The following is a 69136-nucleotide window of genomic DNA, read 5'->3' on the forward strand; positions in this document are numbered from 1 at the left end:
TCTTTCTCTGTAACTGTGTCTTCTGTTGTGGTTCTGTCTGTTGTTGTACTAAATGTACCTGCAACTCCTGAGTCTTGCTTGTCTATGGCTGGTTTGCCACTGTTGTGGCTGTGTCTTGGGCACCCTTGTAGTATGTCTTCTTGCTGTTAAATTCTTGGTTTTGTAGGTGTACTGTGGTCTTTATGTTTGTTTTGTGTTGTGTTTATCTTTCTTTCTGTATGTAGATTCATTTGTCTTCTTGTAATTTTGTCTTTTATCACCATGTTCACACACATATGGAAAATCCAGAATCTTCTGTATATACATTGGCAGACTGATGTTCTCTTCTAGTTTGATATAATCTGGTCTTTGTGATAATGTATCAGCTGGATTATGCTTTTCAGAGCAGTAGAGAATCTCAAAGTCATACACTTCAAGAATCTCTATTCATCTTATATGTTGTTGTTGTGCTATCTTGTTTGTAAACTTCATAAATGAATAAAGATTGTATGATTTGTGATAATCTCTACAGAGTACTTTATCTCTTCTAAGTACTGCTGTTAATGAACAAATGCTTTAATAATGGCTAACATCTTCTTATCTGATGTGTCATAGGCTTGTTGAATCTGATCAAACTTAAATAATCAGTAGATAACTAAGTCTCACTCATCTTCAAACAGCTGTAGCAATATTATATCTGTAGCATATTCTGAAGCATCTGTCTCCAGACATATTTTATATTCTGAATTATAGTGTTGGATAATAGACTTTCTGAAGAAGACTGCCTGCAACTCACAAAATACTTCTCTAGTAGCAGATATCAGAAGAAAAGATTCTTTCTTTCTTTTATTTTCACTGCTCTTCAAGAGATCTGTCAACAGTACTACAATAACTGAATACTTACATATAAATCTTTTATAGAAGTTTGTGAAGTCCAGAAATATCTAGATATTATAAAAGCTTCATGGCAAAGATCACTTTATAATTATCTGTACCTGCTTTAAATCCATCTTAATATCTTCAGTATCAATAATATATCTGAGATATGAGATTGTTCATCTTTCGAAAGTGCATTTAGCAAGCTTTATAAACAATTGATATTCTCTTAGATACTTTATAACTAATCTAACATGCTTCTCATGCTCCTTCTCTGAGGCTGAGAAGATAAGAATATTATCTAGATAAACTACACAGCATACATCAACCAGGACTGCCAGTGCTTTATTGATATAGAACTGGAAGATTACTGGTGTGTTTGATAATCTGAAAGACATAACAAGATACTCAAAACTTCTAAACTTTGTACAAAATATGATCTTTCATTCATCTTCTTCTTTGATTCTAATCTGGTAGTAGGCATTATGTAGATTTATCTTGGAAAAGTAGCATACTTCTGCCAACCAGCTTAACATCTTGTCTATTAACAGTAAGAAGTAAGATAGTTCACCACTAAGCAAGCCACACCACTAAACAAGCCAAATCTTCCACCACTAAAATTTCTCCAATGTTCAACATTCAATATACAACAACATGGTCAACAATACCTCAATTAGGCTTGCAATTAAAGATCTTGAATCACAAGAGACCCCAAATTACACTGCAACCACAAGAAAGTACTCAGTTAATCAAGAGACCCTGTACTGACAGTATAAAGCCTTGCAACTTGCTCAGGATGAAGCAGCCTCCCAATATAAGAAAAAGCTCTCTGATATACAGGAGGCAGAGCTTCTGAATTATATAAACAAGCTTTCTAGCCATGGCCTTGCCATTACACCTCAGATCCTACAAAATATTGTACAAGAGATGACAGGAGAGAATGTTAGGATCAACTGAGTTAATTAATTTTGTGAGCAGCATAATGACAAGATCAAATGCATTTATTTCAAAGCAATTGATCAAAATAGACAGATAGCAGATAACTATCAGTACTTTAAGCACTTCTATATACTTGTAATTTGATGATTTATTTGATTACTTGCAATTGCAGTTGTTGATGCTGGCTAACTATTTGACTACTACTTATGAAATAGTTGGAGCAGAAAATTAATCAATATAATCTTGAGCTCTCAAATATCTATAACTTTAATGAAAAAGGATTCCTTCTAGACTCCTGCCATACCTCAAAGCAATTAGTCTCTATTGAAGCCCTACAAGCTTGAAAGAATGCCACCATCCAGGATGATAATCAGAAATTCCTCTCATTGCTCTGCTCAGTCTCTGCTAAAGGAATTGCACTATCTCCAGCTCTTATTTACCAGGGTGAATCATGAGATCTCCAAAATACATAGCTAGATGATTATGATGGAAGTGAATGAGCTTACTTTACAGCTTCAACAAATGGTTGAAGCAATAATGAATATGGACTGGAGTGGTTAAAACAGGTTTTCAATTGGCATACTAAGAAACAAGCTGATTAAGAAAGATGTCTGCTTCTACTAGATGACCATTCCTCTCATATAAATATGAAATTTATCAAATACACTGACCATGAAAAGATTCTTCTTATGATTCTCCCACTGCATTTAATCTATCATTTGCAATCTCTTGATGTTGGAATCTTTGGACTGCTGGGCAAGGCATATTCCAATAAGCTGGAAGCACTACTACATCAAGAAATAGACTATATTCAAATAACAAAAAGGGATTTCTGGAGACTATTCAATGTGGCTTGAATGAAGACTTTGACAGTTGAAAATATACTTGCTGGCTTTGCAAAAACTGAAATTAACCCTCTAGATCCTCAATATTAACTATACTGATTTGAAACTACTCAAGCCTCTACACTGTCAGTTAAACCTCCTATTTCTAGCAATATGCACCAGCTCTGACAAGAGATCAAGAGTATACATCTTCAGTACAGCCTAAATTCACAGAGCATTTGACAGATTATTCAAGCCAGTAAGCAGTTTGCTCTTTGTAATGAACTGCTGGAACATGAGAATCAGCAACTAAGGTCAACTCTAGTAATAGAGAAGCAACACCACAAGCAAGGCAAGCCCCTAGGCCTACTCAATAGAGATAATTCTAGTCAAGCACAGTTCTGATCTCCAACAAAAGTTCTTAAAGCACACAAGCATCTGGATGAAATAGAGACTGAAAAAGCTGATAAAATTACTCAAACACAAGAGGCAAAACTTCAACAAGAGCTTCAAAAGAAGCAGACTGCTAGAAATGTTGAAAAAAGACAGATTAAACAGAAGAATATTTATAAAAAGATCTGAAAGCAACAAGAGGCTAAAAAAATCAAACATGCTAGGCAAAGAAAGATATAACATGTTACTTATGAGAAGAAGAAGGCTTTACAACTAGCAGAGAAGAAAAAACAGACAGTTGAACATGCTAATAAATGCCAGCAGTCAGAACTTCAAGCACCAGCTTCAAAGCACTATTGGAAGAACTCCTCTACTAAAGAGCCTCATTACAGAGAGCCTATACAATCTTCCAAAAGAGGAAATAAAAGCTCTACAAGCATCTCTAGCAAGGCATTAGACTCTCTAGCTGAGAAATCTACTGTTGACATTTCTTTGAATTCTTTCCTATCTACCCTCCAAATCTCTCACTCTGGCTGTAATATTAGGCCATCCACCCATTTATTTTCCTAACTATACTAATTTCTATGCTTTAAAAAATACATTTATTTAATATTTAATAGCTATTTAATAATAAAGATCTGGTTGTTGAGATATTTAATAAATTCACAGTGTGGAGCATTTGGTGAAATTTGGCTCATTTAGTGGTGTAGCTTATTTAGTGGTGAACTATCTTAATGGTCCTTCACTATAATTGTATTAAGACTATAATAATTAATACAAAGTCTGAGTCCTCTATTAGTCTTGAGTATAAATAATACTGGAGCTTCTGTCAGACTTTATAACAGATATATTCAACTTTTGCATAACTTGTTCTTGATATACTCTTATAGAATCTCTGTCTGCTTGGGTGATAGTTTATAAATTAGTATGTACAGAAGTTTGCAGCTGTCTTTAAGAATAATCAGATAACTGATCTTCATTAATTTCAGTAACTCTGTCACTTTATCTTCTGAGAAAATATTTTTATAGTCTTTTAATCACTCAGGCACTTCTGTCAGAACTTGATTGTTGTCTGATGTGAAAATAACATAAGAGAGTTTATTCTTGATGCACACTGCTTGAAGAAATTTACTTGTATTTAGAAGTTCTACTATTTTCTCTGAGAGTTAGTAATATTATATCTTGTTCTTCCAGTCTATGTCTGGGTTAAAATCTTCTAATTACAGCATGCCTAGAATTATGTTCATGTCAATCATGTCAATCACTGTGAACATACATCTTACCATCTTTATAGTCCCCATGAAGTCCATTATAGTGAGTTAAGTCTTGTAGATATTATATTAATCAGCCTCAGCTCTGTTTAACATCTCAATAACTTTTATAAGTGTCTCTGGTTAATTCCAGTTCAATTGGGATGCCAGTTTGTAGAAGATACTGTCCACTATAATATCTGAGTTCAACAGTACAGCTTGCTCCATAAGATTATCTGACAGTGTAGTCAGTATGACTAACAGATACATACTGTGCCTGCTTGCCTTCTTTATTAAATTAACATCCTGTCTTTCTAATGTTTAATCTGGATCTTGCATGGACTTTACAGCTCTAGTCTTCATCTAGTTCTTGTTCTTTTCATCTGTCCACTGAAACTTGTTAAAGCTGTTTATACAGAACTTTGCTTTATAATCTGATTAACTACATCTTAGACAGAGCTCTCCATCTATTTATTATTTATGTTCTTCTTCTGACATTTTTGAAAGTGATTTTGCCAGCATCTTCTTTATTTGTGGATAATCTCTCTTATTGTCTTGTTGGAACACATCTTTCTCTTGAGAGATTGAGATTTTCTATTTCTTTTTATTTTAGTTCTTGTCCTACTAACTTTGCTTCTTCTTTTCTAGAATGAACTTAATAAGCATTACTTGTTCTTATAATTCTACAACTATTTTTAGTTGATGTTGCAGTTTATTCAGTTTAGTCTGGATGATTAATCTGAGCTTTATTTATAGAAAGAATATATAAAAGAATTTATCTGGTAGACTGTTCAGATTCTGTTTGAGTTCAGCAATGTACATGAAAAACAAGAATATAAATTAATTCTCTTATTGAACAGTGTCATGATAATGCTGCATCATGTCTCAACTACAAGTTATCTCAGATTCAATGTCATTCTTACATCATATCTTGAATTCATTTTATAATGTGGGTAGTTGTTCTTCTTCTATTCCCAATATCTGCCAATGCATCTGGAGTTTGTCACAAAAATAGCTGGACACCTAATCAATTCTAATCACATCTGGTGTCTTTCATAATGATTTCCTCAGGTGAAGCTGCTGTCTTATTAAAGCTAACCACAATTTGCACTTATCAAGTGATTTGCCATGATAGTAAGATGCTTTTGAGAACTTCACATCATCAAAATCATCTGACTTCTCTATCAGTTGTGTGTGTAAGAGGAATTCTAAAGAGAAATCATTATTTACTATTCTCTGTTTATATTTTATCTGCTTCTGCAGTCTGCATATCTTATTTTGTTCACATATGTCTGCTAGATTCTTTTACAGACATGTCTTCTTTTCTTTAAAGATCTTCTCTCTTCAGATTTTATTCAATATATTGAGGGGTGTATCTCTATTATCTATATTATCTGCTAGTGTCTTGCTGGTGGTAGCTTTACTACTATCAGCATCTTCATTAATGTTCATCTTCTCCATATTGATGTCTACCTCTATTGGGTCTGCAACATGAGATGTTGTTGTGATTTATCTTGTGGATCTTGATGATATCATACCAACTTAGGCAATCATATATTGGAGCATTCAGAATATTAGTAAAACTCATTATAGATTATATAGATTTTCCCAGAATTAGGAGTACAAAAGAGCTAAGTATGTACAATGCCTGCAACTGATGGAAGGGAGTCATTCATGGAATATAGAGATTCTCTAACTAGAAGACTGAACACTGGAGTTCCCATAATTTATATGAATCATGTGATCTTTATACATTCAGAGTTAGAGCTACATGAATACTTCTGAACATCTGACATCATCCAATGCTTGATTAATCTAGATCTACATTTGTAACACTTATTAAGTTCACTTCAAATGATTGTTTTGAGCTTTGTCTATAGAAAGAGTATACAGAAGAATTCATCTAGTAGATTTTCCAGATCTTGTTTAAGTTCAGCAATGTATATGAAAAATAAAGATATTAATTGGTCTTCTTACTAAGTAGTATTGTGATATTATTGTATTATATCTCAACAGTAAGTTATCTTGAGTTTAATATCATTCTTACATTATGTTTTGAACTTTTTCTATAATGTAGGTATTTGTTCTTCTTCTATTCCCAACATCTGCCAATGCATCTGGAGTTTATCATGAAAATAGCTGGATGCCCAGTCAATTCTAACAGCATCTGTTGCTTTTTATAGTGATTTTCTTAGATGAAAATGCTGTTTTATTGAGGCTAGCCATCTTTTACACTTGTCAAGTGATTTACTGTAGTAATAAGATACTTTTGAAGATTTTACATTCTTGAAGTCATCTGATTTCTCTGTCAGTTATGTCTGCAAGAGAAATTTCAAGAAAAAATTATTATTTGCCAATCTCTGTTCATGTTTGATCTATTTCTGCAGTCTGTACATTTTATTTCATTCATATATGTCTGCTAGATTCTTTTGCAAACATGTCTTCTTTTCTTTAAAGATCTTCTTTCTTCAGGTTTCATCTAATATATTGAGAAGTGTATCTCTGTTGCTCATATCATCTACTAGTATCTTACTGGTAGTGGCTCTACTGCTACCAGCACCTTCATTAATGTTCACCTTCTTTATATTAATGTCTATCTCTGTCAGATCTGTAACATGAGATATTATTATAGTTCATCTCATGGGTCTTGGTGGCATTGTACTAACTTAGACAATTATATATCAGAGTGTTCAGAATGTTAGAAGAACTGATTATAGATTATGTAGATTTTCTCAGAATTAGAGGTACAAAAGAGCTAAGTAGACACAATGTCTGCAACTGATGGAAGAGAGTTATGTGTAGAACATAAAGATTCTCTAACTAGAAGACTGAATACTGAGGTTCCCACAATTCATACAGATTGTGAGATTCTTATACATTCAGAGTTGGAGTCATGTAAGTACCTCTGAACATCTGACATTATCTAATGCTTGGTTGATCTAGGTCTACATTTGTAACAGTAGTGCTGAGTTAGTTATTTGAATCAGTAAGAGTTCTTTATTACAGAGATCTTTCAGACAGCACTGTATGACTGGAATAGCAGTATTAGAGTGCACTTACTGAATAACTAACCAATCATCTGTAATAACTTATGTCAGCAGCTGGAGATCTCAGAGAAGATTCTGTAGAGCAGGTAAATATAGATTTTGTAGATAGCTAGATACTTATATAGTATGATTATATTATTCTCTATTCTGTACAGAATAGAGTATGTGTGTAGCAGTACTACTCAGTACTAGTGTCTGATGTAGCTGTAATGCTGCCTCAATGCTTTGTTTATTTATATATGCTATATTAATATACTGTATGGCAGGTGGTATCAGAACCAGTAAACAGTAGATTAAGTATTATCTTGACAACAGATTTTCTTTTTCTTTCTTTCTTTTCTTTTCTTCTCTTCTTTTCTCTTCTCTCTTTCTTTTACTCTAAGTCTGTTTATTAGAGTCTTTATTATTATTATTACTTTACTTCTCTTATAAGTCTTTCTGTAGATTATGCATCAGCTATCATTCATTAATTATATAATAGCAAGCTGACTGACTTACAGAATAATTTCATAACTTTATATTACTATAATATTTTTTATTACTAAAATCTCTGCTTGTCTTTCTCTTCTCTCTTCTTTATAAATCTGAGAAAGAAAATGTCTGTACAGCTCTGTATGTTAGTGAAATGTGAGAAGAAGATGCTAACTTGTTGATATAGAGTACTTATTTAATAAACTCTCTTCCACTCTGATCAGATAAAGCAGAATCTTACTGAAGCTGCTATCTGAGCTCAAACTGATGATTAATTCCTTTGTCTCTTTATTAAACAGAATCAGCTGATTCTGTATATTTACTCTCTTTAGTTACAGCAACTGCTTGCTTAATCAGAAAGAAATGTAAAGTTTATTCTTGAATAAATTTTTCTCTATCAGATTAACATATATTATTAGTTATACATTAATATAATTCTGATTCAATTATACAGGAAAACTTTGCACTGAAGCAGTATCTGCAACAGATGTATAGAGATAAAGTCTATAGCTCTATTTTTATAATATTATTGTGCATACAGTTACTTTAGAGACACATATGAAAGCTGTAAATAATTAGACTATGCATTCTACTGCTTTCTGCATGGCAGGCCAGAATCTGTAGTAAGATATAATAACAGAGAATCAAGTTTATACAGAGCTGCTGATCACTCATATATATTAGACAGCAGAGCTAGTCTGAAACTGTCTTCTGTCTGTCTAATTCTTTTTCTTGAAAGTGGAACAGCAAATAATCTTATTTATATTAAAACTAATTTCTCTCTACTTTACTTTGAAGATCTATCATCAGTCTTTTTGTACAAGACTGAGAAGTCTGAGAAGCCAGAGATTAACTCTCAGAGCAATTCTATTATCTTAAACTAGATATATATAAACTTTTTTTTCTAGCTTGTCTGCTTTCTTTCTTTTCTTTGTAATTTTTCTCAACTACTCTTGTCTAGTTATACAAGCTCTGTATATAGTATCTGAATATAATTTGTACTTCTACACAGTATTCAAAACCAGTAGCTCTAAGAGATAAAGTTAAGTAAATTACTATTATATATTTAGTATCTCTTCTTCTTTATCTTTTTATTATACAACAGACTGTACTGAGTATAATAAATAGAGTTTGCCATAATAAGAATCAGAACAGTTTCTTTTTCACTTACAGTATTCTGAATAATTTGTTTAAACTAAGCTTTTTATACTGCTATACAAGCTCTAGTTTCTCTACAGCAGTACTACTACTGGCACTTCTCTGTCTCTGTCTGTTAATATAATTAATAATCATCTTTCTTCTGCTGTAGAACATTCTCTCTATATTATCTGGCTGCCATTTTGCTTTATACAAGATATCTAGACTTTATACTCAAGAGCTATTCTTCAGATTAACTGTTCATTTCTGCCACAGATCTGAAACTGTAGTGATTGTATAAGAAAGCTGATATATGACTGAAACAGAGATACTAGCAGAGACTGAAGCTATCTCTAATAAACAGACTGAAGCTTGTGCTTCTCTAAATACTGTAGAATTACTGTTTTTCTCTTTATCTTTATCTTTAAAGACAGCAGCTGCTGTCATTATTTTTTAATCAGTAGAAAATACTTATACAAGAAAAAAAACCTGCTTACTAGTCAGTACTTCTAACTAGTTGTTAATTTTTTGCAGTTCTGTTTCCAGAGCAGTATATAAATAACCACAGACTACATCTAGATTCTGCTGTATAATATACAGCTGATCTATTATTATAAACACTATCTGCTGTAGCTATATTATGTATAGCTTCTTTTTATAAGTGTTGGTCATTCAGACTATCTTTGCAAACTAATAATAATTCTCTCTTATAAATACAGAGCTGATCTATAGAGAATAATTAGAGAAAATAGACTGAAGAATAATAAAGTCTTACAGGAGAACTGTACAGAAATAATAAAGCAGATATAAAAGCTCTTAAGCAGTCAGATTATCTCTATCTAGCTGCACAGCAGAAGATTCTCTAAGCTAATCTCAAGAATTACTCTAATCTGAAAATCTTCTTAGCTCTAGTCTCTAAAGACAGAAGTTAAAGTTCTGAATATTATATAATTCAAATCACTGCATTCAGTTATTAACTCAGAATCAGACAGCACACTCTAGTAACTTAGATACAGACACTTTAGTCTACAGCAGATAAAAGTTTTCAGATGTGCAAAAGTTAAAGTCAGCTATAGTCTGTACAAACTTTCTGAGAATATTAGTTAGATAGTACTGGCTGAGAGTATTACTGTTTTATCTTTTAGCACAGTAAATCTGACTCTTACTGATTTTAATTTACTCTACATGTCTAACTTCAGCAGCTTACTTAATATAAGTCTTCTTTAGACTAGAAAGCTCTGTTTTACTGTAGATGTATTAAATTTAGTTCAGCTGAATCTCATATAACAGAAGCTTTCTTACATTATCTCTCTTGATCAGATGCAGCTAATACCAGTTCTGACAGTTATAAAACTAAGATAGTGACTCTCATATAATATTTCATCAGTAGAAGAGATAAAAGACTATCTGTACTATAATACAGAGCAAGAAATTACAATAATATATTACTGTAGCATATTTAATCCAGCTTATCTGATTAGTCTTGCCATTTCTCATAATCAAAATTATAAGAAAGTAAGAAATTAAGTCTTTATTTGTTAGCTTTAGAGTGAAGAGATCAGCTAGCTGTACTATATAGCAGAATTCACTGTGGAGAAGCATGCTGTAGCTTATTAGAAAGTCCACTATAGTGTAGAGATATAGCTCTACTAACTAATCTTTTTTGAACTCTGATCAGCTCTGCCAGCAGTACTTAACCAGTTATATAATATTCTTCTTATAATATTTATTCAGCAGAGTTCTTGCACTGTAATTTATAAACTCTGCTTTTTTGCATTTATGCTTCTGTCTTGAATGAGTTTCAAGCAGAATCCAGATGGCCTGGTTAACTAAATAAGAGTGAGAGTTTGTATAATAACTTTATTAGTAGCTTTAGAGATTAAAAATTGCAGTTTTATAGATCTTGATAAATAATTAGTCCAGAGTTTGCACAACAGGTTCTTCATTCTTATTTGTACAGTTGCAGAAATAATAAGATCTTTTGACTGGACAGTTAATTATATATTCAGATAGAAACTAGAGTAGCTTCTGCTCTGTCACCAGCTCTCTATTCTGAAAGCTCTTTATTCAGTAGAAATGCTAGCAAGTAGAAGCCAGAGAGTATCAGTCAAGCTAATATAGATATCTTATATAGTATAAAAACAGAACAGAAGAGAGCAAGAATCAATAAAAGAATATATATAATATAGATATCTACTCTTTACTTCTTCTGACACAACTTATACTGCATCTGGATCTTCTTTAGCTGGGCATTCAGAGCACTATCAAGTGCATGCTGTACACATGTCTCCATCTTCATCATCAGAGCAGACTAGCTGTTCAGAGTTGAAGTGATTATACTGTCTAGTGTTGCAGAGAGTATGTCAATTAATGTAGATTCATCAGAAGCAGAAGCTCCTGTACAATACAGAATGAATTGAGATGGAGCTGAATTAGTGATCTTGATCACTCTGTACTGATTATATAATCTACCTTCCACCCTCCCTGGTTGTGAGGATTGTACGTGTGGATCAGCGTGACAATGAATCTCTAGGGGGAATATACATGGAAAAGAGTACGCGAGGTAAAAGGTCTGTATTCTGGCAACTATGTACAACTTGTAAACAAGATTGCCACTAGCTCCCAGCAAGGGGTTCGTGCAGTGACAGCCTTTTATGTGTGCTCGCGAGCACGTGACTTAGTGCCTCGCGAGGACACATGCAACTCCCAGCAGCTCGCGAGCTGAGCCCTCTGGCCCTCGCTGGTGCTGTTTGTCTGTGTAAGGGGTTCGCGGCGAATCCTTACACTGGTCCAAACAGGTTATTTGGCAGCTTGGCAGTAACCAGGCAGTAACCTGGGTGATCACCCACACTAAACCCCTCCCATCTATTTGCTAGATAATAGATAGTAAGTAGCTTTTAGTAGTGCAGTGGAGCCTACCCAGTCACATTTATTTTAGCTTCACCAGATGCTAGATGGACTTACTATCTCTACCTAATCATTAGTTATCATTAGGTAAAAGATAGTAAGTAGCTTAGTAGAGCTATAAGCATACATGAGTTGCCTTTTACACTGCAACTTTGGTGGGTAAAAAAGTGTGCTAGTTGAAGGATTCAAACCTCGCACCCTAGAGTGCACCTGCAGCTCATTTTACCAGTAAGCCACCTGTTGAAGAAGATAGACTAGTTAAATAAGTGCTGGATCAAGCTAAATGTGGAATCCCCCCTGGCCTGTATTGGTTGAAGATACAGCTAATTATCCTCTTACTATATGAGATTCTATTATCTCCACCAACCTCTCTCTATGTGTTGGCAAGAACTAAGTGTTAAATCTAGTAACATGCTGTCTGAAGCTCTAAAGCTGCTATTCCAGACACTATAATTATGACTGTGCTAAGTGCAAAGATCAGCAGATTATGAAGAATTAATTTAAGATCTTGAGAGATACAATTACTAAGCATGGAATTCTGCCAGAGAATATATATAACTTTGATGAGACTGGCTTTGCTATAGAACTCTGTACCACTACTAAGATTATTACTAGTAGTGAGTGCTATAGCAGAGCAAAGCTTCTATAGCCTGATAATTATAAGTAAATAACTATAATTGAAGCAGTAAATACTTCAAAATAAGCTCTATCTTTTTATATTATTTTTAAAGATCAGAGCTTGTTAAAAGAGTGGTTTGAAGATCTTTCAGAAGACTATAGACTAGATACTAGTTCAAATGACTGAACTACTGATGAAATAAATCTTAAATAACTTTAATAAATCTTTATTTCTGCAGCAAATCTATACAGAGTTAATAGTTTTATTCTTCTTATTCTGAATAAGTACAGCAGTTATTTTACTTTAGAATTTAATTAAATTTGCAAGAATAATACTATAATATGTCTTTGCATACTATCTTATTTCTTTCATCTTTTGCAGTTACTAGATGTGAGTATTTTCTTAGTTTTAAAGCAAGCATATAGAGATCTAGTTCAGTAGTAAATATAACTTGAATTTAATGTTATTTGAAAAACAGATTTTCTAGATGCTTACTTTACAGCATGCACTGCAGTCTTCAAATCTCAGATTATTCAAAATAACTTTAAGACAGCTGGAATAGTGCTCTTTTGATCTGACTATATTCTCCAGCAGCTGGATATTCAACTATAGATCTCTATTCTCTCATGCAGCAGCTCTAGCAATTCAATTATGTCTTGGGTGCTTCAAATATCTAATAATTCTCAGCAATTACACTGGCAGATGAATAAGATTAAGAGTTTAGTGAAGAATTAGTCTCAAGACTTTATGAAAAATTTTGACTAAATTATCAAGATTTATAAATATAGATTGGTCAGTGCCACAATTATGAAGAAGCAATATCAGAATATATTCAACACAAATAAGATAGAGAAGCAAAAACACAAGAGATCTAGATGCTGAATTTAATAAAAAGTAGAAGATTTAACTAAAAAAGAGATTTAAAGTCTTCTAGATCTATCTACAGTATCTGCAAAGTCTGCAGCATCTGTTAAACTAGTAGTTATTTAATTTTGCAATCTCTCATTATCTGAGCCTGCTTCATACTGATGAGCTCCACAATGCTGTAGTAATTGTGATACTCTTGAGCATACAAGATTAAGATATCCTCAACCAAGTGTAATTTAATTGAATTTAATTGAGTGTTGTTGTGTTGAGATAATTTGAATTCAAAACTAACTAGTTGGGATACAGTGGTTTTGGTGATCGGTTCACTTGGGTGATCGGCTCGCTTGGGAATTACTTACATTAGCTTGTTGGCTGATTACCTAAACAGTTGAAACCTCCTGAAGGCTTTTATGTATGGAGTTCTCCGTACTACTCCGTACTCCGTACAATTTCAAAAAGGATTTTTATTTATTTATTTTGGGTTAAGGATTAAATGATACATCTCTGTACCAAGGTTGCAATGCTTAATTGTACACAATCCCCAGCTTATACTCGACTACTATCTGCCTTCGCATAATGCGATGAGTGACACTCCTCGATTAAGATCTGCCTTCCCCCAAACGCCAAAAACGTCTGAAAGGACCCATGGGACGAAGCATTCATATGATAGTGTGTTATCACAGGACGGCACCCGATCGCAAACTGCTCCCAATAAACCCCATCCATCTGTCCAGGGCGATGGCCAAGATGCGAATATTCCCCTAATAGCATTCGACATCATCGACGCCCCATCGCAGCGACTTTATGTTGCAGCCTTCTATGTCTTCCTGAATGCATGGCGTCTGTATGAATACTGGGAATCTTCGGATGACCTTGACTCAACATGGCTTTTTCTCAAATGGATCTCGATCGACGCGGCTTTTTTGTTTGGTCTTCCGGCTCTAAGAATACCGTGGCTGGAATGGGCATTTTCAACATCGCTTGCCGTGTTCCTACTGCATGCGGTTGCGAATGTCTTTTTGATGTTTCACATTCCAGTAACTTTTGCCAAATCCTTTGGTGTATCCTCGCGTGTTAACTCGTTTTGTCAGATCCCGATCGATACGTGGATTGCAGCCGTGGTAAAACTCGCGTATGATAGAGAACTGTCGATATCGGAACGGAGAGTGAAGCCGGCAGACATTCTACACAACTCATCCCTCATTTTGGGAAAGCAAATTATACACATTCTTCCGGAGGGGTAAGGCTTGTGGCATCTGCACATTTTAAACGATTGGACCCTCTGTAATAACAGTGTTCTGGCCAGGTCTGCGATTTTAAATCCACAGCGGTATCCGTTTTGTTTAGACGAGTCACATCCTACGGTAACTCTTCCAATTCGAATAAATCAAACGACCCCAATCGCAATTGAGTTGTTACGATTTGATCTCGAATCTGGCGAGAATGAGACAATTTCAATCTCCCAAAGGCTAGCAAAACAGCTAAAGCGACAAGCAGATAAGTTTCACGTAAAATCGGATCAGTTCAGCCCCCGGGATTTACTATATACTGTTAGGAAGCCTGGGATTTATCGGCTTCAGAGAGTTATAGATGAATCAGGCCTTGAAGTTCATCGCAAATCCCATGACACCCCCGTTGTTACTTGTCCAAGGGCAATTATTCGTGAATCTGCAGTTCATAAATGCAAAGGCGAGCTTTCAAATCTCACCTTGGAAATCCAGGGAACCCCCCCCCTAAAGATTAAGTATAGGCGTATGCTTAATGATGTGGACCACGGGGTATCTTATCAAAGCATTCAGCCCGAAAGTCTTGTCTCCCATCCTGTCGGCCGAACGTATCTCGATCACCCTGATAGTTTGCGGGCTAGCTCACAGACCATCAGTATTCCATTAAACGAATCTCTCAACGCAGGAGGCGAATGGATTTATGCGATTGATGAGGTACAAGATACTTATGGGAATATTGTGAATTATACCAGTATGCGAATCGGTGATTCAGATTCGACAAGGGATGGTCTTCAATCACGGCGATTTTTCGTCCATGAGCGACCTCGGATTTCACTTGCTGGCTGCACTCCTCAAACCTTCCTTAAAGCAGCGAAAGGGGACTCAATCGCACTCCCAGTTCATATCCATTCTTCTGGACGTTCCCAAGCAACTGACACCCCTTTTACCATTGTCTACTCTTTCAGCGATAAGCCTCGACAAAGCGATCACCTTGCACAACCAGAATATCACGAAGTTGTCCTGAAAAACATGGATGATAAGCCGCGCATCAAGGAACAAGGCTGGTATGATATCATTAGCGTCTCCAGCCAGTTTTGTTCAGGGGACGTACTCGAGCCGTCATCATGTTTCCTCCATAATCCACCTGAGCCCCAGTTGTCAATCCGCAAAGAGTATGTCTACGATCAATGCGCGAATCATTCAGTTGGGCTTTTGATAGACTTGGACGTTATCGGCACTCCTCCTTTTAAGATTCGTTATTCCATCGAACATTCTAAGGGGATACAGACGAGAATCCTCTCTCTTGACAGCCTGCGGGGTCACCTTGAATTAACTCCTACCGAGGCAGGTCGATACCGGTACCAATTTCTCGATATATCTGACCTTGTGTACGAAAGTCGGTCGCTAAAAGATAAAATACCGACTTTGGAACAAAATGTGAAGCCTCCAGCATCCGCTCACTTCGTGGGTCCTGTCACAAGCCGGAAGGCATGTTTCGGTGAACCTGTTGCTGTGGATATAATTTTCTCCGGTGAACCTCCATGGGACCTACAATATGAGCTAATTCACGACGGCAAGAGGCTCAAATATGATTTTACAAGCACTGCTGAGGTAGCAACGTTAACAACCGAGCAGCTTCTTAAAGGTGGTGATTATATTCTTGGCCTCGTGAGCGTTACCGACAAATCGAATTGTAGGCGTCCCTTGAACGAGGAAATTAGAATTGAAGCTCGTCTGAAGAGGCCTAGTGTTTCCTTTGGTCAAGTTGATAAAAAGCGGGTTGCCTTTGCTTTAGAAGACAGAAAGGTTGACCTTCCCCTAAGGCTGGAGGGAGAGGCGCCATGGAGAGTGAGGTATCGGAATACCGACAAGACAGAGACAACGCCAGTTGAAAAGGTTTTTTGGAATGAAAATAGTGTGATACAAGTCGACCAGGCCGGAAGATATGAACTCCTGGAGGTCAGTGACGCCACTTGCCCCGGATCCGTTGACAAAGCTGCACAGCTATTCAATGTTTCTTGGATTCCTCGACCTGTCATCGCCTCAATTGATGGCAACTTGCTAGTGAACAGAACTCTTCTCAGGAAGGGTGACGTCTGCGAGGGCGATGAAGATACGATGGATATACAGTTCAAAGGGAGTCCACCTTATAGTGTGAGATACGAGCAGCAGCGCAAAACCAAGTCTGGTGTTACTTCACGCCCGAAGAGTTTGACTGCGGCTTTGAATTCCGCATCCATACGCATGGAAACTTCGAGGGCTGGGGAATATTTGTACAAGTTTACAGATATTGGTGACAACTTGTATAATTTTGAACCCAGCAAGTCGAATCAATTTACGGTTTCTCAGAGGGTCAATCCCCGCCCTTCCGCCCAATTTCAATCTCCAAACCGTATATATGGATTTTGCAGAGAAGAAAGCGACGGAGATGAAAGTATCCCTATAATCTTGGAAGGGATTCCCCCGTTTGCGATAGAGATCGGTGTCAGGCACCATTCAAATTCGAAAACTGATATCCTTTCTATTCCGAATGTCAGTTCCCGTTTGTATAATCTACCTGTCCCTCGGCGGTACCTTGATTTAGGCCAGCATGTGATTACGATACGTAAAGTGCGAGACGCGCGCGGTTGTCTTCGCACGACAGAATATGATGGCTCATCTGTGAGGGTCACAATATCCGATGTTCCTACCATCATTCCGCTGGAATCTAAAGTGGACTATTGTGTCGGTGAAAGACTTTCCTTTTCGTTGTCTGGACATGCCCCGTTCGACATTTACTACACATTTGGCAGTATAAAGAGGAAAGCAACTAGCCAAACAACAAACTTTCGTCGAATCGCTGAAAAGTCGGGCGAGTTCACCATTACCGCTGTGAGTGATAGTGCCAGCGGAAAATGCAAAGCCCATAAGAGCATAACGAAAATTATTCACGATTTGCCGAGCGTCCGAATGAGCCGGGGTAGGACTTCTGTCATCGATATTCATGAAGGAGGGGACGCTGAGATCTTATTTGAGTTTTGGGGAACTCCACCATTTGAATTCACGTGAGCTGCCTTTTGACCTTTGCGCCGCTTACTTCTGCTAACCCCTTACAGCTATACCCGTAGCTCAAATGCGGGTAAGGGATCCAAGCCACAGGTTTTGGATACGAAGCATGACGTATCTTACGAGCATACCAAAACTATCCGCGCGTCTGATGAAGGCACTTATGAAGTCGTTTCTATTAAAGATAAATTTTGTTCGTTTTCTATTTTGAATGGGGGAACAGTCACGAGAAAGCGATGATTATTTGAATAATACAATTTCATTTCCCTAATACTCCGATGAATACTTACGGATTAACTTGGTCCACTCAAGTACAGAGAAGGCCAACCCGTAAATTTCACCTGTTTATCTCCGCCTTAGAAATGAGATCTCCACCAAGGGTAGTGATATCTTTTAAGGTCGTGTCCTTGGCTAAAACTACTGCTTGATCCGTGGCATCCGTATCGGTTACTGGTGCGATCGAGTAGTTCAGCTTCAGGCCAAAGCCCCGAGGTTTTGTAGAATACGGCTTCCAGAGACCTGCAATCACCTTGCACTCTTCATTCCCGTGGAAGAACAAGATATGGCTCCCGTACATACGGTCAAGTTCGCCGAGAAGATGCGTTATCACATCTACTTTACCAGACGATCTCGGTTCCGGAAGATTTTTATACAATTGTTGGCCTCCAGAAGTCGTGCCACTTTGGGGATTGAGATGAAGGACAAAATCATAGTCCTGCAGTAAAGACCGGAAAAGATGAGAAAAGCAAACCTCTACTCCCATCTTCTTGACAAGGTCAAGTGCCGCTCTAGTAAGATTCGAGAGTCTTAAAGCGACAACCTTTGGTGGCTTTCCTCGACGAGTCCAAGCGATACCCTCATAATCCAAACTAGAGGCCACAAACAAGCTGACGGTATTCATAAGTGGATCAATTTTACGCCATGCTGCGAATCGGGTTTTGATATCAGCGAAGTCACTTAGCGTTAGTTTGTTGTTAAAGTCGACCACAAGAGGCTCGTGCTGCCAATCCCATTTTGAAATGAGGTACAGGGTATGGAGAAGGCCGTTACCAACACTCGAAGGGGTTGTCCATGGCTCGGGATGGAGGAAAACACGACAGACTAGGAGTTCCAATAATTCCTCGCAAAAGTAAGGTTCGAAAAGATGCGAATTCACCCACAGTTTAAAAGCACGAATAGTAGGCGTCAGGAGCGGGAATCGGGTAGCTAGCGTCTGAATGGCCTGCGTATGCTGAATTTGGTAGGGGAAGAGCCGCTTATGAGCAATAAGAGCTGAAGCAAGGTTTTCTTTTACTTGATCCCCCATATTTCGGCCTCTGAGGCACTTCTCCAGCAATTTTTGTTCGCATTCGTGATATAGACGAAGGCGAAAAGTCAACATATGCGAGAAGCTGATGTCGAGAAACGCCGCGTTTTGGATTCCGCTGTCACTGTCCTCTAAGCCCACTCTACATGGTACGCCACCCTCGGACTGCTCTAATAATTCCCCAATCTTTATCAAGAATGACAACTTTGTCATTTGAATTGCCGCGAGGTCATCAGGCCATCGAGCTGATCCTTCGAACTGGAGAATCACATCGATTGGTTTGGACCAACCTCGGTCACTGGTTGACATGTCAAGTGACGAATGCCGCAGGATAGGGCTCGCACCAAACATTTGACGAAAAGTCAAAGGTAAACCGTGCAGATTGCGAAGCTTGCACTCGAGTGATCTAAACGCATCCAATACTGGTTGAAAGTCTGTTCGAGGTCTCATGACGTCTCGGATGGCCGGGAACTTCTCAGAATCCAAACCTTTGAAATGTATATCATCCGGTAACAAATCCAAATGTCGGCAGAGACTATATGTGATTATTTGACGTATAACTGATCCATCAGATGGGCGTTCCGACCATACCAAAGTTTCAGCGATTGTACCATCCTTGAAACGTCGCAATTCAGCTTTGTCCCCCCAGAACTCCCGAAAATCTGAAGAGGCTTCTTTATCTTCCGCCAGGGGACCGCGGTCGACAATACGATGGCAAGTATCCTGGTTAAGGAGTAACCCTACACCGACAGGTTTAATGTCTAAACCCCCAATGTCTGACTGAATAGGCCACCGAGGGCTATCACTGTAACTAATATGAACGAGCCTCGTCCTGTCTCCGAGGGCTTTTGTGAGCACACCATGGGCAGAGCAGCAGCACGAAAGGATATCCAAGGCCGTCTTCTGGCTTGACTGGGGTCTCAGTGTTAGATATTCATCGAACCTGCAAAGTGGGTAGTCCACCCGGTTGATGAAGATATTATCGAAGTGGTCTAAGAGAGGATCGTTTAGCATGCTGAGAGTGATAACTGCTTCGTGACGAAGTAGTTGATATGACCAAAAGGTCATTTTGAAGAGCAGGTTTACTCCTCGTTTTCCATCAAATAAAACAGGACCGCTTCCCACAGGGAGTTTCTGTTTCATTTCGTCACTGAAAAACACAAAAGGCTTCGTCAAGTCTCTCCCACTTAGGAATTGCACCATGGCTTTGAATAACTGGTACGGATTGTAACTTTTTGAGAAAAGTGCCTTTTCAGTGGTAGATCCATTTTCCAAGAGTAACGCTAACAGAATAGCCCACTCGAAATGGCCAAAACCACCTTGGACAATGGATGTGCCAAATCCACGCTGACGGAGCCAAGTTCGTCCTAAGATGCAGGCATCCCGGAACGCTGGGCACTTGATGATCGCGGCATGCAAGACTCTTGAATACTCAGCAACCGATGACTCCGCGCGAACAGTAGAATTATATACTGAAACAAATTCCGGAAAGCCAGGCTTGTCATGAGTGGGAAAAACGTGTCGTACCTTATGGCGGGTAGCGGTAGTATGGTCCACAGGAAACGTGTCATTTTCGACTGCAGTGATGACCCGCACAATCAACTTTGAGCGACTATTGTTATCGTTCGCCCGTTCGGTAAGTTCAATAAGGATAATAGGCCGCAATTTATCGTCATCTTGGTAAGCGTAGCTGAGATGGAAACCCGGTTCATTGGAGATCTTGATGCCTGCGGCTATACAGGATATGTAATAAGCTCGCTTGTAAATATAACGATAGTTGTAATAGTCCTTTTTTTGTAAGAGACGTTTCGGAATAGTGACTGCAAGGTCGACCGTAGGGTGTCCCAGTCCCTTCACCGCAGTCTTCAGCGCAAAGCTTCCCACAACACTGATTGCTGTCGGCCTAGCGTACTCCAACAAGTATTTCGCGTCGTGGCTAGGTCGCGGTTCAGGAAACGGAATAGCTACTCCCGCTTTTCGTAAATCAACTTCCGCATCCCTTACTGATTTGGCGCATCTAGCTGGGATGCCTTCAATTATCTCCTTAAGTCGCCGTAAGGGTTGCTGAACAAAACGAAGTTGTTTATCGTCATCAGGTCGTAGTTGGTGAAGCAATTCGTCGATCTGCAATTTGAAAAGATTCGACTTAAATTGTCCACTTGTGGTAGCCAATTTCACAGCAGAGGCTACCGGTTGCGACCGGGGGCCATGAATCCCATTTAGGCCATTAGGGCTTGGTGCATCTTTTTGAGGACGGGCTGGCTTCCGTCCATCGCTTTTCTCGTCCCCGTCGACTAGTTTCCTCCTTTTGGCGCTCGGAATCGGCATATATGGATAATTGCTGATTGTAGTCGGGAGCCTAAATCCAAAAGTGCTATGAATCGAAGTGTTGAGGCGTCTGTCCTTTCAAAAAAGCAATCGTGAAACAAAAATATATTTTATCTTTGGTGTATCCATTTTCCCTTTTTTTTTTTTTTTTTTTGGAAGGGGTTTCTGCAAGCAGCTTTTCCTTTTGGGTGCTAGTCCTTGCGCCACTACATAAATTTTCGAATTACTCCGTACCCAACAACTTTTTACCACCCAATAAGTCTTCTACCAGTGCACTTGTCCTTTGAACCAACCTGAACACTTTCTGAAAGCTCCCAAAATGTCCCAGGCAGTAGCATTGGGGGAACCAATTCCGCCAAATACATCTCATGTATGTCAAATACCTATGTAATAGATCTATCATATCATATACTCCCTGTTTTTCAAATTTTCTCAAGATCATCTTATACTATGCTTGTATTTACCTATTGAGTATCTAATCATTACATATGTCGTCTTACATTCTGCGAGGCCGGACATCATAAGGGTCTTGAGTGCAACTTGCATTTGATCTATGCTTTGCTTGCCCCCCTTGATATATAATTGCTATCTAGCACTGCTAACATTTAAACCGTAGGCTGTCAGTGTGTCACTTCCTACTTGGAGCGCAAATGTGGGTTATGAAGAAGGCCAGGATTGGGTCATAAAAGTGATGAGGACCGGTTATCCACGCTTCTTTATGCACAAAAACATCCGGGAGCTGGTATTTCATATCATCCGCCAATTTGGACATCCAGGCGAGTCGGCGATGCCTTTTCCGTCGCTTAAGACTGCATCTCGATGCCACGATTTTATGGTGTCGCGACTCCCTCTTGACACCCACGCAAAAATTCGTGTTGTGAGTTTGATGGTAATGCCACTCTCAGCTTCTGAGACGTCGAGTGACGAACAACTCTCAAGTGTCACTGCGAAGCTTTACTGCATTTTATATCCTAAGATATATAACCACCTCGCCAAACAAGTGTGGCAGCATAGTGGAGATGGAATATCTAGTCGCCGGAGCGAATTCTGCCTGAAGCTGCTTGCAGATGGGTATGTGCTTGAACACAACCATTCATGCAAGGTGCCAATAAACATGCGAAAAGTCAACAAAGGACCTAAAAGGTATCAGCGATGTGATTCGGGGCCCAATGTAGCGAAGGAAACATCATTTCAAGTGCAAGGTTCAGCCAGCTTGGAAACCTCACACTCTGAAGGTTGTGAGTTTGACCAGTTCATTGAAGAGCGTTTTGGACGCAATCTCAGCCCATTGTTGGCCAACAACGCGAAACTGGCAGTGAAAAGAAGAATTGCTGGTTCTCTCACTGCAAATGTTGAGCTCACAGAAGCCCTTAAAAGCTCCTCAACTAATGGACGAATTGCGGGGTTATCGGAACAACATGTTTACTTGTATCCCACCGGGATGAGTTCGATATTTAATTCCCATCAGGCACTATTGATGGCCCGTGGTCAGCTGAAGAGTATTTGTTTTGGATTTCCCTATATTGATACTCTGAAAGTTTTAGAAAAATGGGGCCCTGGAGTTTTATTCTATGGCCATGGATCTTCTGAAGACCTCGACGATCTTGAACAACGCTTAGAATTAGGGGAAAGATACCTAGCGCTGTTTACCGAATTTCCGGGAAACCCATTGTTGAAATCCCCCGATCTCGAACGTATCCAGAATTTAGCTTCCAAATACGATTTCGCTGTCGTCGTGGACGAGTCCGTGGGAAACTTTATTAATGTCAATGTTTTGCCTTATGCGGATATCGTTGTCAGTAGCTTAACGAAAATATTTAGTGGCGACAGTAACGTCATGGGTGGAAGCGCTGTCTATAATCCCCACGGCCGGTATTATCAAGCGCTAAGGGATATTCTTGAAAGGGAATATGAGGATAATTACTGGGCAGAGGACGCTATTTTTTTGGAACGGAACAGCCGCGACTTTGTTTCGCGGATCGAAAGAATTAATGCTTCGGCGGAAGCTCTCACTGCCCGGTTAAAAGCGTCTTCACTGGGTTCGTATCCTCTGGAATTTAGAACACCGGTTCTTCTCACTGATTCGTGCATAGTCAAGGACCTTTATTATCCTAAATACAGTTCGACAATGCCGCTTTATGAAAAATGTCGAAACCCGAACGGTGGCTATGGAGGATTGTTTTCTGTAACATTCAATTCGACGGATGCAGCTATCGCTTTTTTTGATGCCCTTGAGGTGATGAAAGGCCCAAGTTTAGGCACTAATTTTACACTAAGGTCCGTTTGATTCTCTATTGATTTGGGTCCATTGAAGCCTAACCTATTTCAAAAGCTCCCCATACACATTATTGGCGCATTATGGGGAATTGGAGTGGGTAAGTATCGCCCGAACATATTTAGTTCCTTTCCAGCCTAATCGTCCGAAACAGGCAAATTCCTTTGGTGTCGCTTCAGATTTAATCAGAATCAGTGTCGGTTTAGAAGATACCCATATACTTGAATCGACCATTGATCGAGCTCTTGACACCCTAAGGCGTACCCAAGCTGCCGAATTCTGATCTTGCACTCTTATCCCCTTGTGCGTCTATGTGGCATTTTTTCGCGTAAGTATAGTGTTGCCCTTGGACTGAACCGATCTGTCGTTTTGTTGTTTTCACACCTAGGACTGTTGTAGTAGCAGACATGAGACCAGATACTTGTTGGTATAGCATGATGAATCAACTTCACAGTATATGTTCGGCTATCCGCCGAAAGTGAGAAATTGGACTTAATGATGCCTTCAACAGCAAATGCCAAAGCATGGGGATGAAGTATACAAGAAAATGCGCTTGAAATCAAAGTTAAAAAAAAAAAAAAAAAAAAAAAAATCAAAACAGATGTATATACAGCAAGACCTGTTCCACGCCATGTCCCGGTATGAGCAGAATATTTAGAAAAGGAAAAGGCCAAGGAAATAGTAAAATGAAGGAGAGACAGAAGGGAATAGCCAGGCCCAAATGCAAATTAAAATGTGATAAGAGCGTACTGTGATAAATTGATAGACATCCCGCCCTATGGACGAGACCACGGAACTGTATGCAGGTTATTTCTCTGAACCCATCAAGGCAATGCAGATCACCTAAAAGGCCGATCATACAGGCCATCGCCGCTTCCTACAGCACTGGCTGGCTGGCTTTTGAAGGCCCCAAGATCTCCGCTCTCCGTCCTGCGTAGAGCTTGCCTCATGGTTTCGATATTCAAATCCCCTGTATTAAATGTTCCAGCTGTCGGGCTATGCGAGTTGAAGGTAGGGCTGCCAGGCCCGCGACCTTTGCGATAGGGGGAGATTTCTAGCGCCCGAGATTCGGGAGACACGCTGGCTGGAGGCGACGTACCACGGCCATGAGAAGAGGACACTGGAGAATGGAAAGGAGATGGGGACCTATTTCGTGCTCCGAAAGTACTTAGTCCTCCCACATACGTGGAATCTCCTACAGAAATGTGGTCGGCAGTTTCAGCAAGTTCACCATGCACAACGTCGGCAAACGAAACGAAGCTCAGACGCCGGACATCGGTAGGGTCATGAGGAGCGCCATAATTAGACGCCGAATCATCAACGTCTGCCATACGCTGGGAATTCGCTTCATCACACCAGGACGCCGACAGTGCATGGTCAAGATGCCCGCTGACAGCGAGAGACGCAGGCTGATGGAAGTTGTGCGTGATAATTTCAACCGAGTCCGGATCCAATCGGACATCAGTTAAGGCGGCCGAGGAGGCATCGAGAATTGGGGGAATATGATTTTCTGTCATAATATGTGAGGGAATCGCCGGAGAGGTTTGGGAAGGGCCGATATCTTCTTGAACACTACGTTCAAAGATTTGGGACGAGGCTGGTGAATGCGTCCTTGGGGATGAAGGAAATTGCCGACCGGGAGAGGATGGAGCCATAGAGGCATTCTTCGTACCGTGAGGTGACACGGAAGACCTTCCTAGATTGAGAGGGATCAAAGGCGAAGGAGGTCTGACGGATCCGGGCGCGTTGTTTTGATGTAAAGACCTAATTTTGTATGTTTCCGGGACTGACTCATCACTGGTCACTGCGATTTTGCTTTGCATTTCTCCCTTTGCCCCAGTACCTCTGGATGGACCACTATTGCGCAAAAGGGGCCCAGGTCTGACGGTGGAACTTTGAGATGCAGCGGAGGTCCCAGCCATCGATCAGGCGAGTAACCATAAGGGTTGCGGTTTGAATGGGGCTGATTGCTAGATATGCAGGCAAGTATGGAGTACACAAGTGGAAAACTCAGAAAGTGGTGTTGAGGTTGCTAATATGGTATAATAAACTCGAGTTGGTATTAAATGGAGTGAGGTGATCATAAAGGTAATAAAATATTCTTGAAGGTTGACATTACGGAGTACTCCTTACTGAGTAACTATTGAGTTGACCGGTACTACGGAGTTAACAGTTAACCAGTGACGTCTTTTTGGTGCAAGGGAGCTTGCAGCAAAGCTACCCAAAGAGTCCAGAGCCAGTAGATGTAACTACATACTCCATACATTGTAACGAATTTCGCTCTGTCTCAAGCCTGGAGGAGCTGACCTAGGTGCATTTCAAACCACTTGGAGCCAAAAGCAGGATTGGGTATGCTTTAACCGCTAGTTAGATATCTAAGATGCTGAGGCCTCCACTGCAACATTCCAAGTGCCATAATTAAGTACGGGTTATATGGCATGTAACAATGGATGACTACACCATCTGTACTCCGTACAGGAGAAAAATATGTGACTCTTCAGATAGGCCCTTGCATTTGTCGCGGCTTGGACGCAACTGCACTGACAATGGTGTTCAGTGTACGGCGTACTCCGTACCAATCGAAGGTACAAGTTACTTACCAAGCAGGTGGTGTGATAGCCCTAGCGCAAAGGGTGACATAGTACTCCGTACTCTGTTCGGTAGGGTCGGAGTACGGAGTACTATACCCCTAAATGCCCACAGTATCCAGAACTAGCCTAAATTTGTCGTGTAGGGCGCTATAATGATAGAAACGTAGGTACGCTGCGTACTCCGTATTCTGTACTCCATACTCCGTACAGCACACATGCAGGCCGCGCTAGCCCTTGTCCAATCAGAGCAGCGCGCCTCATGGTCCTTTGAGAGAAATTCTCCGTTCAGGTTGAAACATTTCATGCTTCCAGCAAAAGTTTGGTGGCTGTCCATCATCCTCAATATTCATCCAGTTTTTCCCCCATAAATTCTATATTCTTTTTCTAACCAACTACTCCGTACAGAGTACATATTTCATAATTCCTGTCCCTTGGTTTCCTGACTTCAGAACACTCCTGTGCAAAACGAGCACACCATCCCTAGGCACCCTTTCCCCTCCACCATATTTTTTATTTTTTTTTTTATTTTTTTTCAAGGTCATAAGAAAGACGTATTGTGACAGTGCCACTATGCCCGCCCCAGCCCCTTTACCTAAACGTCCAATTCTAAGCCTACCTTTCCTCCTTCCATTCTGTTCCGAATCCACCGTTTTGGCCCAAAGGAATCAATCAACATACCGTCGCTTAAAACAACGCTTACGGGCCAAACCAGAGGCGTCCTTTGGCCAATCTCCGACTCAAAAATATGATCACATCGTCTACAACCCCCCTTCAAGCGCGCCCTCTGTTTACCGCACACCAACCAAGTTCCTCCCGCCCAACGATATCCGACGGAAATTGCGCTCTGATTCCGATTTCGATATTACCAGCACCCCCCACAGTCTTCCCCTTGTGTCCAAACGTTCATCTCCAAAGAAAAATATCTTGACGGCTAAGGAAGTGGATGAAATTCGTCAGCTCCGGCTGAAAGATCCAGTGACATGGAGCCGGGGGAATTTGGCCCGCCGCTTTGGCTGCAACACCCTTTTTGTTGCAATGGTATGTGAAGCGAGCGCGGAGAAGAAGGCGATCCAGAAGCAAGTTCTTGAAGCTGTCAAATCGCGCTGGGGAATCAAGCGAACAATTGCGCGAGAGGACCGTCAGCTGCGGAAAGAGGTTTTAGCAAGAGATCAATGACGTTCTGGCACGACTCCTGGAATTGGAAGATGTATACTGCGAGTCCGGTAGAAAAGAAATGGGCAAATTGCGTTAGACGATATTTTTACAAGTTAGCAAATTCGGGCAACGTGGCGATGGTATTGCCCTAGTCGGAGCAACTTCTTGGAAAGATGTGCCAGCCATTCGGCCCTTCATGTATTACTATCTACGATTTATTGTGTTCCCCTTTTATCCTTCTAAGCGGCCTGGTTAGGGGTTGGATAGCACGGTAGAATTCTATCATTATTGGAAGCCCAAGGGGGTATATCAAGTAAATATGTATGGAATGCGGAGTGCTCCGTACGCTCCTCGGCATTACAACACCTCGTGATAGCGGCTCTGTAACTACTCCCGAAAAACCAAGATACGACAAATTCCATACACGCCTAGGTGCCCACCTTCAATAGACGCGCATGTACTCCGTACTCCAGAGTTGAATACCCAAAAACCGATTCACCTTCAAAGCCTGGGCTTCGTACCTCTGATATGGAGACCGATATTTTGTGTCTTGATAAAATATGAAGCAAGCATGATCCTTGTGATTCACTTGGAGGAATTGCGTCGAATACTACCTTGAGTTTCGTGACCTACGTAATGATAATGAGAAAACAATTGTTCGTTCCCATCTCCACCGTAGGCAGCTGGGATCCTGACTCTTTCGGTCCCTCATCCGTGGTTAAGTTAATCCTTTGCCCTGTCTTTCCGCATCTAGCCATATCGGTCTTCCAATGTCCCCCACCAACCCCTCTTTCGATCGGATCCTGTTGTCGGGCGCATGCTTGCTCAAACAGTGCTTTTCTCCCACCCTCCACGCAAGATATCACATTCACCATCTGCATCCAAAAAAAATATCATTTCGCCATCCAATATTAGCAACTAGCTTTCAGCGAAGATCGTATTACGGCAACATCAGGGACGCAAACATGGCACCCCAGCTTGAGCCATACTTCAAAGAGTCGTGCCCCGTCAAACGTTCCTCGTTTATGACCATGCTGCTGACTGATGAATCAGGGTTGATAACCTCGCAGAGTCTTTTATTGATCGTGAGGACGCCTAGCAAAATCCCGGCAGTGTGGACTTACACTAACATTGGTCAAAGGTTTGCGAAAAGCGGTTGCAATTCCCTCAGTCTCTGCTCAAGATGAGAGAAGAGGAGATGTTGTCAAGGCGAGTCACATGGAGTCGGTCAACGGAAGTTCTATTAAACTGGTCTCTTACATTTTTTGACAGATGGCGCATTTTCTTGTTTCCGAGCTCGAAGCTCTCGGTGCCGAGGTAGAATTGCGTCCCTTAGGAAAAGAGCACGGGAGGGAGCATTTGGAACTCCCACCAGTGGTTCTAGCCCGCTATGGGAATGATACGAGCAAGCGCACGGTTCTTGTCTACGGGCACTATGATGTGCAGCCTGCTGCGAAGGACGATGGATGGGGCACAGATCCCTTCACCCTTACTGTCGACGACAAGGGAAGGATGTATGGGCGTGGAAGCACTGACGATAAAGGCCCTGTGCTGGGCTGGATCAATGCTATCGAAGCACACAAGAAAGCCGGCATTGAATTCCCTGTCAATCTCCTTTGCTGCTTTGAAGGAATGGAGGAATACGGCTCCCTGGGGTTGGAAGCGTTTGTCAAGGCAGAAGGCAACAGGTATTTCAAGGATGCAGATGCTGTGTGCATATCTGATAACTATTGGTTGGGAACCGAGAAACCATGTTTGACTTATGGGCTGCGAGGCTGTAACTACTATTCTTTGTCGGTGTCTGGCCCAGGTCAGGACTTGCACAGTGGAGTTTTCGGTGGAACGGCCCACGAACCTATGGTCGATCTCGTGACACTTCTATCACGCCTTGTTGACCCGGAAGGGAATATTCTTATCCCAGGAATTGCGGACCTTGTCGCGCCTCTATCAGAGAACGAGAAGGCGTTATATGATTCCATCAGTTATTCAATGGATGATTTCCATGAGTCTTTGGGAAGCAAAACCTCGATTTTCTCAACCAAGGAGCAAACCTTGATGCGCCGATGGAGATTCCCTTCGCTCTCTATCCATGGAATTGAGGGCGCATATTATGGACCGGGCGCAAAAACCGTGATTCCCGCTAAGGTTAACGGGAAGTTCTCTATCCGAACAGTGCCTAACATGCAGAGCGAGGATGTGACCAGACTGGTTACAGAGTATATCAATTCTGAATTCGCGAAGTTGAAGAGCAAGAACACTGCTGAAGTGTCGCTCATGCATGACGGAAAATGGTGGGTTGCCAGCCCCAACCATTGGAACTTTGAAGCTGCTAGCAAAGCTGTCGAACAAGTATTCGGAGTGGCACCAGATATGATACGTGAGGGTGGAAGGTATGGATACAATCCAACACTGTCACGATAATACAGGTAGAACTAACGGGTCGCAAGTATCCCCATCACTTTGACCTTTGAAGAGGCCACGGGCAAAAATGTGCTATTACTCCCCATGGGTAGCTCCACGGATGCTCCTCACTCCGCCAACGAAAAGCTCGACCGGCGTAATTATATCGAGGGCACGAAGCTCTTGGGCGCATATCTCCACTACGTTGCTGAAGAGCCCATGACAGCCTAACCATGGACAATAGCCTAAGATCGGGTGGCTTTCCAGAACAGCACCTAAATACACATCATGTATATTTTAGCCAGCTCGAATACTAAGCCTAGCCCCAGTGCGGGCCCAAATTCATTATAACGTTGGGATATCTGCAGCATAATTAGTTTTCAACAGGTTTAATGCTTAAAAAGATTGGTCCAGAAACCCAAGGTTGCTGTTTGTGGATGTGATGCTTGTGATCTTTATTCCTTTAAATGTACTCCGTACTTGGTAATGTTTCCGACCATCCAATGATTTTCACCACCCAATGACTACAGCTTCAAAATCAACCCTCCTTACAGAGCAATATCTCAACAACCAACTAAGATATTCAAATTAGATATTAAATACTAGTAAATAAGATGGAATATTACATATAAATCTTTATAGTAGTGTTGGCACAAAGTCTGGGGAGCAAAGATCAGATGAGGAGAGGTAGAGGAATAAGATAAGATAAGAGCAGATAAGATAAGAACTCTAGCTTGCTTGACACACAACAAAATGTGAGAAAGCAAAGAGTCTTGACAAGGAAAATCAAAAATAAGAGATTGTCCAAGTAAGAGATTTTTCAGATAAAAAGAGTGTGATAACACAACAACTAGAAAGAATATGATAAAGAAAATTGAATAGTTTGTTTAAAGAGCGTTATTGAGTTTATCTCTCAAAATTCAGATGAAAAGATCTTGTGGTTGCTGAGTAATAGTGGTATCTGTTCCAAGGTCCCTTGCCATACTGCATAGCCTAGACATCAGCTTTCGGCCATGGGTTAACGTATTCCACAACCGAGTGGGACAACCAAGCGAGCGGGACACCAAAATACACGTACAAATCTCAACTTTTTGCTCTCTTATATCTTAACAGGTCTATGTCTGATCATTATAAAATGAAGAAGATACTATACAGATATAATAAACTTTGTAAGTTATAAGAATTATTTAAATATAATAATTATTTCTTAAGTTATAGTATTTTATTATCTTTTTACTAGCATATATCAAATTATCTTTACAAATAATAGAGTTAAATAAATAAAATTGATAATACTGTTTATTAAGTGTCTATATACTCTGCATATAAATTCTAAAGTCTATATTCAACAATGTTGTTGAGATATAAGAGAGCAAAAAGTTGAGATTTGTATGTATATTTTGGTGTTTCGCTCGGTGGTGGATTACGTTAACTACTCCGTATGCCGTACGGAGTACTTACCGGAGTACGGAGTAGGTGAGGGTGATCTGAACGGGACGGGGCTAGACCGGATCTGGGCAGGCGGCCGACCCCAGCTGGCGACTCGCCAAATGATTTAAACATTACCGCGCGTGCTTTACGCGTTGGGAGTTGCCCTCACTCGCAAAATTTAATGCGAGATGCTTACCTGAGTAAAGTAACATAGGTCCTGTGTATAGATACTTTAGACCATGGGTCCTATAAAGCGAACCCATAATTTATCCGAGAGCCCGGATGTGCCATCTGGACAGCAACGTGAAAATGTGCGTGCCTCCAATCCCCAAAACAACTTTAAACCTGTTTCATTAACAAGTTTATTGACCACATAGAGAAAGCGAGCACGATTATCTGGTGCTTCGGTATCTGAGGAAGTCCATCCGTTCCTCCTATCCACACCCTCTACTTCGTCACTGGACCATACCGACGATGAACACGAATACAAGCGCGCGACCCAGGCATTGCGGGACAAGTATGAGATGCTCGGAGAGAATCGTCCTGTTGAGAATGGTATTATCGAGCGCGTAGATTGCTACAATTTCATGTGTCATGAGCATCTTTCCATGGAGCTGGGGCCACTGATAAACTTCATTGTTGGTAAGAATGGAAGTGGGAAGAGCGCTGTACTTTCAGCATTGACTATCTGTCTGGGTGGAAAAGCCTCTGCGACTAATCGCGGTCAAAGCTTGAGGAAATTTATCAAAGAGGGCAAGGAGTATGTTCATCCATGATTGTGATGTATCCGATTCGTTTCTAATATTTGATTCAGATCTGCTACGATTGTTGTTCGGATTAAAAATCAAGGCGACAGTGCCTATTTGCCTAATGAATTCGGCCGCTCCATTACTGTCGAAAGACATTTCTCCAAAAGCGGAACAAGTGGATTCCGAATCAAAAACGCTTCTGGTCGGGTAGTGTCAACAAAAAGGAGTGACCTTGATTCGATCACAGATTATTTCGCACTCCAAATCGACAATCCGATGAATGTCTTGACTCAAGATATGGCACGGCAATTTTTAAGTTCTTCTAGCCCCGCAGAGAAGTATAGATTTTTTGTCAAAGGCGTTCAATTAGAACAACTTGACCAGGATTACCATTTGATTGAGGAATCTATCGAGCATCTAAATACCAAGATACTCACTCACTCCGGTGAATTGAAAGATCTAGAAGCTAAAAGAGATAAAGCTAGGGCTCGATTAGCTTTGTCAAACCGCCATGAAGGTATTAGGGCCCGGTTGAGAAACTTACGTGCACAAATGGCATGGGTGCAGGTCGAGGAACAAGAGCGGGTACGCCGTAATCAATTGAAATGTGTGACGCTGCTTAATCAAGCTAACATTATTCAGATACGCGATAGCTTTGATGAGGAAATTATCAAGGCCACCCAGAAAATTACCGTTCTAGAGGGCGAAGTTGAAAGGTCCGACGCCTTATACCAAGATGCCGATAGTGCCTGTGGGATTGCTGTAAATCTAGTCCGAGAAGCCAAATCTGAATTGGATACCTTGCATCATAGCAAAAAAGAAATCCAGTCAAGGTACGATAGCGATGTTCAAGAACGGCATGAACTGCAGGTATGAACTTGCTCACGATTAGCAGCATCCAGCCGTACTTATATAATTGCTCCTCTAGGCGACACAACGTACGATACGCGATCATATAAAGGCGGCAGAAGTCCGAATAGAAGACGTGAAACAACAAATTGCACAAGAAATCCAAAGACTGGAAGATATCAATGGGGGAAGCAAGGCACAGAGACTCAGCGAATTAGAGGAGATGAACGCTGCTGTCGAGGCCGCCCGCAATCGCCATCTCGAACACAAGAAAGACATTTCTCGTTTACAACGTGAGATAGTTCAGGCAGAAAACAAAGTTAAGGATACAGGCGAACCGATTACCAAACAAAGACAGGAGATACATCAAGCTGAACACCACCTCCGTATCTTGATGAAGGACCGCCTGCAGCAGGAGAATGCATTACCTGAGACTATGTCAAAATTAATCAGGGCTATTCAAGGAGAAAATTCGTTTTGTCAAAAACCCATAGGCCCACTGGGGATCCACGTCACACTTCTTAAGCCTCAGTGGTCGTCTGTTCTAGAGAAGTCATTTGGGAACACATTGAGTGGGTTTGTTGTAACAAGCAAGCGCGATATGAATATCCTTTCTGGAATAATGCAACGTGTGGACTGGTAAGTATGAAGTGTCAATATACTCTATCGACTGTTCCCTAGGGCTATTAACTAATGTCAACAGTACTTTTCCTATCTTCATTGGAAATGAAGCTGGTACCATGGACACTTCTGCCCATGAACCAGAAACCAAGTTCGATACTGCATTGAGGATTCTTAAGGTAACCCAAGTTGTATTAGTGCTTGAGAACTTAGACGTACTACTAACTGTGCTTCACTGTCTGTGTAGATTGATAATGATCTAGTCCGTCGACAACTCATCATCAACCACAGCATTGAGCAAATGCTTCTTATCGAGGACTTGCGCGAAGCTTCCAGTGTGATGTTCACGAATGCGCCCCCGAAAAATGTGAGACGCTGCTACTGTATTGATGCAAGAGATAGGAGACGAGGCATCCATTTGGGATTTAGCCGGACTGGGGACCCCACCCAGTCTCCTCTTGGCGCATACACGGGAAGAGCCCGAATGAAAACAGATATTGAGATTCAAATCAGGTAAATGACGCTGGATGATGGGTGTGATTGGACATATGCTCATCGATAATTCCTAGAATGCAACATGATGTGATAAATACGTTAAAAGATGCCTTGCGTGAGCTAGAAAGCGAGCACAGAAATGCCCTAAACAATCTCCAGAAATGCAAGCAGGCCCTTGTGAGGCACGAACGCCGAGAACGAGACCTACACCTTGAAGTACAAAAGGCAGAGGATTTCATCGAGCAGTTAAAAGAGGCTATAGAAAGGGATAGCGTGGAAGATGGTCGACTTGACTGGTTGAAAGTCGCCCTAACCGAGTCCGAAGACGACAAACGTGTGGCTGAGGCTTCGTATGAAGATGGTATCAATGCACTCGACGCTATGATGGAGAAGCTGAAGTCAATCAAACGGGAACTTGCCGCTAAAGATGCGGAAATTGTAGCTATCGATCGGAAAGTCCGCATCCTCGAGAGCGAAGAAAGTAGGGCTTCTGCTAGGCGGAGAAAGGCTCTTGACGAGAAAAATGCTGCAATTAGCCAAGTCGAAGCCGCGATAAGGGATAAAATTGAAATAGAGCGCAATCGACAAGAGACAGTTGCTCGAGTCATAGATTTCAGCGAGAAGGCAAGCATGGTTGCTCCCCGTGTCAACATCGATGATGGAGAAACTCCACGGAGTCTGGATAAGAAGTTGGAAAAGCTAACACAAAGTCTACAACAATATGAGAAGGAGTACGTAAAATGACCCTTTTCACATGTGAGTATGCTAACCAATCATAGAATGGGAGCATCTCGAGAAGAAATTGCGACTGCAGCCGCCGAAGCTGACGCAAAATGCGAGCGCTCTAAAGAGCAGATAACAGATTTCAAACAACTTTCCGAGGTACTATCAACCTTTTAACGTTAAGCGCAAGTTGTGCCGTTAACACATATCAGATGTTATTTGATACCCTTCGAAATCGACGGGAGAGATGGGACAAATTCAGATCACATATCTCTGCAAGAGCTAAATTGCAGTTTACATACCTGCTAAGTGAGAGGAGCTTCCGTGGAAAGCTCCTTACGAATCATAAGGAAAAACTTCTCGATCTTCAGGTATAGTTTTGGCCTTGACCCTGGATATAATGTAGAGAAACTAACTATTTAGGTGGAACCTGATTCCACTAAAAAAACCTCTGGAAGGGGGACAAAGACCCTTTCGGGGGGGGAAAAATCATTTTCCCAGATCTGCCTCTTACTGGCACTATGGGAAGCAATGGGCTCTCCAATTCGTTGCTTAGATGAGTTGTATGTCCGCGCCATGTCTTGTGACTAAAGGCCTAAGTGGTTCTGATCTTTTCTTAGCGACGTGTATATGGATTCGGTAAACCGCAAAATCACGATCGAATTGCTAGTACGTTGTTACTTGGATTCCTTCCCTGTCGAGTCTCTTTTACATCAATGCTGATGTTCTTCCAACAGATGAATGCAGCTAGGCGGTCCGTTGGGCGCCAATTCATTTTAATTACCCCAGGTTCAAGGGCAGAAATCAGAGTTGCTCCGGACGTGCGGGTTATTGAGTATGTGTATCTAAGCAGTAATAGCGGCGAGCGGCCCCATGCTAACGAATCCGGCAGGCTTGCTGAGCCTGAGCGAGGTCAAAGCACCATTTCCTTTGGAAGATAGTGGTAGTAAAGGTAACTTCCTTCGATAACGGAAAGTGAACGGTCGAATCCTAATTTCCCAAAGCACCATCAAGTACCTCTCATGAATAATGAAACCCTCGACGAGCATGTAGCTATTCTTGAACATCACCATCTTTCCGTCCTAGTCCCTCTTGGACGACCTACTCTTCCCTTAGGGTTCTTTCTAATCCAGAACGGCGAAGTTAAGCACAGTTTTCAGGCAGGATATGACAAGGAAATATGTCCACGCATACGTATTTTGGGAGCTCCCGCAGAAATTTCAACGTAATATAATGACCATTTGGGTTCTTGCCTCAGCAAGATCCTCGGCTTGCAAGTATGATAGCACAAGTATTATTACTTAGTTACCCAGTTACATGGCCACGGGACCTTAAACAGCCATATCACCAAATCACTTGCAGAAAATCACCAATTTGCCTTCTTCATTGTCTTCAGTTTCTTTAATATAGGCTCTTCATCCAGAGTACCGAATACTCCATACTATGTATGATTTATTTAAACAGAACCATATACTATTAGATACGAAGAAGATATACGGAGTACAGTGAAATTGTTATAATCAAGATACAGAGTCTAGAGTACTTTATATGTATGCTTGAAATAATCTTGAGATTATTTAAAATTATTTAGTTAACTTGTTTACCCTAGAGTAGATGGTTATTTGACATTTCTCAATCTACCATCCCTCTGTCTCTCATACTTCATACACTCCCTGATGACTTATAAGCAGCAACATTTGTAGCCAGTAAAAATATATAGAATGTGTAGAATTGTGACAGAGCTTCTTAACCAGTTTTGCTTTTATTCAATAGTAGTTAATATTTGCCTGCAGAATGATTGAGATGACGCTGTGTCAGAAATTGGTCCTGTATTTTGTGTAAGAAAAAGTTCATATGGAAATATGGCCATTTGGTGCTGTGTTTACAGAGTACATAGCTGATGCAACTAAAAGGAAAAAAGAAAAGAAAAAAAAATAAATAAATAAAAAAATAAAAAATTGAAAGAAACGGAAATAGGCTTGACAGAGTTCGATATTGTGCATGGAGCACTCCGGATGGGACAGAGTACTCCGTACAGTGGGAAATTAGCTTGCTGATTAATAAGCAGGCATAATGTACGGAGTACTCTGTCCACTGTACAGTCGATTTCGTTAGTAACCAATTGTCTTTTTGTGATTTTCCTTCCAGTCTGGCTCTCCACCCTCAAATTCGAACATTTCCTGATCAAGATCTTCCACATCCTCTCAGAACAACAAGCAGCATCTTTGGCTATCGTATTCTATCATAATTTAGTTGACCTCTCTTTTCTTTTTGCTGAAGGCCTCGCCCCAAGCTTGCGAACCGACCGTTTTACCGAAGCTGAAATCAGATCATTACTTCTCGCGAGAAACCATCCCCCCGTGAATTGTCGGTTCTCCCAACTTACTACAGCTTCCATTATCCTACGCCCTTCTGGCATTGCCTCCACGACTAAGTTGAGCCGATCGATCCCCAGCACCCAAACGACTCTACTCTCCGTTTCGCTTCATACCAAAACACCAAATCATCATCCTTACTGCCCATTTCAGAGACACAACAATCCCTGTTTTCTCTCTTTGTTTCTTCACGATGGCAGAAGCATTGGCTTCGCAGCTGAACAAGGCCAAGTTAGGGTCCGTTTTCTCCATTTGTGTTTCTAGTGATGAAGAATTATTGATGCGAATGAATGTAGGGACAATGGCGCAGAAACCAAGTGGAAGGAACAGCTTAAACTTCCCCCAAAAGATACAAGGACACAAACAGAGGTGACTATGATTATATTGTGGTATGAAGCCAATCACTGTCCAGTGCTGACTCCTCGCAGGATGTCACAGCCACAAAGGGTTTGGAGTTTGAGGATTTTTATATCAAACGAGAATTGATGATGGGAATATTTGAGGCTGGCTTTGAGAAACCGTCTCCTATCCAAGAAGAAACCATACCCGTTGCACTTACCGGTCGTGATATACTCGCTCGGGCAAAAAACGGAACTGGGAAAACAGCGGCCTTTGTCATACCAACTTTAGAACGCACCAATCCCAAAATCTCGAAGACGCAGGCCCTCATTCTCGTACCTACAAGAGAGTTAGCGCTTCAAACGTCACAAGTGTGCAAAACCTTAGGCAAGCATCTCGGTATCAATGTGATGGTAACCACTGGGGGTACTGGCCTACAAGACGATATTATTCGATTGAGTGATACTGTCCATATCATAGTTGGTACACCCGGAAGAATTCTCGACCTCGCAAGCAAGGGTGTGGCAGATTTGTCTGAATGCACTACATTTGTAATGGATGAGGCCGATAAGCTTCTGTCACCGGAATTTACACCTGTTATTGAACAACTACTGTCATTCCATCCCAAGGACCGCCAAGTTATGCTTTTCAGTGCTACCTTTCCAATGATTGTGAAATCTTTCAAGGTAGACCCTTCACTCCGATAAACTTGAAGGAAATGCTAAATATTATCTAGGACAAGCATATGCGAAATCCGTACGAGATCAATCTCATGGATGAACTCACATTACGCGGTATCACACAATATTATGCTTTTGTTGAAGAAAGGCAGAAGGTCCATTGTCTAAACACTCTATTTTCCAAATTGCAAATCAATCAGTCCATTATTTTTTGCAATTCAACAAACCGAGTGGAGTTGCTTGCAAAGAAAATCACCGAGCTTGGGTACTCCTGCTTTTATTCTCATGCGAGAATGCTTCAACAAAATCGAAACCGTGTTTTCCATGACTTTCGGAACGGTGTTTGCCGTAATCTTGTCTGTTCGGACTTACTCACTCGAGGAATTGATATCCAAGCCGTTAACGTCGTCATAAACTTTGATTTTCCGAAAAACGCTGAAACGTATCTTCATCGAATTGGCCGTTCCGGTCGATTTGGCCATCTAGGCTTAGCAATCAATCTTATCAATTGGGATGATCGGTACAACTTATACAAAATTGAACAGGAGCTTGGAACCGAGATTCAACCGATACCGCCATCAATTGATAAAAAACTTTACGTCTATGATACCCCCGAAACAATCCCACGCCCTATAGCAAATGCGTCTACAGAACGTAACCCACCTGCACAACTTGCTCAGAGTTCTGACAATCAAAACCATCGCCAAGCTCACCATATAAGTGGGGGGCACGGGCAACAAACAGCAAATCGAGGGCATTCACTCCGGGGATCCTACAGGGGTGGTCGTGCTCAGGGTCACCGCGGTGGACATCCAGAGAACAATCGTACGAACCCAATGTCTTCTCGCTCGAATATGCCAACTTCTACTACTGCATCCTAAGTTACCGCGATTTGGATGCTTTTCGGCGGATCGAGTCCGACGCAATCGGTTCGTAAAATAGATTCACGCCACACTTATCTCTCCCCTCTATAGTTCGACTCGTTTACGCTTGAATTCTCGCATTTCCTTTTTCCGTTTGTTCGTTCCAGCATTCTCAGAGATCCACCATGCCTGGGATCCCGCTTCCTCATCTTCAGTGGACTACCTTTTCCGCTGTTGCTTATATCACTTCACCGGGTTTGGTTCCTCGATCGCCTTGCTCCTATTTCAACGGTCGATTTACGAATATGTATCATACTGCCCATGTCAGCACTCGGTTTTAACAGCTCCATGCATCGAATTCTTATAAATAGGCGCTGGGGCTAGGGCTATATGATTTGAATTCGGTTTTGTCACATTTGTTTGTGACCTCTCTTTGGTGACCGGCTGCAATCCGCATTTTCAGCGCAATGGTGAATGTCGGCGTTTTAGTCAATCTATTTTTGCGGGGCATATTTTCTCATTCCAATGGGCTACAGCCTGCCACTGATGGGATTTTAGCACTAGATGTGCTTGTTTACCACGCACTCAGGCCAGATTTTAGTTTGGTGTTATGCTGAGGAGCAAGAACCTGTTCAACGCAACATGCCTCTATATTTCAGCTGACATTGATACTCATCCAAGTATGTTTCTGGGTTCCTGCTGGCAACTGATGTCCTCGATGACGATATTATTTTTGTGCCATGAATCCCCTTATCAAGAATATCAAAATTCTACCCAATATCCAAATCGCACCATTTTGATGCGAAGCAGGCCGCACCGGCAATTCTCTCCACCTCATGTTCGGGTTCTCTTTGTCCGCCTCATCATGAGGGCCAAGCAGTCAATCATCAAATTTTAGCTCCACAAAACACTGAACTCTCACTGAAAAACGAGATTTAAAAAAATTAAAAAAAATAAAAAATAAATTAATAAGTAAAATTTTTTTTTTTTTTTTTTTTTTTGGGTGGGGGTTGTTCTTGGGGATTGCCTGCGGGTTTCAACCCGCCGTTTAGATAGTAGTATCTAGTCAAGACTCATGAAATGGAAAGACATACCCTCCCAATCCTCTCTCCGATTTGGTCAATAATTTGTGAAAATTCGAATCTTTAATCACTCGGTGCTGCGGAGAATTGTTCCCCGTTGCCTGCGCCAAATCAAGCACTTTCGGTTCTCCTCCTGCGCCGTAGTTAGGTAATGTACTGTACCTAAGTTGGATGGTTTATTGTGGAGGCCTTTTTGGTGTTGCCAATGGCGCTGGAAGCTATTTAATACTTGATGCTTGGAATTCACCGTTATTTCGCGAATTTACACCACAAGAACTGGTTTCATAATCCACAGCCTCGCATCATGCCTGACAGCGCAGATCGTGAACAGAAGCCGAAGGTTCGCTCTAGCATTCCAAGTTTTGCCAGGCCACTACTAACTCCACACCGCGAAGCCCAGCAGTCTGCGATCAATAATTGCTGGATCCACGGCGGGAGCTGTTGAAATCTGTACATACCCTTGAAGTTTTCTTTTATCATTCTCTTTTGCGGATTTTGAAAGGGTTGCTGACCATCCTGCCTCAGCAATCACATATCCTGCGGAATGTAGGTTTTCCATGGAAGCCTGAATCGCGACGGAGACCCGACCACCTAACGTTTCGATTGCAGTCGCAAAAACAAGAACCCAATTAAACCGCCGATTACCGGATGGAAAGAAGCTACCTTGGCCGCCTTTTGGCAAGGCATGGTATGCAGGATGTACGACACTAATTGTGGGAAATTCATTGAAGGCGGGAATCCGTAGGTCTATCCATTGAGCATTGACGCTGGAGCTTAAAAAGCAACCAACTAATCTTTTATTGATTACAGGTTTCGTGGCATTTGACACATTTAAATCTTTGCTTCAAGATAGAGATGGCAAGATATCAGGTCCTCGAACGGTTCTTGCCGGCTTTGGTGCCGGCTTCACCGAGTCCCTCTTGGCAGTTACCCCCTTTGAGAGTATTAAGACACAATTGTTTGTGCTCCTTACTTTTTACCCTATGCCCTTCCTTTACCTGGTTGCGATCCGCTGGTTTGGATCCAGGGAATTTACCCCGTAGTTCTGACAACATGCAGAATAGATGACAGGAAAGCCTCTAAGCCCCGAATGCGGGGATTTCTTCATGGGACGACGGTGATCTTCCGTGAGCGAGGCATTCGCGGGTTTTTCCAAGGATTTGTTCCCACAACAGCGCGACAAGCCGCAAATTCGGCCACCAGGTTTGGAAGTTATACGACTCTTCGCCAATTTGCTCAGGGATACGTTGCACCGGGGGAGAAACTTGGCACCCTAAGTACCTTTTTCATTGGAGGCATGGCCGGGCTGATAACGGTGTATGTCCAAGTATTGTTTTGCAAATCGTCAAGAGCTAACACGTATTTCAAGCTATGTCACACAACCACTCGACACTGTTAAAACAAGGCAAGTACAGATCGAACTCACCTATCACATCTCTCTGTTTTGATACTTGTGCTTCACCTTTTTTACGGTCGAGCTAATGCCGAGTAGAATGCAATCAATCGAAGCAAGGAAGAATTATAAAAATAGTTTTGTATGCGCCGCGAAGATCTTCAAAGATGAAGGCATCTTCACTTTCTGGTCTGGCGCTGTACCGCGACTTGCAAGACTGATTTTAAGTGGCGGAATCGTGTTCACCATGTAAGTCTGCCATTAGCAAGAGTCCTATCCCTATAAAACTCGCAAGGCTAATCTCAGACTTAGGTACGAGAAAACAATGGAAAGTTTGGACGCGCTTGATCCAGAGAGAAAGTATATCTAAACACTGGTTTTATAAATAGACTATCAATCTGTTCAAGATATCCTTGTAAAGTATGCGCGACATGGAAGGAGTTGGCGGTTTACCTCTGATCATAGTCTTTGGCTTATCTGGCCGTCCTAGTCCTGGATTTTCAGAGATCTTCTCTTTATATCAAACTAGTCCATAAAATAGTACCCCGTATGGAGTACGTTGATCTATTATGCTCTAGCGCGTATCTTTCTTGTTCGGTCCTTTCTTGGATATCTCGTTTGGTTGCTTCGACCATTCCTCCCCACACAAAACTCCAACCTCCTGATCGACAAGCCAATTGCTCACACTTTCCATAATATTATCAAGTCCTTCACCACCATCAAGCACACTACCGAGATTATGGATCGTCACGCCGCTGCGGTGGTCCGTACAGCGATTTTGTCCAAAATTGTACGTGCGAACTTTATCTCCTCTGCCCATTCTAGCAACCCCTCCCATTATCCCCCTTCGTAATTCCACAAGTTCCTGTTCCCGCGCTTCACGTCTCATCTGAGCGATTTTAGAGCGAAGCAATCGCCAGGCTTTTCTGCGGTTTTCATGTTGAGAACGTGAATCCTGCACCGCGACAACGGTGCTAGTTGGGACGTGAGTAAGTCGTATAGCAGATTCTGTTTTGTTTACGTGCTGGCCTCCGGCTCCACTTGCCCGCATCTTTTCCGACTGCACATCCTGCGGGTTGATATAATAATCCGAATTTGGGTCGTCAAAATTAAGAGCACTATCATTCTGCTCGGAGAAGCTAGGTAGGATCATAACGCTGACAGCGCTAGTATGAACACGGCCCTTCGCTTCAGTAGCTGGAATTCGCTGGACACGATGGACTCCGGCCTCGGTACGGAGGATATTATAGCTCCCGGGGGCCTCGATTTCCATTACCGCTTCAGAAAGGCGGTCCTCAGATCCGCTACCTCCAGCGCCGTCTTCCACATCTTTTTTAAGAATGGCTGTTCGGAGGCCATGGCGTGAACAAAATGCTAAATACATACGTAAGAGCTCCGAAGCGAAAAGGCCAGCCTCGTCTCCACCTGCGCCGGGTCGGATTTCAACCAAACACGGGAGTTCGGCGAATGGGTGCCGAGGGATCAGGCTCTCTTTTAATTTCCCTGACAAAGCGAAAAGACTGGATACGGTGGTCTGAAGGTCGTCCGATGCCAGTTCTCGAAGTTCCGGATCGCTAGACGGGTCGTCAAGTAAATGATTCAACTCTGCTATAGACTGGTGGTAGTGAGAAATGGCACTTTGCTGTCGAAAGCAACTTCGTAAACATACTTCATGCGCCTTATCCCATTCCTTGAGAGCTTGCACCGTTGCCGTTAACTCCCCCACTCTTTTGGCCGTTTCTTTTTCAAATGAGCCAGCAAGGCGTTCCGAAAGAGTCGCATGCTCCCTGGCAAGATTTCGAGCATGATTTAGGAGGGCAGGACTTAGCAGTCTCTCGGGAGCAACTACGCCAATTAATTTTCACTTTTAACAGCATAGCCTTCATGATAGGGCAAATACGTACCTGAGCTGTAAAACCGGGTCCATTTTCTGAATTGCCTTGCCTCACCAAGTCGCATATATCGGGACAGACATCTCGAGCATACCCACGGGGTACCGAACATATTCCGTCAATTGTATCGTGACATTCCTCATCCTCCTCTTGGTCTACTCTGGTAAATTCGGAAATTCGAGGACTCTCCTATTTAGCGGCTTGATTGATTTGATTGATTGATTATGTCATCCACCATCCCAGTGTTCGCGCACCCTAACCCCTTTTGGGCTTAGCGCACACGTGACCTCACATAATCACTCTCAGTCTGACTCTTTTCTGCTGCCAAGCTCCATCTCACTGTAAGAGATGAGATCTTGCTAGTCTCTTTTGTAGCAGTACAACCAAGATTAGTTTTCCATGCTCTAACAGGTTATAAGCTTCTTTATCATGCAATAGTTCTTCTTACCTTCTAAACAGAGTAGTAAAGTAATTGCAAAGTGAAGAGAAATTCAATTTTATCTTTTCTGGTGATTGATTCACTTGAATAAGTCATTTATAGATCTATCTTATATGATCTCTATTTTCTTCACTTAGAGAATTAAGCATAAATTTGGCCTTTCTCACTCTCTCTCTTTTTCTCTTTTTTTAATTATTAAGAAAAGCAAAAAACTGATCAAATAAGTTGCTGAATCTCTAGATTTCTTCAAAGAGAATCTGTTCCTCTAGCTATAATATTGTCTTCAGATTCAGAGAGCCTGATTATTAGTATATTCAAGCCAATAACTGAATATCTGAGCAATATAAACAAGCAGTCAAAGATAATTACATTAAATCTTTAATATAGCTACTTGAAGAAGTGTTTCACAAGAGAGCAAATCAGAAGCTCTAATTTCTAGATTTTACAATATTAAGATCATGTTAGTTCTTCACTGCTATTTCTTAGATGCTGAGGTTGCTGCTGTTTAGCAGATTATGAAAAGCACAAGTAATGATAATCTCTTGAATTCTTCTTCTTCTTTTTATAATTATCAAAAGTCTTTAAATTCAGTCTGTGAATATATTTTCTTAAATATATTATAATAAGCAAATCTTCTTTTACAGAAGAGATATTTTCTAACATCAGACAGGTGAAGTATAGAATAACTGTTCAGTCTATAGTGGAAGATACTATATAAAGAGAGACAGAAATTCTGTAAAGATTCTTTTAAAAGAAAAATATCAATATTGCTAAGTTTATTTCTACTTTGAAGTTTACAAGCTATATATATTTTAAATATTTTGAATATTTATATATTTCAAATTTATCTCTTGATTATATAAAGCTTTTTCTTTCAAAATATAAAGTATAAGCTCTTTTGTACAAGATATCTTCCAAATCTTTTACTACTATAAAAGACTTTTTCTATCTCTCTCAATCTGTTGATAAGCTTGACTTTAATAATTAAATTCATTAATTTACTTACTGGTAATATCAGCTAATCTTTGCAAATTTATAGTAATATATTAATTCTGAATCTGATAAAGTTCTCTTGACAAATCTAAATTTAAGAAAAGATAAAGATAAAGCCAATCATTATTTCTGATATCTCTTTAAATTTTTTACATTTTGTTATGAATATAGATCTAGACTAACTAAAAATCAGATAATGTTGAATGTTCAGAGGTATTCATATAATCTCAACTCTGAATATATAAGAAACACATAATTTGCACAGATTGTGAGAATCTCAGTATTCAGTCTTCTAGTTAGAGAATCTTTATATTCTATACATGACTTTTTTTCATCAGTTGCAGGCATTGAATCTACTTGGCTTTTTTATACTTCAAATTCTGGAAAAATCTACATAATCTATATTCAGGTTCTTCTAACATTCTTGTGGTTCTCTATTGTTTATATTGTACTGTATAGTATGTTTCTTTCCTTAGTTACACTTTATCAGAGTCTACAAACTCTGATAGATTCTGATATCTTCTGATATCAGTCTGTAATCATGTATATGTAGATAGCTCAGTTCTTTTTGATTGAAAGAACTCAAACAATTCTATTCTCAGATCATATCTGATAGCATATCAAAAAAATTATCTCTCTGTTGGACATGTATCTTCATGATACATCTCCAACAGAGTGGTCAAGATCTTGTTCTTTGATTTGAAAATTAATATGCAATCAACTGTGATTAGGCTGGTATTTGAGACTAGAATATTATGAGCCTAGCTGAAGTTGCTAGCTAAGACTCTATATACACAAACATACTGCTTAGGGAGAAAGAGAAAGAATGGTAGGTGAGTGTATGTACAATATATTTGCAACATTGGTGTGTGGTGCTAAGCCAAAAGAGGAATAGCATAGAGGTCTTCTACATGGTATGCTATTAAGAGTTTACCTCAAGAAGAGTAGAGGTCCAACTTTCTACAATACTCTCTCTTCTGCTGTTCAGGCATTGTTCTGTTGTTGATGTTTACAGATGCTAGAGATCTTATCTTGATACTTATAGTGTTCTTATTTGTCAAGAGCTACTGTCTTCTTTATAAGTGTGGTATCATTTTATGTTGGGTGTGCATATTCTTTCTATTTGACAAGATATTCAAGATGTTAATAGTTTCTCTACTTCTTGAGAATATCTTCTATTTCATACTTCTTCTCTTTCTCAGTAGTGATCTCTAGTGGCTGCCAATCTGACTGTTGCTGGCTAGGGAAAAGGTCTGTGGCAGCTGGACAGAGAAGCTGCACATGAAAGACATTGTGAATCTCCAGTAGCATATTCAGATGGTAGCTATGTGAGCTAACCATTCCAATAATTGTGAACTTGATATTTTTTGCATCTAACTTCTTGCTTATATGATCTGTCTTGATGTTGCACAGGTCTAGACAGACTTTGTCTTCTATCTTGAAGTTTCATAATGTAAGAATTTGCCCGCGAACCTCTTACACAGACAAACAACACCCACAAGGGTTCAGGGCCTCAGCTCACAAGCTGTTGAAAGTACATGTGTCCTTGTGAAGCACTAAGTCATATGCTCACAAGCACACATAAAAGGCCACCACTGCACAAATTTCTTGTTGGAAGCCAGTGGCAATCTTGTCTACAAGTTGTATATAGCTACTAATACCAGATCTTTTACCTTGTGTACTTTTTTCTACATACAATTTCTTCTATAGATTCATTATTACACCAATCCACACATATAATTTTCACATTTTGCCACTCTTCTTTGGTAATGCCTGACAATAATATTAATATAAAGAAGTCAATTCTCTGAAGCTTGCAAATCTGAGATACTAGCAGAAAATCTACCTGAAGAACAAACTCAAGTTCATGAGAAGATAACAAATCTTGAAACCATCTCAGCTCTCTTAACTGTAGATGAAACCAAAACTAGTATTATAATCTTAGAGAGGAAGTCTACCTTAACATCAAGAGATGAAATTCAACAACTTTGCAAGAAAATCAAACTACTAAAAAGAATAATGAAATAGCAAGAAAAGTTGAATACTCTTCAGATTACTCAAAAGCACTCATGAAGTAAATCTCTTGATATAATTATCTCTAACTCAATATCTGCAAAGTATCTGTCAGTCTTGAGACTATTACAACATACACAGCTCTATCAGACTGGCTTCTATATAAAATATCAGTAGTTTATCTTCAGTATTAAATCCACTCACAATACAAGTAAATTAGATGATGAGAAATCTCTTGTGTATGCTCTCACAGAACTTAATTATATTGAAAAAAATCTCTGAAAGATTTATCACAAAAATAACCTATTAAAGAATAACTGGAATGATCTCAAGAAATTTCTATATGCAAGACTAGAAGACTCAGCAAACTGTATATAAAACTCTTGATAAGTAATCTTTAATCTTCACAAGAGTTTAAATAAAACTGACCAAGTCTACTGCCAACAATTTCTAGAGCTTGTAACAAAAATTGATGAAGAATTTAAAAGCTTTGAAAAAATGAAGAAGAACCTATATATAGAGAACTTGAATGAGCCTATGTGAGCTAAACTAAATAAACAGCTGGAAATACCAGATAATATTAATGAGATAATAGTACTGACTATCTGACTCTGATTAAGTGTGACAGCAGCTCTTGAAAAGAATGCCTTACATGTAAAGTCTACTAATCTAGTTGAAAGTGCTTGCAGAGATATAAAAACTGATAACTTAAAACTGTAAATAGATAAGAGAAGTCAATCTCAGAGATCTGCTCAGAAGATAAGAAAAGATCTTATCAAGAATTATAAAGCTTTAAGAAAAGAAGAGAAGTGCTTTAAGTATAGTTAAAAGAGATATCTCATAAAAGACTGTTTCAAGAAGAAGAGTAGCAAATAGAAAATTGAGAAGCCACAAGTAGATAAAATTAATATAATAAAGTTGTTCAAGAAAAGTCTTCTTGCTCTTCCCTCTATTATTCTAGATGTGTGAAGTTCAACTGACAGAAGTATCATCTGGTCAGCACTAATAGACTTTAATTGTCAATCTCTAGTGATTAGTTTGTGATTGGCTGTGAAGCTAGTGCTAAAGATGCACAAGATGCTTATAGAGATTGAAACTGCTATAAATTATAAGAATATCACTCTTGTAAAAGAAATTATGAATATATTCTTTAAAGTCTGTAACTTTCAGAGAAACTGGCAGTTGTTTCATGAATAAGTAATAGTTATGAATATAAAAGATGAGATGCTAGTGAATTTGAGCTAGCTGCAGTGACACAATCTCAAGATATATTTCAGAGAACTAAGACTAGAGTTTCAAACTATATGTTGTGACCTGCTTGCAAAGATTAAACCAGTTAATCTCTCAGAGCTAGTGAAGAGAGAAAAGCTCATTTACATGATGACTTTCTGTAAATCAGAACAGATGATGACAGTATATCTAGATCTTCAGATACTAAAAGTCTACTGTAAACTTGTGAAAGTGTTTAGCAACAAGAGGGCTTGGAAGCTGCCATTATACTGTAAAGATGATTTGGCCATAGATCTTGAGCTGAAAAAGCAGTCAGAATTTGAAAGAATGTACAGACTTTTGCAAGCTGAATAAGAAACTCTTTATAAATATCTGAGCAGTGCTCTAACTTATAAGTTCATCTGCTCTTTCAAGTCATCTACAGAAGCACCTATTCTGTTCACATTCAAGAAGAATAGTAAACTAAGAATGTGTGTAAATTATTGTGATCTGAATTCAAAAATGGTCAAGAATAGATATTCTCTACTACTAATTGAAGATATGTTGTATAAGCTTGTGGGAGCTGCAATATTCACTCAGTTAGATATCAAGAATGCCTACTATAGATTGAGAATTTGTAAAGAAAATGAGTGAAAGACTGCATTTTGAACTTTACAGAAGCTATTTGAGTACTTGATAGTGCTTTTTGAACTTGTAAATGCACCAGCAGCCTTCTAATTATATATTATGAAGGCACTTAGTAAATATCTGAATGTATTTGTGGTAGTCTATCTTGATAATGTGGTTGTGTACTCAGCTTGTAAGAAAGATCATGAGAAGCATGTGAAATTAGTACTTAAGGCACTCAAGAATGCAGGTCTTTATTACAAGCTAGCAAAGTGCAAGTTTAATGCTTGCAAGATTGACTATCTTGAATATATTATAACACCAGAGAATATTCTTATGAAGAAGAGCTGTATGAACACTATTCTTGACTAGCCAGAGCCAACCAGTAAGAAAGAGATTCAGATCTTCTTAGAATTTATGAACTTTTACAGGTACTTCATCTCAAGATTCTCTAAAATAGTTTGCAGCCTGACTGCTCTTCTAAAGAGAGGAGAAGCAAAGCTAAGCAGGCATGTGTAAAGAGAGATGAGAAGAGAGACCAACACTTTCATGACTAAGGAAGGTTGTAAAGTCTTTATAGATCTGAAAAGAGTGTTTGTAAAAGCTGTTATGCTTCACCATTTTAATATGGAATGGAAGATCAGACTGAAAACAGATGCATCTAACTTCATAATGTGTAGTATTTTATTACAGCTAGTGAAGAATGGTGTTTAGATTCCAGTTGAATTTTATTTGTGGAAGATGCAATCTGCAAAGATGAATTATAACATTCATAATCAAGAACTGCTTATAATTATGGAGTTATTTAGATATTGGTGCTGCTGGTTGAAAGACTTGTGAATACCAGTTCAAGTTCTTACAGATCATGATAGCTTGTGCTATTTTCAGACTGCTTAAGATCTCTTGTGAAGACAGGTCTGCTGGACACAAAGACTGACAGTCTTTTAGTTCATGATTGACCATGTGAAAGAAATCAAGAATCTGGCAGATGAACTCTTATAAAGATCTGATTATGTTAAGAAGACTAGTCTAGATAATACAGAGAGTTATAAGACTGCACACCAACTGAAAGTAATACTTGTGAAGAAGCAAGACCACAGAAAAGTTAGAACTGACAGCTCAAGTTTCTTCTAATCAGAAAGAGAAGAGAGAAGATGAGAATATGCAACTCATCTTCACAAAGCTTTAGATTGCAATCAAGAAACTACTTGTGAAGATTGTCTTGAAAGATACATGCAAAGTAAAGAAGATTACAATACAGGTTCAGAAGACTAAAGATCTGATTTGTGAGAAGAATTCTTATAAAAAGAGCAGCTCCAACCTGTTAGCATTATTGTCAAATCTACTGCAAAGTGATAACTATACAGCTAAGATCCATGAAGATATTAAGATAGACATGAAGAAATTTACAATATGAAAAGAGAAGAAGAGCATTCTCTATAAAAATGGTTGCATGTACATCTCTCAGAATGAGATCTTGTGAATAGAGCTGATCAGATATCATTATGATCTATCTCTTGCAGAGCATTTTGCTACAGCAAGAATGTACAAGCTTATAGCTTGCAAATACTTTTAGTCAAGAATGAGAGAACTGGTAAAGAAGTATTGCAAAGTCTGTAAGATCTGCCAGAGCTCAAGAAGAGTTTGTGGAAAATCTCAAGAAGAACTATCACTCTTATCAATTTCAAATTACTCTTGAGAATTTATTAGCATGAATATTATTACAGATCTCTCCACAAGCCTGAATTTTGAGAAGGTGCAGTTTGACTGTATTCTGGTTGTAGTGGACTGGCTTACAAAGATGACTCACTTTATTCCTACAATAAAGAAACTGACATCAGAGAAATTAGCTCATCTCTTTATTCATGAGATAGTGAGATTATATGAATTACCTGCAAGCATAGTAACAGATTGAGAATTTCTGTTTGTGAGTGAATTTTGGGGTAATTTAACTTACATCTTGAAGATCACAAGAGTAATAAGCATGGTATTTCATTTGCAAACTGATGGTCAAACTGAGAGACTAAATAGTGTGCTAGAGCAGTATCTGCAAAGCTATATCAGTTATGATCAAGATAACTGGGTGATATGATTATTAATAGCAGAGTTCATGTACAATAATTCATGACAGATCTCCACACAGAAATCATCTTTTCAGCTAATATATGAGTTGAACCTGTAAACAGATCTATTAGACTTTGATAAGTATAACTATATATACAAGAATTTAAAGAATCAGATGGAGGCAATGAAATTGCTCTGTAAGAAGATCAAGAAATTACTTGTGAAGATATAAGTCTATCAGAAGAAGTACTATAACCAGAAGCACACTATAAAGACTTTCCAGATGAAAGACAAGATGTAGCTTGATCTTTGCAATATTAAAACTGTACAGTCTAATAAAAAATTAAATTTGTTGAGGCATGAGTCTTGTAGAATTATAAAAAAGATAGACTTACAAGTCTACAGACTGAAGCTGTCTCCAGATCTGTAAACTTATGATATTTTTCATGTATTCCTGCTCTGCAAGCACAAGACCTGCAAAGAAATTGATAGCTTACCTCATTATGAAGTTTGTGAGATAAATGAGAATGAAAAGAAGTATCAGGTCCATGAGATAATTAACTTAAAGAGAGAGGGTCACAAGCTGTAGTACAGAGTACATTAAGAAGATTATAATAATGAGAAGAACAAGATATGGATATCTGTAAGTAATATCTGTTCACTGAGAAAGCTACTCTAACAATTCTATAGTAGGAACCTGAACAAGCCTGATTTGCAAAAGAGATGAATGGAGGTAGTGAAACTAGAAAATGAATTAGAAAGAAAAAAGATATAGTCAAATCAAATTGAATTAATTTTAAAAGAAGAACTATCTAAGAATTATATAAGAGTCTTTGACTTTCTTCTGTAAAGACCTGTAACAACTATCTATAATCTTACTGCTGGAAAGAGCAAGCAAGATGCCTACAGTATAGACAATTGTTACACTTTTAACTCAAGTCTGTAAAGATGCACTCTGTAAAGACTATATTATTATAGTCTTGCTGAACTCTCTTGCAGGTGGAGCACTTCTGTTCTGATGGCAGCTGAACCCCAGCTCAAGTCACAAGAATACTCTTGTGAAGCTGAATGTGAATAGTTAACTGGTTTAAATTATCCAAACCAGTAATAAGTATAGATCTTTGAATAAACTTGTGACATCATGCTCTTTTATGGGCAGACAAAGCTTGTGCTCCAGTATAAGATGAGAGGCCTGGAAGAATTACTAGATTAGTCTGTAATACATCAGCAAAAGTACCAGCTGGCAGCAATTGGGTGAAGATGATCTGGAACCACTATTGTTAATCTTGTGGAAGAGGTGCTGGACAATCTCAGACACTCTGTGGAACCATGGCACCCATGAATCCTGCTGCAGCAGGGGGAATGGCAATAATAATTTAGAGAAGATTAGCTGTGAACTGAAATGTGATAGAGAATACTCATATTTCCAGCTGGGGCTGGTGCAACAATTGTGGGGGGGAAAGGCAGAGCAGTAGAATTCTAACTCCATCAGCATGTGAACCAAATGTCAGCTTGCAAGAAGATACTTACAGCTTGAGCTGGCAGAAGAGAGGTGACAACTGGTGAAGAGGAGAGAGAGAAAGCAACAATGCTCTAGAACTATCAGTTGTGAACAATTCTCAGTCTCTAAGTCTACTTACTGAAGATCTGGACATCTCTTTTTTGAAGAAGAGGGATATAGGCATTCTCTCAAGAGAGAAGAGCAGTAATAACTTGTAAGAGAGAGAGAGAGAAGACTCTGAACTGGCAGAAACTTCTAGCAAGCATCAGTCTTTCTGTGAACCAAACTCTATACAAAGACAAAACTTCATAATCATGTGAAGTAAAGATGCAATCAGAAGTGAACTCACCAGCTTGAGACTGTAATTGTATGTAGAAAAGAGTATGCAAGATAAAAGGTCTGGTATTAGCAGCTATATACAACTTGTAGACAAGATTGCTACTAGCTCTTAACAAGAGATTCATACAGTGACAGTCTTTTATGTGTGCTTGTGAGCACATGACTTAGTGTCTTGTAAGAACACATGTACTTCTAACAGCTTGCAAGCTGAGACTCTGAACTCTTACAGATGTTATTCATCTGTATAAGAGATTTGCAGATAAATTCTTACAGATTTTCTTCTCTTATAAGTCTTGATTTCTCAAGACAGCTGTCTCATTAAAAATCTTCATGAGTAGAAAAACAAAACCTCTTAGGAAAAATAAAAATTTCCTTATAAGAAAAAGAGTACAGCCTCACTAGAGATATAATATTAACACAACTCTAATAATATAATACAACATAATAACACAACAGAGCTCAATAACATAACAATATATAGAGAGTCTCTATTGTTCTCACTAGCTCCATATCACTATTAGATAATAAGCACTAGCTTAAGAGAGAGCTTTCTCTTACTTTCTCTTTCTTTTCTTTTCTTCTCTTTCTTCTCTAGTTTATATTATTATTATCAAGGTAAGTGAACTCTTCAAGCACTACTTTGTGTGAAAGACAGGCTTACAGAAGATTTCTGATGATTAGAAGAAAATATGACTTCACTTCAATATTCTGCATACTTAATCTATAGATTCATTGTCACGCTAATTCACACATACAATCCTCACACATAAAGGTTCACAGTTATGATTGACATACTTCTCTTGTTTCTGTTGAGTGGCAGCTATTACAGACTGGACTTATTCAGTAGCAGTCTGTATTTTGTGTATAACAACTTCTGCTTGTTCAATAGAGTTATGTGGTGACCAGTTTATAGCTAGGGCATTGGTTTTAAGGTTCAGAAGGCTTATGTTATATCTGTGCATCAGAAAGAAGAGGCTCACTTCTGTTGATGCAGCATCACAGTTATTAATTACTAACTCAGCTAGCAGCAGTCATTGAGTCTAGTCATCTTGTGCAAAGTTGATGAACTTTCTAAGATAAGTCTTTAATGTTTGGTTCATGCATTCTGTAGACCTGTCAGTTTCAGGGTGTGCAGTTATGAAAAAATATCTCTTGATTTTCAACAGCTGGCACAGATGGGTTCAAAAGCCATCTACAAATTGTGATTTCTGATCAGAAACAATAGCTGTAGATAGTTCATGGCAGTAGTATATGCTTTATATGAAGACTTGAACTACTGTTTTGACTTTAATATTCTTGTATAGTTTAAAGATAACTTCTTTGGTGAGTCAGTTTGTAATAATTATAATATTTGTACATTCTTCTGATTCTGGTAGATTAACAATGAAGTCCATTGAGAGTTCTGACCAGATTTAATTAGAAATAGGCAGAGACTTCAGCATTTCTTTCTAATGATCTTTTTATGTTGTTGTTGCCTGGCAGAGATCACAGTTCTATATAAAGTGCTGTATATTCTTAGTGAACTCCAGTCAAAAATATTCATATATAAGTATAGAGATTATTTGCTTTCTATCTGAATAGCCTGTCATTATTAAATTATAAGTTTCTTGCATAATCTGTATGTGTAACTCTTCAGAATTCAGAATCTAGTGCTATTCCTGAAAGCAGAGCTTATTATTATTATTGAGCAAGCAGTCTGATACAGATATCTTCACTAGAAGCTTAGAGAGAAACTGTAAGCATTTGTTCTTAAGAGCTTGTTTCATCTCTTGAAGTTGCATGTCTGTAGTGCATGCATGTTCTCAGTATTTGGCTAATAACAACTCTATTGTATTATTTACCTTGGTGGCATGGCAGACTATTGCACTATTTGTGATCATATGAGACTTTAGTAGCTGTGCTTCTTGGTTCTTCAGCTGTTTGTTGTTGGCATTGGCTGGTATATCTTGATTGTGTTGAGAGAGTGCATCTGGTTCTGTATTGAGCTTTTCAGAGCAGTAACTAATCTGGAAGTTAAAGTTGTTCAGAATGTCTATCCATCACATCTGCCTCTTATTAAGGTGCTGTCAGATCATGAAGTACTTTAGATTCTTGTAGTTAGTAAGAATTTTGAATTCTTTTACACTACAGAGCTTGAAGCTCTATTCTTGTAGACACTCCACCACAGCTAATAGTTCTTTATTGTGAATCTCATAGTTGCATTCAGCAGGTATGTTCTTTCTTGAGAAATAGGTACATGGTCATAGCATGCTCTTTTTATCATATTGCAGAAGCATGCCCCCTATTATATAGTCTGAAAAGTTTGTCTTGACTACTGTTTTACAGCTTGCATCAAACTGTAAAAGAATAGATACAGTGGTAAACATATTCTTTAGAAGTTTGAAGATATTATTATATTTCTTGATCTATTTGAATTTACTGTCTTTCCTAGTTAGTGTTGTGAGTGGTGCTACTATTTTGAAAAAGTCTTTTATAAACTGCTGATAGAACTTTGTGAATCTAATAAAGCTGCACACACTTCTGACTGTTGTGGGAGCTTTCTATTCCAGTATAGCTTGCACCTTTTCAGGGTCCATTTGTATATCTTTATCAGTCTCAATAATGAATTTCAAATATTTTGTCAAAGTGACTTCAAACTTACATTTGCTGATATCAATATGTAAGCCTGCTTTCTGTAACTGTTGTAGCATCTTTTGTACATGCTTCTGGTGTTCTTTGCATAATCCAGTAAAGAAGATTAAGATGTTATCTATATAAGCAGAGCAGAACTCATCTAGATAATCATAAAGCACTTAATTAATATATTTCTGAAAGGTGCTTGAAGCATTTACAAGATCAAAAAGAGTAATTATTCATTTAAGAAGTCTGTATTGTGTTTGAAAGGCTGTTTTTCATTTATTGTCTTCTGATATTTGTATTCAATAGAATGCTTGAATAATATCTAGCTTTGTGAACCATTTGGCACATCCAACCTGTTCCAGAATTTTGTTGATTAGGAGTAACAGATATTAGTTTTTCTTGGTCAGCTTATTTAGTTCTCAGTAGTTTATACAGAAATATAGTATTATAAATCCTGCAGCACAACAACAGAACACACAAAATGATTGAATAATACCTGACAAGATGGAATCATGAACTGTTGTGGAAGAATCTTAAGATGAGAATTACATGACCAGCAATAGAACTGATAAGCTGACTGATCACACCAAGCATGATAGAATTGATTAGAGAATATAGCAGACATATTACAATAGAACAAATAGAACAGCTTAGCAGAACTATCACCAGAGAAGTATTATGTATATAAGAACACTTATTACCAGAGATTTAATAGACTTGTTCATCATGATTAATCTTCTTACTTATCTACTAGATATCTGTGAGAATCATATGTGTGGATCAGCATGACAATAAATCTCTAGAAGGAATATACATGGAAAAGAGTACACAAGGTAAAAGGTCTGTATTCTGGCAATTATGTACAACTTGTAAACAAGATTGCCACTGGCTCCCAGCAAGAGATTCACACAGTGACAGCCTTTTATGTGTGCTTGTGAGCACATGACTTAGTGCTTCACAAGGACACATGCAACTTCCAGCAGCTCACAAGCTAAGGCCTCTGGCCTTCACAGGTGCTGTTTGTCTGTATAAGAGATTTACAGCAAATTCTTACAGATTCCCCCCTCTTGTAAGCCTTGATCCCTCAAGGTGGCTGTCTTGTTAAAAATCTTCATGAGTAGAAAAACAAAAAACCTCTTGAGAAAAATAAAAATTTCCTTATAAGAAAAAGAGTACAGCTTCACTAGAGATGTGATATCAACACAACTCTAATAACACAACAGAACCCAATAACACAACAATATGTAGAGAGTCTCTATTGTTCTTGCTAACCCTGTATCACTATTAGATAATGAACACTAGCTTAAGAGAGAGCTTTCTCTTGCTTTCTCTTTCTCTTCTTTTCTTCTCTTTCTTCTCTAGCCTATATCACCATTATCAAGATAAGTGAACCCTTCAAGCACTGCTTTGTGTGGGAGGCAGGCTCATGGGAGGTCTCTGATGTTCTGGAAGAAAAATGGCTTCACTTTGATATTCTGTATGATTGGCTGAAAGACCACAAGCTGGTGAGTTCACCCCTGATTGTGCCTTTGCTTCACATGGCCATTAGATTTTGTCTTCACATGGGGTTTGGTTTGCAGAGAGACTGATGCTTGCTAGCAGTTGCTGCCAGTGTGCAGTTCTCTCCCCCTCTCTCTTGTAACTCATCTTCACTTTTCTCTCTTGAGAGAATCTCCATCCCCTCTTTCACAGATGAGATTGGGCCTTCAGTAAGTAGTTACAAGAAGTTTGGGAAGTGTTTGTAACTGACAGTTCTAGAGTGTTGTTGTTCTCTCTTCTTTCTCTCCATCAGTTGTTGCTGCCTCTCCTGTGCCAGCTCAAGCTGTAAGTACTTCTCATAAGCTGACATTGGTTCACATGCTGATGGAGTTAGGGTTCTGCCACTCTGTCTCCCCTCTCTACAGTTGTTGCTCTGGCCCTGGCCAGAAATGTGAGTATTCTTTATCACATTTCAGTTTACAGCTAATCTTCTTTAGGTTGTTGTTGTTGTTTTCTCTGCACCAGCAGGATTTGTGGGTGCTGTAGTCCTGCAGGGTGCTTGAAACCACCCAGCACTCCCCCCACAGAATCAACAATAGTGGTTCCAGACCATCTTTATCCAAATGCCACCAGCTGCTACTTTTGCTGGTGTGTTGTGGGCCAATTCAGTGGTTCTTCCAGGCCTCCCCCCCTACACAGGGGCACAAGCTTTGTCTGCCTGTGAAAGGGCATGGTATCACAAGTCTATTCAAAGATCCATGCTTATTGCTGGTTTGGATAATCCAAACCAGTTGACTGTATACATTCAGCTTCACAAGAGAATTTTCATGACTCAGGCTAGGGCCCAGTCACCACCTGGACAGAAGTGCTTCACCTGCAAGAGAGCTCAGCAAGGCTATAACAATATAGTCTTCACAGAGTGCATCTCCACAGGCTTGGGTCAAAAATGTAACAACTGTCTATACTATGGGCACCTTGCTTGCTCTTTCCAGCAGTAAGATTATGGGTAGTTATTACAGATCTTCACAGGAGGAGCTGGAGACTCTAATTATATAGTCTTAGTTTAGTTTTTTCTTCTTTTGTTTTGAAATCAATTGAATTCAGTTCAGTTTGACTATGTCTTTTCTCTCTCTAACCCATTTTCTAGTTCCACTACCTCCATCCATCTCTTTTGTGAACCAGGCTTGTCCAGGTTCCTACTATAGAATTGTTGGAGTAGCTTTCTCAGTGAACAGACATTGCTTGCAGAAACTCATGTCTTGTTCTTCTCATCATTATATTCTTCCTAATGTACTCTGTACTACAGCTTGTGACCCTCTCTCTTCAAGTTAATTATCTCATGAATCCAGTACTTCTTTTCATTCTTGTCTGCCTCACAAACTTCATGATGAGATGAGCTATTGATTCCTTCATGGGTCTTGTGTTTACAGAGCAGGAATATATGGAAGACATCATGAGTTCACAGATCTGGAGGCAGTTCCAGTCTGTAGGCTTGCAAGCCTATCTTCTCCACAATTCTACAAGGCCCATGCCTCAACAAATCCAGTTTTTTGTTAGGCCATGCAGTCTTGATATTACAAAGGTTGAGCCACACCTTGTCTCTCATCTGGAAGGCCTTTACAGTGTGCTTCTGGTCATAGTACTTCTTCTGGTAGGCTTGTGCCTTCACAAGCAATTTCTTGGCCTCTTCACAAAGCAATCTTATTGCCTCCACCTGATCTCTTGAATCCTTGCATATATAGCTATACTCATCAGGGTTCAAGAATTCCATTCACAGATTCAACTCATATGTCAGCTGGAAAGGTGATTTCTGTATGAAAGCCTGTTGTGAGTTATTGTATGCAAACTCAGCCATTGGTAACCACATCATCCAGTCATCTTGATCATAATTGACATAGCTTTGCAGGTACTGCTCCAGCACACTATTCAGTCTCTCAGTCTGACCATCAGTTTGCAGGTGGAATGCCATGCTCATTGCTCTTGTGATCTTCAAGATGTGAGTCAAATCACCCTAAAATTCACTCATGAACAGAGATCCTTGATCTGTTACTATGCTTGCAGGTAATCTGTGCAATCTCACTATCTTGCAAATAAAGAGATGGACCAATTCCTCTGATATCAGCTTCTTTGTTGTAGGGATAAAGTGAGCCATCTTTGTGAACCAGTTCACTACAACCAGGATACAGTCAAACTGCATCTTCTCAAAATTCAGGCTTGCAGGAAGATCTGTAATAACATTCATGCTAATGGATTCCCAAGGGTAATTTGGAATTGATAAGAGTGATAGTTCTTCTTGAAGCTTTCTGTGAACTCTTCTTGAGCTCTGGCAGACCCCACAGGCTTCACAACACTTCTTCACCAGTTCTCTCATTCTTGGCTAAAAGTATTTGTGAGCTATAAGCTCATACATTCTTGCTGTAGCAAAATGTCCTGCAAGAGGTAGATCATGATGACACCTAATCAGCTCTATTTGCAGAGCCTCATTCTGAGAGATGTACACACAACTATCTCTATAGAGAATACTCTTCTCCTCTTTCCACATCATGAATTTCTTTGTGCCTGCCTTAATGCCTTCACAGACCTCAGCTGTATAGTCATCACTTTGCAGTAGATTTGACAGTAATGCCAACAGGTTGGAGCTACTCTTTTCATAAGAATTCTTCTTGCAGACCAGGTCTTTGGCCTTCTGGACCTGCATTGCAATTTTCTTCACTTTGCATGTGTCTCCCAAGACAATCTTTGTGAGTAGTTTCTTGGTCTCAATCCAAAGCTTTACAGAGATGAGTTGCACATTCTCATCTTCTTCCTCCTCTCTGGTTCAGAGAAACTTGAACTGTCAGTTCCAACTTTTCTGTGGTCTCTTGCTTCTTTGTGAGCATTACTCTTAGTTAGTTTGCAGTCTTGTGACCCTCCTTATCATCTAGACCAGTCTTCTTGATATAGTCAGGTCTTCATGAGAGTCCATCTGCTGGGTTCTTAGTTCCTTTCACATGGTCAACTGTGAACCAAAAGACTGTCAGTCTTTGTGCCCAGCAGACCTGTCTTCACAAGAGATCTTGAGCAGTCTGGAAGTAGCACAAGCTATCATGGTCTGTAAGAACTTGAACTGGTGTTCACAAGCCTTCCAACCAGCAGCATCAATATCTAAATAACTCCACAATTGCAAGCAGTTCCTGATTATAAATGCCATAGTTCATCTCTGTGGGTTGCATCTTTCACAAATAAAACCCAACTGGAACCCAGATGCCATTCTTTGCCAGCTGTAATAGAATACCACACATCATGAAGCCAGATGCATCTGTTTCCAATCTGGTCTTCCATTTTATATCAAAATGGTGAAGCATAACAGCTTCTGTGAATGCTCTTTTCAGACTTATGAAGGCTTTGTGATCTTCCTCAGTCATGAAAGTGTTGACTTCTCTTCTTATCTCTCTTCACACATGTCTGCTTAGCTTTGCTTCTTCTCTCTTTAGAAGAGCAGTCAGGCTGTGAGCTATCTTAGAGAATCTTGGAATGAAGCACCTGTAAAAGTTCACAAATCCTAAGAAGATCTGGACCTCTTTCTTACTGGTTGGCTCTGGCCAGTCAAGAATAGTATCCATGCAGCTCTTCTCCATAAGAACACCCTCTGGTGTTATGACATACCCAAGGTAGTCAATCTCACAGGCATTGAACTTGCACTTTGCCAGCTTGTAATAAAGGCCTGCATTCTTGAGTGCCTTAAGTACCAATTTCACATGCTTCTCATGATCCTCCTTGCAAGCCAAGTACACAACCACATCATCAAGATAGGCCACCACAAACACATCCAGATATTCACTAAGTGCCTTTATGATATATGATTGGAAAGCTGCTGGTGCATTTGCAAGTCCAAAGGGCACTATCAAGTACTCAAATAGCTTCTGTGGAGTCCAAAATGCAGTCTTCCACTCATTCTCTTTGTGAATTCTCAGTCTATGGTAGGTGTTCTTGACATCCAACTGAGTGAATATTGCAGCTCCCACAAGCTTATACAACACATCTTCAATCAGTAGTAGGGGATATCTATTCTTGACTGTTTTTGAATTCAGGTCACAATAGTCCATACACATCCTTAGTCCACCATTCTTCTTGAACACAAACAGGATGGGTGCTCTTGCAGATGACTTGGAAGGCCAGATGAACCCATGGATTAGAGCACTGCTCAGATATTCATGAAAAGCCTCTTGCTCAGCTTGTAAAAGTCTGTATGTTCTTTCAAGTCCTGGCTGCTTCTCTGGTTCAAGATCTATAGCCAAATCATCTTTGTGGTATGGTGGCAGCTTTCAAGCTCTCTTGTCACTAAACACTTCTGTGAGTTCATGGTAGACTTCCAGTATCTGGAGGTCTAGGTCCACTATCACCACCTGTTCTGATTTGTGGAGGATCATCACATAGATGGGCTTCCCTCCTTCCACAAGCTCTGAGAGATTAACTGGTTTAACCTTCATGAGTGGGTTGTGATACACAGTTTGGAACTCTAGCCTTAGTTTCTTGAAACACACCTTGAGATTGTGTTGCTGCAGCCAGCTCAAACCCACTAGCATCTCATCTCTTATGTTCACAACCATCACTTGTTCATGGAACAACTGCCAGTTTTCCTGAGAGTCACAGGCTTTAAAGAATATATTTGCAATCTCTTCTGCAAGAGTGACATTCTCATGATCTATAGCAGTTTCAATCTCTATAGGCATCTTGTGCACCTCTAGATCTAGCTTTGTGGCCAATCATGAACTGATCACTAGAGATTGACAGCCCAAATCTATTAGTGCTGACCAGGTAATACTCCTGTCAGTTGGGCTTCATACATCTAGAACAATAGGGGGGAGAGCAAGAAGACTGTTCTTGGACAACTTCATTATATTGATTCTATCTACTTGCAGCCCTCCAACTTTCTATTCACTACCCTTCTTCTTCTTGGGACAGTCTTTTGCAAGGTGGCCCTTTTGGCCACACTCAAAGCACCTCCCATCCTTTTTCAAGGCTTTGTGATTCTTAGTAAGGTCCTTCCCCATCTCCTGAGCAGGCCTCTGGAGTTGACTCCTCTTATCCATTCATAGCCTTGAGTCATTAGTCTTCATACCTTCATAAGCACTTCCAACTGGATTGGTAGACTTCATGTGTGAGGCATTCTTTGCATAGGCTACTGACACACTTGGTTGGAGCTGGGTGGCCAGTACTACTATATCATCAATGTCATCTGGTATCTCCAGCTGTTCATCCAGTTTGGTTCACATGGGCTTATCCAAGCCCCATATAAACAGGTTCTTCTTCATTTTTGCAGAATCTTCAAATTCTTCACCAATCTCTGTTGTGAGCTCTAGAAATTATTGGCAATAGGCATAATCAGTTTCATCCAAACTTTTGTGAAGGCCAAAGATTGCTTGCCAAGAATTTCACATGCAGTTTGCTGGGTCTCCTAGTCTTGTGTGTAGAAATTCTTTAAGGCCAGTCCAGTTGTTTTTTGATGGATTGCCTTTGTGGTGGGCCTCCCAAAGGTCTTTCTCAATATAATCAAGTCCTGTGAGGGCATACACAAGAGTATCCTCATCATTCAGTTTGCTTGTGTCACAAATGGATTCAATATCTGAGATGAACTGGCAATATTCTGTGTAGGTTCCAGTCTGGTAGCACTTTGTGTGTTGTGGTGGTCTCAAGATTGACAGACACTTCACAGGTGTTGGGTTGGAGGTAGCTATATCAAGAGATTCACTTCACAAGTGCTTTTGGGTGTTCTGGAGAGCATTCAACTTCTCTTGCCATTTCACCATTTTCTTTAGTAGCTTGGTCTCCTCATGAAGCTGTTGGATTTTGTTTTTTGGTGTCAGGGTAGACTCTCTCTCTGAGTTCACAGTGCTTGTTTTATTGACAGTTAAGAGAGGTGAGGTGTCAAGATTAGTTGTCTCTTTGCAAACTTGGGTTTGTTCTTCAGATAGGTTTTCAGCTGGTGTCCCAGGTTTGTGAGTTTCAGGGGGTTGGCTTCTTCATGTTGATACCATTGTTGGGTGTCATCAAAGAAGAGTGGCAAAATGTGAGGATCATACATGTGGATCAGTGTGACAATGAATCTCTAGAAGGAATATACATGGAAAAGAGTATATGAGGTAAAAGATCTGTATTCTGGCAACTATGTACAACTTGTAAACAAGATTGCCACTGGCTTCCAGCAAGGGGTTTGCACAGTAACAGTCTTTTATGTGTGCTCGCGAGCATGTGACTTAGTGCCTTGTGAGAACACATGCAACTCCCAGCAGCTTGCAAGCTGAGGCCTCTGGCCTTCACAGGTGCTGTTTGTCTGTATAAGGGGTTCATGGTGAATCCTTACAATATCTTTAAATCAGATACTTTCATATCTTGATTACTTTTCATATTACTGAAGTTCTGTAATACTGTACAACTGTATCTGATTTCACTACTCTTGAGAAGACTCTATAGTCTTGCTCTGACTCTGTCATACCTGCATAGAAATTCTTTGTCATCAGAGCAAGACTGCCAGCTTAACCAGAGCATTATTAAACTATTAATTGCTATCTCAATCTGTTATTACTTATTGTAACATCTCTTGATCCTTAAAGACTTAAAAGTATTACATGAATACATAATACATTAATTATCTCTGACTCAGAAGAGAATATACCTGAGATCTCAGAGATTATATATAAAGAAAGAACTTTTCATATTATATTAAAAGATAAAGATACAATTCCATCTCATATCAAGATCTAATAGAATATAGAAACTATATCTGCATTTAAAGCACTAGCTATCAATACTCAAAATCTTATTAATAGAATCTTGCAGCTTGAACAGATTATCAAGAAACTTGAAAAGCAGAACTATGAATTGAAAGACTATAATAAGCAGCTTGAGACTCAGATCATGATCATTTTATTCATCAGACAACAGAAAAAGAAAGATAAAGTTAAAGTTAACTTACCAGAACTCTTTAAAAGCAAACAGAGAAAATTACAAGCTTTCTTGAGTTAACTATGCATCTACATGAATATGAAAGGCAAAGAACTTAACAGTAACAAGAATAAGATAATAATAGTAGTATTATATCTTTACAGAGCAGCATTTAATTAATTTAACATTTATCTGTAGAATTACTACAAGAAAGATAAAGATAATCAGAATAATAACATGCTTAAGATTATTAACAGTTATAACATCTTTATTTGAATATTAAAAATCACTTTTAGAGAAGTCAAGAAATAGAATACAGCAGCTCAGCAGCTACATCATATACAACAAAAGACATCATCACAAAACTATACTATAAGGTTCCAGCAAGTCTGTGTCAATACTAATTAGAATGGTAAAGCCTTAGCTGACATCTTTTATCAAGAACTATTTAATAAAATCAAAAACAAAATAGTATAATTGGAGAAATAACTATGTACTCTGATCAAAATAATTGAAGTAGCAGTCAGAATCAGAAACTGACTTTATGAACAAAAGATGAAAAAACAAGAAAAAGCATCATGAAAGAGAGCCAGTCTGTTAAATTACATGGAAAATCAAGACTAGAACAAGCAAGTACAACCAGATTCTTACAGACATATATCTATAGAGCTAAATGTGATGAAGTTTAATACTCTTGATAACAAAGAAAAAGAACAGAGAAAAAAGAAAAAATTATACTTTTATTACATCAAGCCAGAATATCAAGCAAGACAATGCAGAGCAAAGAAGACAGATTAAAAAAATAAGAAATTCAGAGTAATCTTAAAAGAAAATGAAGAAGATTCTGAAGTAAAACAGCATCTTCAAGTAATAACTTAGAAAGAGCAAATCAAAAAAGAACTTCAACAATAATTCAGAGAGATATTTAAAGATTAAATTATAAAAGCTTATCTGAAGCTACTTCAGCAGCCAGAAAGTAAATTAAAATATTAAAACAAGCTGAATGATGAAAAATAGAAGTTATGTGAAGAACTATATGTGAGAACAAGAAATGAATCAAGTAATAATTGAAAGATTCAATCACTCAACTGCAAATATCATTATAAACAAAAAATGAACAAAATTCAAAACTCAAAACACAAGAAACATGCCCAATACTCAATTTATAGATGTTCATGCAAGCTTTACCAGAAATAACAAGAAGAGTTCAAACAATGAATACAGATTATAAAAGATTTCATATATTACAGAAACTATAATTGCAATTTTAAAAATTGCCAGCATTGCAGATATAATACTAAGAAGAAAGAATGAAAGATATCAGATCTACAGAATATCTTATATGTAAAATATTTAGACTACATCAGAATTTATCAGAGCTTTTGTTACAAGAATAATTACTCTATTTATCAAGATAAAAAGAACAGCAGATATTACCTATAATTACTGAAGAAGCTGTAAGCAACTCAGAAACAAGACAACAGCAATAATAAAGAATATTGATTGAACAAGAAAGAAAAGCTTACACCAAAATTGAAAAAAGAGATAAGCTAGAAAATACTAGAATTTGAGAAACATAAAGAAGATATTATGAAGAAACTCAGTCTCATGAAAAGTATAATATCTGAAGAGAAAAAATGCTCAATAGCAAGAACACTACAGATTCAAGATAACTAATTGCACTGGACAACATGTGAAGAAAATAACAGATTATTAGTAATAATAATATATGAACAGTACTGAAGTGAAAAACAAAAAGAGATGAAAAAACTAGATTACTCTTGCCACAATAAATTCAAGTACAAATGCCAATGCAAATTTCATAAAAATAAGAAATTTTGGAAAATGGCAAGATTTCTGCATAATTTAGAAGAATGTAAAATCTGCACAAAATGCAGAGACAACAAGTACATGTAAAGAATATACAAGATATGGTGTATTAATAAAGAAAATTACACAATACATAAACAGATACTCAAGACAACTCTTATTAATTTAGAAAACAAGCAGGCTGTCACAAACAAGAGTCTGTAAGCAGCATAAATAGACAAGCAAAGCTGTTAGCCACCAACAAACAAATCTGTTATCTCAGAGTTACAGTAATTTTACTTGAATTAAAGTGTGCAACAGTTCTAGTAAACTCAGAAGTGATCAGACTATTTATTAACAGAAGATTTACTGAATAAGCTGGCATTATAAAGTAAATGAAAAAATACCTCTATCAGTTATTGAGACTGGAAGAAGAAACTCTGGACAGAGTTGAAGAAGAGATATATTCTATTAAAATAAGAATAGAACAACATCACAAGAAAGTGTATTTCAAAGTGACAAATCTAGAGAACTATAATATAGTCTTGAGATACTTCTGATTGAAACAGCACAATTCAGAAATTGACTAGTAAGAAAAAAAAATTAGACTGACAAACTGTAAATGCTCTCTTGAACCAGAAAGTCATGATTAGAGATTTATACTCAGAAACAACTTAGACAAGATACTAGCTATAATAAGTCAGGTTAATCAGAAGATACTACATGAAGAATAATTAATTAATATTAAAGAAACTTATAGAAATTTAACTTATGATAAAAAAGTAGATTCAATAATAAAGATCTTTAATAACTCAGTACAGCTGTAAGCACAAAGAGATGACCAGAATGAAGAAATCAAAAAGACTCTATTAAGAGAATTTTGAAAATACATTAATATATTCAGGAAAAGAAATCAGAGCAACAGCTTATCAAAGCACAAATTCTGGAACCACAAAATAAAGCTACAAGAAGAAAAATAACCAACAAAACTGCTAATATACAGATTGAATGAAAAGGAATCAGCAGAAGTGAAAAAATATATTAAAGATAATCTTCAGAAAGATTACATAAGAGAGTTAATATCACTAGCAGAATACTCAATACTGTTTGCACTAAAGAAAGACAGAACTCTACAACTATATATAGATTATAGACAGTTGAACAGCATTACAGTCAACAACTATTATCTAATACTACTAATTAAGAAAGTACAAGACAGATTAAGAGAAGTAATATAATTTACTCTAATTAATATTAAAAACATCTACCACCAGATATAAATCAAAAAAGATGATGAATGAAGAACAGATTCTGAAATAAAATATCTGAATGATATAATAATATATATTAAAGAAGACTAAAAGAATTATACTATAAAAATCAAGAAAGTACTAGAAAAGCTACAGAGATATAATCTACCAGTAAAACTAAAAAAGTGTGACTTCTATAAGAAAGAAATCAGATATCTCAGACACATTATGTTAACAGAAGAAATATGAATGAAGCCAGAAAAAATTAATAAGATACTACAGTAACTAATATCAAAAGAAGTCAGAAAAGTGCAGATATTTTATAGACTAGTAAACTACTATTAATAATTTATACATGAATTTTCAAAGAAAGTAAAACTACTTATAGAGCTATTCAAGAAGAATAAACTATTCAGATGAATAATAAAGTGTTAACAAGCATTTAAAGTAATAAAAGACAAATTCAGAAAAGAAGAAATAAGAAGACACTACAATCTAACAAGAAGATATGTAATTAATACAGATATATTAGATTGTGCAATAGCAGAAAGACTACAACAACTAGATAAACAAGAAAGACTGAGATTAATTATATGCTACACAAGAATAATAATATCAGTCAAACAGAACTACAATATTCACAATAAAGAACTACTAGCAATAGTAGTATTACTGAAAAAATGAAAGATCAAACTGCAAGAAAACTAATACTAAACAGAAATTATCTCAGGTTATAATAATCTGCAATACTTTATAATAATAAAAGAGCTTACAAGAAAACAAGCCAGATAGTATACAGATATACTAGTATACTACAACTTTAAGATAAGATACTTCAAAGACATGAAGAATGTCTGAATGAATACACTAAGTCAAAAATCAGATCTGATAAAAAAAGAACAAGATTCAAGAATACTTTTTAAAGAATTAGAAGAAACAAAGAATATGATTCTTAACTAATAGATACTGAGAGCAACAAGAATCATTACAGAAGAATCAGATATTAAAGAAAAAATTACAAAAGTAATGAGAAAAGATAAATATGTGAGAAAAATTGACAAAGAAAATGAAAACTTCAAGAAAGAAGATAAAATAATACTATATTACAGACTGATATACATATCTAAAGAGATTAAAAAACAAGTGATAATACAAGAATATGATACAGTCACTTCAGAATATTTTGAAACTGACAAGATAATAAAGAAGATTATAAGAACTTACTATTGGTCAGAAATGTGAACAGATATTCAACAACATGTTAAAGAATATAAGACATGTATACAAAGCAAAACCAACAAAAACTAATTATATGAAAAACTGCAATCAATACTGCAACTGCAAGAATTATAGAAATTTATAATAATAGACTTTATCACAAAACTCCCAAACTTAAAGAACATAAAAAAAAAGAAGTATAACTCAATACTAGTGATTACTGACAGATTAATAAAGTACAGATACTTTATATTATTCAGAGAGACAATAATAGCACCAGATACAGCAATAATAATACTATAAAATATACTTGCCAATCACAAAATGTCAGAAGAGATAATTACAGATTAAGATATCAGATTCACAAGCAAATTCTGAATGACATTAATAATACAACTGGAAATTGAACAAAAAATGTCAACAGTCTATCATTCACAAACAGATAAATAGACAGAATAATTAAATCAAATCTTGAAGTAATATTTATAAGAATATATTAACTATTAACAGAATAATTAGATTATGCTACTGTTTATAGCATAATTAGCTTACAACAGAGTAAAGAATACTATTACAGAAATAATATTATTCTACATAAACTACAGCAGAAAATCAGAAATACAGAAACAATCAAGAATTATACAACAAAAAGCTCAAGAAGCAGAACTTATAATAATACAACTATAAGAACTGCAAAACCAGATAAGACTAGATATTAAATTTCAGAACAAGAAAATAAAGTATTACTATGACAAAAGATATTAGAAAATATCAATCTTGAAAGAGAGAGAAAAAGTATTTTTAATTTGACAGAATATCAAAACCAAAAAATCTAGCAAAAAACTTGATTTTAAAAAATTGAAACTATACAAAATTATGAGATGAATCAGAAAAGTTAACTACAAACTCCAACTACTTAAAAAGATAAGAATATATTCAGTATTTCATGTCTTATTATTAGAGAAAGCACTGTTATACACTAAAGAGATGCCTACAAAGATTAATAAAGAACAGAAATACAGAGTTAAATAAATACTAAATTATCAGAAGATCAGCAGAAAACTTCACTACTTAGTAAAATAAAAAAAGTATAATATCTCAGAAAACATTTGAAAATTAACAGAAAATCTCAGAAACATTCAGATAATTATTATAATATATTATTAATAATACTCTCATTCAGCAAAGCATTAATAAATAAATCAGAGATAATCAGAAGAGAATCTGAGAAAGAAAGATTACTTAATAAAGCAAGCAGGCTCTGAATCTCTGTCTGTTCAATTACTCTTTTCAGCTTTTTCTTCTTAAGATGTTTCAAGTTCTCTACAGACTTTAACTCAGATTCAAGAAATTTACTAGTCTAATTATGAAGCAGCTTTTTCTGTTTTTAAAGATAAAGAAGATGAGAGAGAGTCTCTTGCTTAGTATACTTAAGCTTGTTCTGAGTTTCAAATAATTTCTGTTAATTAGCAGCAGAAGAATTATTATTATGAATATAATGATAATTAGCATGAATACACTTACT

At 38.7% G+C, this 69136-nt stretch overlaps 13 protein-coding genes across 13 annotated transcripts; 8 read left to right on the plus strand and 5 right to left on the minus strand.

Moving 5' to 3' along the window:
- Positions 1 to 13775: 13775 nt before the first annotated feature.
- Positions 13776 to 17960, plus strand: CIMG_02109 (nuclear envelope pore membrane protein). The gene is made up of 4 exons (XM_001248337.2): positions 13776 to 14346; positions 14401 to 14549; positions 14616 to 17579; positions 17631 to 17960. Exons 1-4 carry the CDS (start codon positions 13891 to 13893, stop codon positions 17818 to 17820), a joined length of 3759 nt encoding a protein of 1252 aa, XP_001248338.1. The 5' UTR covers positions 13776 to 13890; the 3' UTR covers positions 17821 to 17960.
- On the minus strand, positions 17739 to 21333 carry CIMG_02108 (pre-rRNA processing protein Utp22). The gene has a single exon (XM_001248336.2). It carries the CDS (start codon positions 21212 to 21214, stop codon positions 17918 to 17920), a length of 3297 nt encoding a protein of 1098 aa, XP_001248337.1. The 5' UTR covers positions 21215 to 21333; the 3' UTR covers positions 17739 to 17917.
- A 122-nt stretch (positions 21334 to 21455) lies between these two features.
- Positions 21456 to 23772, plus strand: CIMG_02107 (cystathionine gamma-synthase; the record flags this gene model as incomplete). Its single annotated transcript, XM_001248335.2, has 5 exons — positions 21456 to 21584; positions 21831 to 23253; positions 23308 to 23491; positions 23547 to 23589; positions 23644 to 23772. Exons 1-5 carry the CDS (start codon positions 21534 to 21536, stop codon positions 23770 to 23772), a joined length of 1830 nt encoding a protein of 609 aa, XP_001248336.1. The 5' UTR covers positions 21456 to 21533.
- A 556-nt stretch (positions 23773 to 24328) lies between these two features.
- CIMG_02106 (uncharacterized protein) lies at positions 24329 to 25411 on the minus strand (the record flags this gene model as incomplete). Its single annotated transcript, XM_001248334.1, has 1 exon — positions 24329 to 25411. The coding sequence occupies one exon, from the start codon at positions 25409 to 25411 to the stop codon at positions 24329 to 24331; it is 1083 nt and encodes a 360-aa protein (XP_001248335.1).
- A 999-nt stretch (positions 25412 to 26410) lies between these two features.
- CIMG_02105 (mitochondrial 54S ribosomal protein YmL20) lies at positions 26411 to 27666 on the plus strand. The gene has a single exon (XM_001248333.2). It carries the CDS (start codon positions 26651 to 26653, stop codon positions 27254 to 27256), a length of 606 nt encoding a protein of 201 aa, XP_001248334.1. The 5' UTR covers positions 26411 to 26650; the 3' UTR covers positions 27257 to 27666.
- A 259-nt stretch (positions 27667 to 27925) lies between these two features.
- CIMG_02104 (glutamate carboxypeptidase) lies at positions 27926 to 30072 on the plus strand. Its single transcript, XM_001248332.2, has 5 exons — positions 27926 to 28232; positions 28289 to 28320; positions 28377 to 28444; positions 28508 to 29625; positions 29683 to 30072. Exons 1-5 carry the CDS (start codon positions 28006 to 28008, stop codon positions 29864 to 29866), a joined length of 1629 nt encoding a protein of 542 aa, XP_001248333.2. The 5' UTR covers positions 27926 to 28005; the 3' UTR covers positions 29867 to 30072.
- A 1220-nt stretch (positions 30073 to 31292) lies between these two features.
- Positions 31293 to 35444, plus strand: CIMG_02103 (DNA repair protein Rad18; the record flags this gene model as incomplete). Its single annotated transcript, XM_001248331.2, has 14 exons — positions 31293 to 31377; positions 31444 to 31826; positions 31881 to 32400; positions 32458 to 32685; positions 32744 to 33303; positions 33368 to 33464; positions 33533 to 33798; positions 33855 to 34511; positions 34560 to 34662; positions 34716 to 34874; positions 34927 to 35066; positions 35124 to 35172; positions 35241 to 35338; positions 35396 to 35444. Exons 1-14 carry the CDS (start codon positions 31306 to 31308, stop codon positions 35442 to 35444), a joined length of 3381 nt encoding a protein of 1126 aa, XP_001248332.1. The 5' UTR covers positions 31293 to 31305.
- A 1227-nt stretch (positions 35445 to 36671) lies between these two features.
- Positions 36672 to 39583, plus strand: CIMG_02102 (ATP-dependent RNA helicase DHH1). The gene is made up of 4 exons (XM_001248330.2): positions 36672 to 37115; positions 37175 to 37247; positions 37307 to 37903; positions 37954 to 39583. Exons 1-4 carry the CDS (start codon positions 37072 to 37074, stop codon positions 38776 to 38778), a joined length of 1539 nt encoding a protein of 512 aa, XP_001248331.1. The 5' UTR covers positions 36672 to 37071; the 3' UTR covers positions 38779 to 39583.
- Positions 39584 to 40039: 456 nt separating this feature from the next.
- Positions 40040 to 42874, plus strand: CIMG_02101 (mitochondrial tricarboxylate transporter). The gene is made up of 9 exons (XM_001248329.2): positions 40040 to 40182; positions 40238 to 40292; positions 40368 to 40388; positions 40452 to 40583; positions 40653 to 40800; positions 40902 to 41159; positions 41212 to 41247; positions 41335 to 41484; positions 41548 to 42874. Exons 1-9 carry the CDS (start codon positions 40075 to 40077, stop codon positions 41603 to 41605), a joined length of 966 nt encoding a protein of 321 aa, XP_001248330.2. The 5' UTR covers positions 40040 to 40074; the 3' UTR covers positions 41606 to 42874.
- CIMG_02100 (peptide chain release factor 1) lies at positions 41597 to 43282 on the minus strand. Its single transcript, XM_001248328.2, has 3 exons — positions 43140 to 43282; positions 42905 to 43080; positions 41597 to 42850 (listed from the first exon to the last, which is right to left on the minus strand). Exons 1-3 carry the CDS (start codon positions 43237 to 43239, stop codon positions 41810 to 41812), a joined length of 1317 nt encoding a protein of 438 aa, XP_001248329.1. The 5' UTR covers positions 43240 to 43282; the 3' UTR covers positions 41597 to 41809.
- Positions 43283 to 45714: 2432 nt separating this feature from the next.
- On the minus strand, positions 45715 to 46428 carry CIMG_02099 (uncharacterized protein; the record flags this gene model as incomplete). Its single annotated transcript, XM_001248327.2, has 3 exons — positions 45715 to 45883; positions 46133 to 46193; positions 46419 to 46428. The coding sequence occupies 3 exons, from the start codon at positions 46426 to 46428 to the stop codon at positions 45715 to 45717; spliced, it is 240 nt and encodes a 79-aa protein (XP_001248328.2).
- A 5183-nt stretch (positions 46429 to 51611) lies between these two features.
- CIMG_12716 (uncharacterized protein) lies at positions 51612 to 52157 on the minus strand (the record flags this gene model as incomplete). The annotated part of the gene is made up of 4 exons (XM_004445649.1): positions 51612 to 51676; positions 51891 to 51951; positions 52003 to 52065; positions 52113 to 52157. 4 exons carry the CDS (start codon positions 52155 to 52157, stop codon positions 51612 to 51614), a joined length of 234 nt encoding a protein of 77 aa, XP_004445706.1.
- Positions 52158 to 56623: 4466 nt separating this feature from the next.
- On the plus strand, positions 56624 to 57615 carry CIMG_12717 (uncharacterized protein; the record flags this gene model as incomplete). Its single annotated transcript, XM_004445650.1, has 6 exons — positions 56624 to 56640; positions 56692 to 56755; positions 56805 to 56861; positions 56908 to 56943; positions 57010 to 57404; positions 57558 to 57615. 6 exons carry the CDS (start codon positions 56624 to 56626, stop codon positions 57613 to 57615), a joined length of 627 nt encoding a protein of 208 aa, XP_004445707.1.
- Positions 57616 to 69136: the final 11521 nt, after the last annotated feature.

This window comes from Coccidioides immitis (assembly GCF_000149335.2).
Source record: "Coccidioides immitis RS genomic scaffold supercont3.1, whole genome shotgun sequence".
Taxonomy (NCBI): domain Eukaryota; kingdom Fungi; phylum Ascomycota; class Eurotiomycetes; order Onygenales; family Onygenaceae; genus Coccidioides; species Coccidioides immitis.

What these genes read in the sequence shown, in the direction of transcription:
- CIMG_02105 (XM_001248333.2), top strand. Translation starts at nt 26,651, where the DNA reads ATGCCCGCCCCAGCCCCTTTACCTAAACGTCCAATTCTAAGCCTACCT.
- CIMG_02100 (XM_001248328.2), bottom strand. Translation starts at nt 43,239, where the DNA reads ATGTTCGGTACCCCGTGGGTATGCTCGAGATGTCTGTCCCGATATATG. An exon ending in GACCCGGTTTTACAGCTCAG is followed by an intron (nt 43,081 to 43,139) that starts GTACGTATTTGC and finishes TAATTGGCGTAG; the next exon opens with TTGCTCCCGAGAGACTGCTA. An exon ending in AATGGGATAAGGCGCATGAA is followed by an intron (nt 42,851 to 42,904) that starts GTATGTTTACGA and finishes CACTACCACCAG; the next exon opens with TCTATAGCAGAGTTGAATCA.
- CIMG_02108 (XM_001248336.2), bottom strand. Translation starts at nt 21,214, where the DNA reads ATGCCGATTCCGAGCGCCAAAAGGAGGAAACTAGTCGACGGGGACGAG.
- CIMG_02104 (XM_001248332.2), top strand. Translation starts at nt 28,006, where the DNA reads ATGTCCCCCACCAACCCCTCTTTCGATCGGATCCTGTTGTCGGGCGCA. An exon ending in CTTGAGCCATACTTCAAAGA is followed by an intron (nt 28,233 to 28,288) that starts GTCGTGCCCCGT and finishes CTGATGAATCAG; the next exon opens with GGTTGATAACCTCGCAGAGT. An exon ending in ATGATACGTGAGGGTGGAAG is followed by an intron (nt 29,626 to 29,682) that starts GTATGGATACAA and finishes ACGGGTCGCAAG; the next exon opens with TATCCCCATCACTTTGACCT.
- CIMG_02101 (XM_001248329.2), top strand. Translation starts at nt 40,075, where the DNA reads ATGCTTGGAATTCACCGTTATTTCGCGAATTTACACCACAAGAACTGG. An exon ending in GGCGGGAGCTGTTGAAATCT is followed by an intron (nt 40,293 to 40,367) that starts GTACATACCCTT and finishes ATCCTGCCTCAG; the next exon opens with CAATCACATATCCTGCGGAA. An exon ending in GAGAGTATTAAGACACAATT is followed by an intron (nt 40,801 to 40,901) that starts GTTTGTGCTCCT and finishes GACAACATGCAG; the next exon opens with AATAGATGACAGGAAAGCCT.
- CIMG_02109 (XM_001248337.2), top strand. Translation starts at nt 13,891, where the DNA reads ATGAGTGACACTCCTCGATTAAGATCTGCCTTCCCCCAAACGCCAAAA. An exon ending in TTTTGATGTTTCACATTCCA is followed by an intron (nt 14,347 to 14,400) that starts GTAACTTTTGCC and finishes TCGTTTTGTCAG; the next exon opens with ATCCCGATCGATACGTGGAT. An exon ending in ATACACATTCTTCCGGAGGG is followed by an intron (nt 14,550 to 14,615) that starts GTAAGGCTTGTG and finishes TGTTCTGGCCAG; the next exon opens with GTCTGCGATTTTAAATCCAC.
- CIMG_02102 (XM_001248330.2), top strand. Translation starts at nt 37,072, where the DNA reads ATGGCAGAAGCATTGGCTTCGCAGCTGAACAAGGCCAAGTTAGG. An exon ending in CTGAACAAGGCCAAGTTAGG is followed by an intron (nt 37,116 to 37,174) that starts GTCCGTTTTCTC and finishes GAATGAATGTAG; the next exon opens with GGACAATGGCGCAGAAACCA. An exon ending in TGATTGTGAAATCTTTCAAG is followed by an intron (nt 37,904 to 37,953) that starts GTAGACCCTTCA and finishes AATATTATCTAG; the next exon opens with GACAAGCATATGCGAAATCC.